At 46.6% G+C, this 72089-nt stretch overlaps 3 protein-coding genes across 3 annotated transcripts in view; 2 read left to right on the plus strand and 1 right to left on the minus strand.

The window, feature by feature from the left end:
- Positions 1–23620: 23620 nt before the first annotated feature.
- LOC135821853 (MAM and LDL-receptor class A domain-containing protein 1-like) lies at positions 23621–39993 on the plus strand. The gene is made up of 6 exons (XM_065334851.1): positions 23621–23633; positions 26531–26683; positions 31258–31352; positions 37519–37578; positions 39547–39672; positions 39901–39993. The coding sequence occupies exons 1-6, from the start codon at positions 23621–23623 to the stop codon at positions 39991–39993; spliced, it is 540 nt and encodes a 179-aa protein (XP_065190923.1).
- A 21913-nt stretch (positions 39994–61906) lies between these two features.
- Positions 61907–64020, minus strand: LOC135821854 (uncharacterized). Its single transcript, XM_065334852.1, has 2 exons — positions 62641–64020; positions 61907–62368 (listed from the first exon to the last, which is right to left on the minus strand). Exons 1-2 carry the CDS (start codon positions 64018–64020, stop codon positions 61907–61909), a joined length of 1842 nt encoding a protein of 613 aa, XP_065190924.1.
- A 2830-nt stretch (positions 64021–66850) lies between these two features.
- Positions 66851–72089, plus strand: part of LOC135821855 (MAM and LDL-receptor class A domain-containing protein 2-like) — a 61029-nt gene continuing 55790 nt past the window's right edge. The window contains exons 1-2 of the mRNA XM_065334853.1: positions 66851–66883; positions 70010–70094. Coding sequence (XP_065190925.1) covers positions 66851–66883; positions 70010–70094 — 118 coding nt within the window. The remainder of the gene's footprint in view (positions 66884–70009; positions 70095–72089) is intronic.

Genomic DNA, 72089 nt, shown 5'->3' on the forward strand with positions numbered 1-72089 from the left:
TATGTCCAACAGTTGAAAGTCCTAGAGGCAGTTTGTATACGTATTCATAAGCCTGTTTTGTGTAAGCAAAAAGAGCACATTGTTGCACTGAAGTTGTATTCGTAGGTTGACACTTCATTCAGTGCCTTCTCGCCTTTGGTTATGTAATCTTGTTACCCTTTTTTGCGTTTCCTCTAGTGGTTTTATTGCACTTGTATCTTGTTGTTATTTCTAACACCTTTCTATTTACAGTACTTAACTTCAGTTTCTTTGGTTGTATCCGTAGTTCCGTTTTTCCCACTGATGATAGGAACGAGAAAATCGATTCTGGGTTTTCAATAATATTTTTGTTATAAAATACACAGTAATACATGTCAAACAAGTAACGTAGTTGCGTGATGTCTGCGGCCTTCATCCTATTCATAGCTATATCATTATTAAGAAAGGGTTTGCTCCCCACACCGGAGCTCGCGCTATTCCGCCGACTTTATTTGACACTTGACTGACTCTCGACTGCCATCCAGAGCACACGAGAAGTCCATCGAACCTTCGACTCGGCAAACCTGCAAGAAAGCACCACTCCCTGCTCAATACACAGTGTTTCGGGGAATTCACCCCTCATCAGTTGAGCTTGAGTAGTAGGGTCCAGCGGATAATGCCGGCATTATATTCGGCATTATACGACTATTCGAGCATCAGAGCATTATGGAGCATTAGAAAGGAACAAAACGAGCATTATGTGAGGTTTGAGCGGCATAACGAGTTTCATAGTGGATAATATCGGGAAATCCCAGGCTTTTGGCAACAATCGGCTACAATCATGATCATGAGATGTTGTCTGATGATTGGTTTTGCCATGAAACTCTGAGTAACAACGAAACAGCCCTATTTTACTCCTTTTGTGTACCTCGTGCGTACTATGCTCCGCCCATTTCGGGCGTTTGAGCACTATGCATTGTACCGGTGCATGACTTTGTAGACACGTAACACCTTTAGCACTAACGCTACATAACTATTGCTACATAAAAACGTTATGATTGTAGCAATGCGGTCAGGTAAATGTATACAACTGTTACTTACAAGCCATTTGTAAAGCATGCCCAACCGAGGCCGAGACAGTTCAAGTGACACAAATCCGGAGAAACTATTTACGAGGTTTCTTTTACTTTTAGAATAATGGAGAGCTATCTTCAGGCACAATCTTCCTCAGCCTACTCAAGCTCAACTGATGAGGGGTGAATTCCCCGAAACACTGTGTATTGAGCAGGGAGTGGTGCTTTCTTGCAGGTTTGCCGAGTCGAAGGTTCGATGACTTCTCGTGTGCTCTGGATGGCAGTCGTGAGTCAGTCAAGTGTCAAGTAAAGTCGGCGGAATAGCTCGAGTTCCGGTGTGGGGAGCAAACCCTTTCTTACAAATCATCGCCGAAGTCGCAACCACTACTTCGTACTGTTGTGCCCAGCGCGGGCTTGCGACTAGTTGGTTTGGAGGTGACAGCGTTGCGAATGACCGAGGGTCCTCGACGTCTGTCTCACCGTCCAGGAGCGACACTGCACGAACACGTTGACGGCGATGGGTGAGGTAGTTGACCATCCATTGCAGGGCGGTATCCTTCAGGCAGAGGTGTTGCAGTTTCTTGAGGAGACCGGCGTGCCAGACTCTGTCGACAGCCTTCAAGAGATCAAAAATGCAAGCTGTGACGGAAAGACCTTTATCTCGGCTCTCGGAAACCTCGTGCACGAGTCTGGCGAGCTGGAGTTCGGTGCTATCACTGGCACGAAAACCGGATTGATCCACTGGGAGAAAGGGTGTGACGTGCTTGTAGAGTCGCTTGTGGACGATCCTCTCCTGCACTCTACTGATAACGCTGAGAAGTGATATGGGCCTGTAGTTTGTTACCAATGACCGTTCGGCTTTCTTGTATAGTGGGTTCACAGTGGTATCACGCCAGTCCTGTGGTTGTTCACCTCTCCGAAATGACTTATTGAAAAGTCGGGAGAGTGACGGCGACAGCTCACGCGCCGTGGTCTTGAGGAGTCTTGTTGGGATGTCGTCAAACCCAGGGGCTTTGCAAGGATTAAGGGCTCCTAGGAGCTGTTCTACCTCGGCGGGTGTGGTGGTGATTTGGGCAAGCTCTCGCTCGCTGAGACGGACTTCTTGCTTTCTGAAATGAAGAAGCTGTTGAATGCTTCTGCCTGCTCTAAGTTCGATGTGAGCTTCCTGCCATCATGGTTCAAAGCTGGCATTTCCATTCTTGGTGAAATTCGAAGGGTCTTCATAAGTTTGTAGAGGTTTGGGCGGTTTGTATGGGTTTGGTCACAGTGGTTGTCGGCATTGGCTGATTTATGAACGAATTTGGACTTGGCACTGCGGAGAAGAGTTGTTGTCTTGTTTCGCTGAGTTGTGAACTGGTCCCAGTCTTCAGCCGTCCGTGTCCGGAGGTATTTCCTGGATAACCTGTGCTTTGTACGGATATTATTTAGCAGATCAGGCGTCATCCACAGGCGTTTTTGAGACACTGCAGATGATCTAGTCAACCAGAGTTGAGTGCAGAACTGGTGTGCGGTGCGAAGTAGAGTGTCACGCCAGAGCGACCACAGTTCGGTCAGCGAATATGACGTCAAGTCAATGTCGGGTGGCAGGAGTTGAGTATACGCTAGCGCTTCTCTCAGGGCGCCAACGTTCTCTGAATTACAGTTCCAGGTCCAAGGTGGCAGGTTACGTCTGCCACGATCATCTGCTGGTGGCTGCATGGAGATAGTTCCCTGGATTGCTACGTGATCTGAACACCCAAACGGTGCTCTGGAAGAAAGTGTGACCTCCTCCGGAGGGAGATTGGAGATGACTAGATCGAGGCACGAATTTAGATAGCCTCAGCAGATGTGGGTGGCAAAGTTTACATGCTGATGGAAACCATATGCATCGATAAGATAGCTAAGTGCGTCACCAGCTCTGTCTGTGACATCAGAATCCAACCAAGAGCTGTTCTTGGAATTTAGGTCGCCGAGGAGGATGAATGGCGCTGTGGTGTTACATTTCCCGAGACACAATTCAAGTTCGCGGCAGAATAAATTCGGATCAGAGTTTGGTGGTCGATACGTGCATCACACGGTGACTGTACGATCTGAGAGTGTAAGCTCTACCCACAGTGACTGGAAGCTTGGCATGACGACTGTTGTTAGGCGTTTGTGGCAGGCAGGGGCATATATGTATAAAGCAACACCTCCACCCATCGTTTCTGTTCTGTCCTGTCTGTAGAGTGTGTAATCTGGAATGTCATAGAATGAGTCTGGCTCCATGGGGTTTGCCCATGTTTCGCAGACAGCAATTAGTGTGGGCGTGATGCATGTGATAGTGGGTATGAGCTCGTCCATTTTGTTGCACAAGCTCCTAGCATTAAAATTCCTAGGAAAATTAGGTAAAGAAATACAACATGCTGGAGCCGAAAGAAGACATAGGACAAAAGTATAATATTATGCAAGAAGGCGAAAATGGTGTAAGTGCGAGGGTATTATTACAGTACAACACGTTCCGTTCTGTATGAGTGAATATCTTGCACTCACCTGGGACTGTCTGGGTTTGCCCTTTTTCAACTTCTTCTTGTTTCTGGGTGCATTGGCAGTGACCCCGCGAGGTCTTTCAGGTGTGACACTGCTTCGAGGGCTTCGAGGGCGTTTGGAGCTATGCACACAAGTCGTGCTCTTGACTGCACCTGTGGTGTGCCCCAAGGCTCCGTCTTGGGGCCTGTTCTCTTTAACGTCTACACCCGTGATGTGAAATCGGTCTCATCGCCAATACCCAGCGTGCAATTCGCAGACGACATTGCTCTGTATGATTCAAAAGCTTCCGCTGGGGAAGTCTCCAAATCCGTCTCTTTAGCTGTCACTGATCTCGCCATATGGCTTAAGTCACGCGGCCTAATTTTAAATGCCTCCAAAAGCCAGGTAATGACTATCTCACCGCAACATGCTGGGCCTGAGGTCTCTATCGTGTGCTGCGATACCTCTCTACCGATAGTGAAGTCTGCGCGGTATCTTGGTGTCTTTCTTGACAACCGCTTGAGTTGGGATGTACACGTCAGCGCCATAGTGACCAAAGTTGCAAGGAAGATAGGCGCCTTGTGGCGAGCCCGTCGATGCCTCTCCCGCAGCTCGCGCAAGATATATGTAAAGGCTATTTTTCATGACGGATATGATATATGGTGCCTGCAGCTTCTCTGCAGCCCTCCGCGTGACCCAACTTCAGCGTCTGCAAGCCATGCAAAACCGGGCGATCCGATGCATTGATGGCAGCCCGCCATGTTCCGCGATGCAGCCCCTCCTGGCTGCCAACTCGATTTACCGCGTCACTGAACTTTTTAAACAAAAGCTCCTGATCTTCATCTGGCGTTGTCTAAATGACTCCACTAGCCCTGCTCTAGCCCAGCTTCTCAAACCAGCAGCATGCAGCGGCAGAAGTACGCGCCATCAGCATGCCAATGGTCTGCTCAGCCAGCCAGCTCGCAGTCGGTGTGGCCAAACGAGATTCGCCACCGCAGGAGCATTGCTGTGGAACAGTGTGCCTAGAGAGGTGCGCACCGTATCCAGATTGCAAGATTTTAAGCTAGCCTGCCTTCCTTATGTATGCCTGAAATAGGTTGTGTTTCGTCAGGCTTTGACATGTTCCTTTCTTCTCAGTATTCTCGCTCGCATAGTACTCCACTTCTATGATAATATTGCCTATGCTGTTGCTCATTAGGATTTTGGCAAATTCTACCCTTCGCTTTCATATAACTGGGCCAGGAACCCGTTTGAACTTGCGAAGTAAAATAAAATCAATGAATCAATCACTGGAAAACCGTCTGAGTCCGTGTCAGAGTTGCTGCCGGATTTGGTGAGCCGGCCTTGTGACATTGACTGTGCGAGGTCACCAATTGCCTTAATAGCTGGCAGCTGGAGCTGTGTTTGCGAATCTTGTTGTAGGCTGAAAGGTCTGGGCGGTGATTGGTTGAAGTCAGGTAATGGGTGTTCCTCAGATTCTGATGAGCAAGCTGATGCAGCCTGATTTTCATCCGTGCTGCGACCTGGGACTTCCTTGTTAGGGCGAGAGAGTGTGCTCTGCCCATTCCAGGCTCCAGCTGTACGCTGGGTAGCGTCCTTGGTGGTGTTATCGGCTGATACGGTGGGATTCTGTTCCTGTTGTTGTTGAGCAGTCGAAGACCCAGCAGTGTTTTGAGGTGGGGCCGGGATACGGTAGTCCCTTGTACAGGGCGCATACCACGCTCCGAGAGATTTCCTTGTTTGGTATACCGGTAGTGCAGTGCTTCGCAATATGATCCGTAGAGTCGCATCTCCTGCACGTGGGCGTTTGGCCTTGGTGGTACACCCGGAAAGTACCTTTTCCGTCACGGGTTCTGATGTAGCTGGGGATGGTTTTGCCTGCTGAGGGCTTGAATGTGCCAAACCGTACCCCAGACGCGACGTGTACACCTTCGCGTACCGTGATGCGCCGCCCATGCCTGATGTGACCCTGTACGTCACCGTACGGGGAGAGAGCAGCAACAATGGCGGCATCTGCAACCCAAATGGGAACGTCATGGATGTGCAGCTGCAAGTTTCTGTTTACTACGGAAATAGAAAAATGTGATTTCTTTTGAATATGAGTCCATCTTGCACAGACTTGTTGGGCTAATTGTTCACAAACGAAGGTAAGGCGGCACTGGCCGGCAGTGCTTACCTGGATCGACAGGATTTGATTGGTTGATTGATTTTATTTCACTTCGCAAGTTCAAACGGGTTCCTGGCCCAGTTCTATGAAAGCGAAGGATAGAATTTGCCAAAATCCTAATGAGCAACAGCATTATTATTATTATACGCATTCCCGCGTTGAAGTGTAGCAGCAGTATGCTGCGTCCACAGCTTCGCTTATGCAGAATGGCTTGGGTGAGAGGAGAGGGGAGAGAAAGCAACAAGGCAACCAACATCTATGAAATTGGCAATAACATGAAGAGAACCAACCTACATAATGCATGATTGCACAAGAATGGAGACGACCAAATATAATGGCTATAATCATTGTGCCACAAAACCGGTACACAGGAGATCTGACGAAAATGTAACGAAACATAAAACTCAACAGCAACAGCATAGGCAATATTATCATAGAAGTGGAGTACTATGCGAGCGAGAATACTGAGAAGAATGGAACATGTCAAAACCTGACGAAGCACAACCTATTTCAGGCATACATAAGGAAGGCAGGCTAGCTTAAAATCTTGCAATCTGGATACGGTGCGCACCTCTCTAGGCAAACTGTTCCACAGCAATGCTCCTGCTGTGGCGAATCTCGTTTGGCCACACCGACTTTTTTATTTATTTTATTTATTGGGAACACAGCCCTACAAAGAGACATGTGGAGATAAACACAAGACAAGACACAGGGGATGTAGGGACGACGTGCCGATGTACAGGGAGCAACTCGACCGACCAGGGGTCTCGGCGTTAGGGTTGCAACCTGGCATCGAAAAAAGGGGGGGGGGGGTTGCATGGTCAGGTAGCAAAAATAATAATTTGGTGCGAGAAAGGGGCGCTAGTATTGCACCAAATAATATAAATACGTGTAATGACTAAACCAGAAGGGAAAAGGAAGAAAGAGAACAATAATCATAACAAGCAAGTACTAGTAGAGAGGTAAATACTAAATGGGTCTCAATATCATCGTCACAGGTACTGTGTGGACCACAGCCATCTCTTTCGGATTAGATCCTTACATACGTTGACCTTGAAGGTTTGGAGGCGTCTTGAATGAGGCTCGTGAAGCAGGAGGTTCGCAGGCAGGTTGTTCCAGGGTGTGATGGCGAAGAAGGGGAAGGATCGCAGGAGGTAGTCAGGGGCTGTGCGAGGGGGTGTCCACTTCAGCTGAAAGGCATGGTGCGTCTGACGTTTTTGCCGTGTGCACATGCTAGCCACGGCCGACTGAATTCTACTACTACTACTAATATTCTACTACTGCGAGCTGGCTGGCTGAGCAGACCATTGGCATGCTGATGGCGCGTACTTCTGCCGCTGCATGCTGCTGGTTTGAGAAGCTGGGCTAGAGCAAGGCTAGTGGAGTCATTTAGACAACGCCAGATGAAGATCAGGAGATTTTGTTTAAAAAGTTCAGTGACGCGGTAAATCGAGTTGGCATGGCAGCCAGGAGGGGCTGCATCGCGCGGAACATGGCGATTTCTTCAGGACGGATTTGTTTGTTTGTTTGTTTGTATACTTTATTTGAATTCGCAAATCCAAACGAGAACAAAATGCTCAATAGGCCTTATGCACATTGTACAGATGCACGAAATCCCGTATAATCTTGTAGAATCCCGTAGACCAGGTTGGGTGTTGAATGTGCAGGACCCTATTGTGTTTACTGCTATTTCCACTATGAAATGGGCCATGAAGGCATTTCATACGAAATCTTTTTCCGGCAGAGATCTAGCTAGTCGTTTTCAATCCCAAAGTGAAGAAGGCTTGAAAAGTGATCGTTTGCCATGAATTGTGAGGCTAAATGGGTCAAACGCGCATGTATAGCACACAATGAACACCCAACCGGGTATGTACACACCTACGGCCATAGTACAGAACTTCGTACATCTGTACAATGTGCATAAGGACTATGACAAGGCAGCGAATATGTTATTATGTTACAGGGAAGGAGGGTTGGGGAGAAAATAAGGAGAAAAAAGAGAGAATGGTAGATATCTCAATGAAGAGCGAAGCGTTATCAAACTACAAGTAAGCCAGCGAACGATAAGTCGATAGTTCTGTAACCCGCCTAATCAACTAAGTACTTTTTTCAGGCGTGCAGTGGACTGTCATTAAAACAGAAACAGAAAAATAATAATAAAGCACCCATTTTGTTAGTCCAGGGGATGGCCCACGCCTGGTAAAGAGAATAAAAATAATAGAGAAAATAAAATATAATAAAAAACAAACAAAGTACTAACAGCTACTAACATCGGGAGGATAAAAGGCCCAACCCTGCCCTGCCAGTTACAGACTTACGGGGGTCGCCATGGCTAATAATAATGGTAAACAGTGAAAATCAATCACAGACAGGAAGCTGTCTCAGGGCAAGTTTCTAATCATAACATCAGGAAGATCGGAGGGTATACGGTCCGACGGCAGCTTTGAAGCTGCTGAGAGACGACAGTACTCTGACTGCATTGTGGTTTGTATTTGTATTTATGCACAGGCCTTAGCCTAAATCGAGGGTGTCTCCGTCAACAGCTTATGAAGAAGAAGCTGAGGAGAAAAATAAAAATAGGAAATAGAATGATGCGGGGTGGTAGTAATATAACACAGTGCTCTATGACTTCGCTACTCCACGTGGAATGAAACCAGAGGGTTCATAACGGGTGACAGCTAAGTGTGTGCGGACAAGAGCGGTAAAACATTTTGGGCTGGACACAGTACGAATGGCAGCCGGGAGGGAGTTCCATGTGGCAGTGGTGACAAAGAGAAAGGTGGCACGGGTGTGCGTGCTGGCTCTAGCAGGTGGGAGTAGATGTTGGGTGCATCCGGCAGGACGTTCCAAAGGGCACTACCTCGGGAGGCAGGGCGAGATCGTCCGGCGCGGGTTCGTGTAGCTGGTAGACGGAGCACCAGGGCGAGATCCAGGCGCGTCCTACGATCCGCGCAGCGTACGAAGAGCTCCTGGAGGGATGGACTCGCACTGGCGTGTATGCACCTCCAGACAAAGACCAGGACCTTCTGCCGATTTACTTCTCCAATCCGGAACAAGGCGCGTGCTCCGCGATGGGCACGGGGGGCACGTGCACCCCCCAAAAATTTTCAATCTGGGTAATTGCAATTGTAATGTATGCAAATATGCTCTAAAATTCAAGAAAGGTTATTATTATTATTATCAAATTTTTGATAGGGCAATCCCCACAGGTTGCAAACAAATTGCAGAAAATTGCCGGGGGGGGGGGGCTCCCCTCGGCTCCCGTGCACCCCCCCTCCCTAGTTGGGGGGCCGAGCACGCCCCTGGGAACACCTGCATGCGTTCCAGGAGATCACTGGCACGAGAGAACCGTGGCCGGCCATAAACTGCTCTTGCCCCACGGTTTTGTGCTACTTGGAGCCAATCGGTCTGGGCCTGAGTGAGACCTGGGCTAAACGCAACGGACCCATACAGTAGATCCGGCATGATAGCTGCCTTGAAGAACAGCACACGGCTAGCAAGTGTTAGCGACTTTCGTGTCCGCCACAGAGTTCCAATTTTCTTATTGGCTTTCGTGATGCTCGCATCGACCTGGGGCTGCCATGACATGCGTACATCCAAGATGATGCCAAGGTACCGGGCACTGGTGACGCTTGGCATGGGTATGCCATCGCACTTTACCACAACGTTGGGACTCTGGCCATTGGATCCTGCAAAGACAAGGAGCTGACTCTTGGTGGCGTTGAGGATGAGACCACGGGAGGCTAGCCAGCGAGCTAGGTTAGAGACGGCTGTTGTGAGCTCAGAAGAAACGAGGTCAGCGCTGCGGCGGGTGGAAATCAAGGCTATAATTATCGTCTGCAAACTGGATTGACATAGTCGGGCAGGTAACAGTCGGTACGTCTCTAGTATATATGCTGAAGAGCAGCGGCCCCAGGACCGAACCCGGATGCCGTGCTGCTCCAAGCACTTAATGTAGTCGACAAGTTTGACTTCTTTCTCCGCTGAGAATGTGACGGTCCAAGCCTTGAGCTCCGTGGCTGTCAGGTGCCTCCAGGGGTCCTGCCCTCTGGTGTCCTGGTCCTGAGACACGTCCGGTGGGAGGACACCGTCCCCGGACATCTCAGACAGCTATAAAACAAACTTTCCAGGCGGAGCTCCGAAAATGTCTACTGACACGTACACACGCTGAGTATCTTGTGCGAGCCGGTGCCACTCTGACTCCGGAATAGCCAGCGAGCGCATATCACCGACAATCGTGTCTCTTCAACGCTTCTTTGGCCCATGCCGTGGTCTGGGCGCTCCACAAACAACACTTGTTGAGGAATCCGGGTCGCGTCCATATGGGCAACATGACCCAGCCAACGCAGACGGTACTCACGCATGAGAGTGCCAATGTCTTCAGGAAGACACACTCTCTGTGCTAGATCAGCAGTAGTGAGATGACGGGAGTGCTGATCGCTCTTTGAGGCTCCCAAGATGGAACGGATGCATGAGCGATGAAACAGATTCAGGTGATTCATCTGTCGGGTCTTCATGGGCCAAGTCTCTGCTCCATGGAAGAGGGTAGGGAAGACAATGGCCTTGTAGACAAGACCCTTAGACTTGATGGATAGACCGCTACACCTAGTACCTGAAGATCGACTTTTGGAGAGCGCCAAAAGCACTAACACAGCCACTAAGAGTTCATAACCCCCAAGACGGCAAGAGTGTACAACTCCTGATCAGTCCCTGTATGGAAGCCCGCTCGGCAGTACTCCTTCATTGCGTCATTTTTAGTGCAGTGCGATGAGTCACGCCGATGAATTCTTCTAAAATTTACAGTCAAACCAGGATGCTTTCTCAGGGTAAACTGCCTAAACTGCGATTCTGATCTGAGGCATGGAGGCTCAAGAACTAAGTTACCATGGTTACTTAGGACAAGAAGTAAAACAAAACGCACGATCCTAAAGACAAAACTATTTTTCGATGCCAACGGGCAGCTGGTGGCTCTTCATCGCCTTCTTCTTTCGCCAGCACAGTCAGTCTCTTCAAGAACTATTTCTTCCCCGGGCCCTCGGCATATTTCCGGTGCTTTCCTCGAAGATGATTTCAAATGATTGAGGAAATTGAGAATACGTCGAAGGAGCATTTCTCGGCGGAGTTGCACAGCTATCAGAATGTTTGTCCTCGACGGCAATGCAATATATGGTTATTTTATAACAGCGTCCTTTCTTTTTTTAAACTTTTTTTTTACTGAATACCACAGTACCATCAGATGCTGCACAGCGGGGGCGGTGGCATATTGGATGGAAGTGGGGGCGGGGCAAAAGTAACTCCTCCGATCAAAGGTCTCGGAATCATCGTTACTCCTGTGCGCCGATACATAGGAGAAAAGAAACATGTGCATCCAAGAGGGAAGCACCGGCTTTGCAAACGATAATGGGGAGAATTTGAGATTGAGATAGGACAAAACAATAGTAAAAGCAGTGCACCGTAGGAAGATGGAGAGTACTGATAATCGGATTTTAAGGCTGAGCGAAGGGGATCAAAGAGGGGTAGAAGGGAGCTGGAGTGCGGTCAGTATAATTAGGCTGGTGTGTTGGCTGAGATGGAGAGATCATAGCCTGTCTGTGGCCCACTCCCACTTGCTGCGCCGCAAGTGTACCGCTGACTCTATGCTGAAGATCTAAGTATTTAAATTCTCATTATAATTTTCATATTCGCTTTCATGTTATTGGGTTCTATGCCCGTTTGAATTTGCGAATCAAAATAAATACAAACAAATAAACAAACAAACAAGTGGTCGTTGACATTTTTCTTGAACGTGTGCATACTTCTGCGAGAAGGGGGAGACTGCAGAATGGTAGGTGGGAGCTGATTCCATGTTGCGATGAGGGAGTGGGGAAATGAGCGGAGCGTGTTGTTTCGTGACTGAGGAGGAAGAATAGTGGTGAGTTGTGATGGATGATGTGTTGCAGATCTGGTTGTCTCACGAGTAGACATGCGGCATTGCGGTGCGGCTGCTGATGGTGGCAGAATGGCTTTCACCATTTCCGGACCCTCCACAAAGTGCAGCTTGTACAGAAAGCAGAGCCCTGCTACGGTACGGCGAATGTCGAGGCTCGGGAAGTATGATCCATCTCCAATTATGTGCAGGGCACGGCGCTGGATGGCAGTGAGGCGGGCCAAGGTGGTGGGGGCTGCGCTCATCCACACCAGCATGCCATACTCTAACACAGGGCGGACAAAGCCACGGCACACGATTGCCCGGTGCTTTGGGTCTAGCACAGCCGATGCCTTACGGAGGAAGCCGAGCCGCTGGGCTCCGCGTACTGCAAGCTGTCGGATATGGCTGCGGAATGCCAGCTGCCTGTCGAAGGTGACGCCAAGAAGCTTGCGCTCCTCTACTTCTGGCACGACTGCTCCTTGGAAGCGTATTGCGTTCGGGGGGGGGGGGGGGGGGGTTGGCGAGCGGTGGTGGCTGATGGTCAATGCCTGCGACTTTGTGGGCTTGAACTTGATCCTCCACCTGCTTCACCATGCTGCCAGTGAGTCTACTGCCTGCTGGAGGATTGCTGTCTCTTCTGGCAGTCTGAGTCGGGTGGTGATGCACTTGTAGAGAGTTGTGTCGTCGGCGTATACAGCCAGCTTCGCCCCATCAGGCAGGTGGTCTTCTGCGTCGTTGACGTACAGAAGGAAGAGGGTGGGGCCGAGGATGCACGCCAGATTGCGGCACGCCAGATTGGATTCGGTGGGTCGGTGAAGACTGGCCGCCTATGACGACACGGATGTGGCGGTCTGTCAGGTAACTCCGGAGCCAGGCAAGGAGGGGGGGGGGGGGCACTTATGCCGCACCGCTCAGCCTTGTGGAGGACGCCGTTGTGCGAGACCTTGTCGAAGGCCCCGGCAATATCTACTGCGAGTACCCTGACGAGGCCTCCACCGGCAGCTGCAAGGCTCCACTCTTGCTGAAGAGCAATCAGCAAATCAGAGGTTGCCAGTCCAGTGCGAAAGCCAAACTGCCTGTGAGAAAGGATGTCATTCTTCTTCAGGAAGTTGGACAGGCTGCGGTTCACGATGGACTCCATACACTTAGACATTATGGGCAGTAGTGATATCGGTCGGTAGTTTCTGGGGTGCGACTTGGGGCCCTCACTTCTTCTTGTCGCGATGTCCAGGGATTCTTGGAGCAAAAGTTTGCTTTTGAGAAAGTACGACTTGTACGTCCGAAATCTCCTAAAAAAAAGCTTCGAAATGTCAAGGCTACAGCCTTGAGCCAAGAGCGGTTCAGATTACTACAAGTAGTACGATCGTACGAGTCGTATAGTTTCCAGAAATCGCAGGGAACCCAAATTGACCTCGGATTACAAGTTGCGCATGACGTAATGTAGGAATTTCAGCACCTACTCCACTTTTATGTTTATGTATCTATGTCATTCGGATCTTCCCAAGTTGTACAATGTACTGTTGAGATACCGAATTCAAATAAATCAATACCATACCATGCCAATTTCGACAAGCGCTGAGTCTATGTCCATTGCAGTGATTGCACAAATGTACAATCTTGGGGGTAATGACCTCTTGCAGGCACGTACACGCTTTTCGTACAACATGTGCACACAGCTTCTTTTGGATACAAATAGCTGGGAACGACAGAATGAACCTGAGTACAGCTCGTACATGGCCTGGATACGTCGTCTACGTTTTCGTATCAGAGTCGAGCGTGGAGCGTGAGCCAGTAATGGATCCGGTGTTCGCGCACTCCCCGCTTTGTGCCTTAAATGGTAGAATAGGCATAGTAGGAGAGTACACTGTACGCCTTTCCGGGATGCACGGGAGACAAACGGCTGCCTTAATTAAAATTCGGCATTGTGCTGCAACACAAGTGGGTGAGAGGAAACTACCATCTCACTGACTTCACAGTTTTTCATTGCTCTAAATTTGATTTCCCAATGCTCCACGCGTTTTGACTCGTTGATGTTTTCAAGATATCGTGTGACGGCATAAAATAGGTTCTTGATCGCGGATTGGATTGCGGCTTCAGTTTGCCTGGTGGGAGGCCAAACGTTTTGACGTGGACAAGGCGAAGAAGGTCAGTACAATGGGAGACTGTTGCAACGAAAAACGAACGGGGCCTTGCGCCGCCGCGAGTATGATCTTGTGCGAGTCAGATATAGGGGAATGCTTTGCTAGGGTTGGTGTGGCTGGTAGTATTTTCAGCCTGTTGTGTGAACAGTACAAACTACATATCACATGTATGCAAGTGGGAGCAGAGCGAGTAGAGAAAAGCAAAACACAGCAAAAAGGGAAAATGCGGTCAGAATTGATGAAAAAAAGAAGAACATACCGGTATGAGGAAATTTAGACTTGACGAATAAACAGTAGTATAGTTTGTCAAGATATGACCACAAAGGGCAAATGTATCGATACTGGGTCTAGACCCCAGGACTTAGAGATGCTTTCAAACTGGCGGGATAGAGGGAGATCGAAAATTCGTCGTCGTGTAGAGCTTGCCAGTGCTTCACAGAAAAGGACATAATGTTCCCAGTGCGCAAATCAACGGAAACATGTATAAGGCCACACTTTGTTTTTTCTATGTTTCTCGTCATCGCCCGCGTAGGTTTTCAGAAATTTCGAAGAAAAAAAAGAGTTCATACTACGTACAGGTATGTACGCTGCACAGCTGCAGCAGCTAGATGCGTCAATCAAAATCGTGAACGACGTAAGTTTGCACCACAGCAGCAAAGGAGCGCTCCCCATCCTATCCGTTCTCTGCGATGAAGGCTGCCATGACGAAGCTTTCAGTCGTTCACTTCCTGAGCCTCGTGGGTCCCAGGAATACCGTAAGTCGGACGAGTTCTGTGGCAACTGGCGTCTGTGGAACAATGTCGTGGGCAGAAAATCCAAGCAATAGACGCGTGGCGAGGAAAAGATGAGCAGCGTGGAGACAAGAGTTTGATAAGCGGACACAAGAACGTTGAAGTAACAAAACCAAAAAAGACCAGTGGGAAAGCGTTTGTTGATGGGATAGCAGATGAATGTATGTTCTCTTCGCCATCTCGTATTCATCAAACTTTATACTCTCATTGTTGCAGTTTCATGAGTTTGCCTTATATTCGTGCGCTGATGTGATAATGTAGTGCAATCGTGTACATGTACGTGTATGGGACTACATGTATGTCATGTACATGATTGACAATGTAGTACTGTATACATTAGGGCTGAAACGAACATTCAATAACTCCTAACGATCAACCAATATCACTAACGATCGATATATTGGTTTTATCGATTCTTGTCGGCTCTATCGAACACCGGTTTATGAAGAAATTCTACGATGCCTTCGCTATGTTAGAAATTTGTGGAGCCGCACTGTTGACATCTGTAGATATCTGGCTGGTTTTATCAACATTCATGTTGTTTCTAGAGCGAAGAATCTTGTCATCACCCTCTGGCAACTGCTCGAATCTCCGACTTCTCCCACAAATGAACCGAAAAAGGCAACGTCTTCTCCGCCGATCCCTTTCCAAGCCACACATCAATTTTACAGTGCTTGAAAGTACATGATTGCACTCGTATTCACTATCAGATGGAGTGGCACCAGAATACCGTCACTGATATGCATGCATAAAAAATTGTTAGCACTCGTTTTGAACATTAACGATTATCGATTGCACTCTTAACGATCGATATGCGAGTTATCGGTATAATTGTTTCAGCCCTAGTATACATGGTATCAAGAGTTCATAACTCTTGATGGTATACGTCTTGTATGAATCTTGTATGAATCACGCATACCGGTATACATGTAAAATGTATACAGTTTTCAGTAGAAATTGTTCTTGTTTTTTCCTTGGCTTTTGTTTTTTTTCGCCCGCCCGCATACCTTTTGTTAAAATTTGCCGGCGAGAAACATAGAAAAAACAAAGTGTGGCCTAAGAGAAAGAAAACAAATGTTGTTAGTTATGACCAATGACGCACCATGGTATCTGAGGTCCAGCAACCTAATATGTTGACAAATCTTTTGATTATCAAGCCACCCGCGCTCTCTTCACATTGCCCGGTGTTTCCATTGAATTTTGAGATGTTGGAATAAATTATAAAAAGACGTTGTTTTTGATCACCAGCAAGAATGAGTGCACCGGCAGTAGGACTGCATAACATGGGGAGAACACAACCCACAAGAGTATGCTGTTCATGCATAGCAGTATTGCATCGGCAGAACTTCTCATCACTGATAAATTTTTACTTCAAGTACCGTAAGGTCGCGGATAAAAGCCAGGTTTGCATACAAGCACATCGCGGACAGAAGCCTGAAAATCAAACAGGTCAAATGCATATAAACCTTTCGCGCGTAGAAGCCTGGCTTCTATGCAAGCGCGGATCGGGTAGGTCAAGAGTGCATGCGCTATGTACAGTGCATAGTAAAACTGCCGCCATACCGGTAGTCAGTGGTAGATCTACGCGTGTCGCGCGTAGAAGCCTGGCTTCTATGCAAGCCCGGATCGGCCGACGTGCGTACAAGCCTGGCAAAAATATCAGTGGTGCATATAAGCATGGTTTGCATACAAGCCTGGTTTGCATTGAAGCCTGATGCAGAAAGCGGCTTATGTGCTTATAAGCCCGGCTTTTATCCGCGACTTTACGGTACTTCATATTAATAAAGGTTGAGGGAGTTGAAAATGGGGAAAAAAATCTGCAGCAAAACTTGACTCACACCACCAGAACTAGAACCTTCTTATTTTCGGAGTGTTCGGTGGTGTGGGTGTGTTGTGTATTTATTTCTACACCGTGTAGAGTGGGCTTCACGCAATAACACGAGTGCAGACACAGACACATGAGGTGCAGAAATCGCAATTTCTCACTCCAGTGTGTTTCGGAATAATACAGGGGTTACGCCTGCAAGTGGGCGGAAAAATAACGTGAATTCGCGAGTTTGCACTCCACTTACGGAAATTTGTCTACGTAGACTACATATGCCCACCCTGCAGTCTCCCATTATAATGGAACTCCCTTCAATTCAGACTATGTCTTTGGAAAATCCACCAAAATAATATTATTAGGCGAGACCAAAAAATAGAGATTCCCGCACCCTCCTGCACCAAAATCAAGCCAAAGCCAATTTTTGTTGTTTTTGAACAGTTCTTTCATGTACAGTACTGATCGTGTGAGTAGATCTGTGACGTGGGTCGTGGAGTCACACAAACCCGAGCTTGCACGACTCTCTGATGTACAGATGAGGGCCATCGTTGGCCGAAATATAGAAAAATCCAACGGGTAAACCGCCCACCTGTTGTCTGTAAAAAAATTGAATAAAATTACCGGGAAATGCTGTAAAAAGAGTTCAACATGGCGTTCACACATAGTTATAGTCATGTACATCCATGGGAAAAAATAAAATTCACCCTCCCGCACCTATTTCACATGGGTCCTGCCCGGGAATCTCGATTTTGATTTGGCCTTATGCTTGTTCGCGTTGACATCACCAAGCAAGCTTGGCTAGCCTTCGCATAAGCCAAATGAACAAAAGAAAAGAGGAACGAGCGAAGCCAATGTGGAGCACACGCGCATGCAACTGCAGAGTAGGCAAAAAGGAGCAAATAAGGACCATCCTAAAAACACACGAAATGTCAGCTATTTACTTCAACAGCGTTAAATATAACTGGAAACGGGTGACTACAAAGTTTCAACTATTTACTTCAACAATAAACACAGAAAAGGAGGAATACAGATATCATTACAGCTGACAGTACATACCGTAAAGTACCGTTGATCCCTCCCCCCCCCTCCCCCCTCCCCCCCCCCCCCCCTCACGCCATGTCGCTTCCCAGCTGGATTTCGGCAGGGGGCGGGAATTATATCAAGGCTGTCAAGTGCGGTACGATGTGCAGCAACGTAGAGGATCAGACTCGATGTGCTGGATTGTGCACATTTTCATCCTGGATTGGCACGTATTGTGTACAGCAGTGCATGCGTCGGTTCAACATCGTATTTCGTTGTATACGCCGACGTCGCTTCACAGGTAGAAAATCGACAGGGGGCGGGAATTAGAGAGGGGTGGGAATTAGAGAGGGGGTGGGAATTAGAGAGGGGGTGGGAATTAGAGAGGGGGTGGGAAATAGAGAGGGGGTGGGAATTAGAGAGGGGGTGGGAATTAGAGAGGGGGTGGGAATTAGAGAGGGGGTGGGAATTAGAGAGGGGGTGGGAATTAGAGAGGGGGGGGGGTGGGAATTAGAGAGGGGGGGAATTAGAGAGGGGGGGGGGGAATTAGAGAGGGGGGGGAATTAGAGAGGGGGGGGGAATTAGAGAGGGGGGGGTGGGAATTAGAGAGGGGGTGGGAATTAGAGAGGGGGTGGGAATTAGAGAGGGGGTGGGAATTAGAGAGGGGGGGGGGGGGGAATTAGAGAGGGGGGGGGAATTAGAGAGGGGGGGGGAATTAGAGAGGGGGACGGGGAATTAGAGAGGGGGGGGGGAATTAGAGAGGGGGGGGTGGGAATTAGAGAGGGGGTGGGAATTAGAGAGGGGGTGGGAATTAGAGAGGGGGTGGGAATTAGAGAGGGGGGGGGGGGAATTAGAGAGGGGGGGGGGGGGGGAATTAGAGAGGGGGGAATTAGAGAGGGGGGGGGGGTGGGAATTAGAGAGGGGGTGGGAATTAGAGAGGGGGTGGGAATTAGAGAGGGGGTGGGAATTAGAGAGGGGGTGGGAATTAGAGAGGGGGTGGGAATTAGAGAGGGGGGGGGGGGGAATTAGAGAGGGGTGGGGGAATTAGAGAGGGGGGGAATTAGAGAGGGGGGGGGTGGGAATTAGAGAGGGGGTGGGAAATAGAGAGGGGGTGGGAATTAGAGAGGGGGGGGGGGGAATTAGAGAGGGGGGGGGGGAATTAGAGAGGGGGGGGGGAATTAGAGAGGGGGGGAATTAGAGAGGGGGGGGGTGGGAATTAGAGAGGGGGTGGGAATTAGAGAGGGGGTGGGAATTAGAGAGGGGGGGGGGGGTGGGAATTAGAGAGGGGGTGGGAATTAGAGAGGGGGTGGGAATTAGAGAGGGGGTGGGAATTAGAGAGGGGGTGGGAATTAGAGAGGGGGTGGGAATTAGAGAGGGGGTGGGAATTAGAGAGGGGGTGGGAATTAGAGAGGGGGTGGGAATTAGAGAGGGGGGGGGGGGAATTAGAGAGGGGGGGAATTAGAGAGGGGGGGGGGGGGGGGGAATTAGAGAGGGGGGGGGGAATTAGAGAGGGGGGGGGGAATTAGAGAGGGGGTGGGAATTAGAGAGGGGGTGGGAATTAGAGAGGGGGGGGGGAATTAGAGAGGGGGGGGGGGAATTAGAGAGGGGGGGGGGATTAGAGAGGGGGGGGGGGAATTAGAGAGGGGGTGGGAATTAGAGAGGGGGTGGGAATTAGAGAGGGGGGGGGGGGTGGGAATTAGAGAGGGGGTGGGAATTAGAGAGGGGGTGGGAATTAGAGAGGGGGTGGGAATTAGAGAGGGGGTGGGAATTAGAGAGGGGGTGGGAATTAGAGAGGGGGTGGGAATTAGAGAGGGGGGGGTGGATCAACGGTACTTTACTGTGCATGTAGTATTAACCATGTAGTGGCGAAGTATACATGATAATAAAGCTGCGAACCACGTCGTGGAAAGCTACACAAGATGAGTAACCAATGTACAAGCAATAATTATTATTATTGCAAAAAAAGGTTTCGAACATTCAGGGAGAAGACATTACTTGCATGACACATTGGCAGACTCGAACATTCCAAGATTTCCCTGACAAGAAGTCCGCGAGAGTGGCATGGGAAAGACGGGCGCTCTGACAGGATTTTACTGTAATATTTTTTGTGAATTTACATTTTTTGTTTGCTTGTTTTCTTGTGTGTGTGTGTCTGTGTGTGTGTGTCTGTGTGTGTGTGTGTGTGTGTGTGTGTTCGTGTGTGTGTGTGTGTGTGTGTGTCTGTGTCTGTGTGTGTATGCGTGTATGTATGCGTGCCTACGCATGTGGGTATGCGTGTGTTCAACCTGTGTCGACGGCGCATGCATTGTTATGAGTTGCTTTTCCCTTGGTTCATCAGATGTTTCTCTTCATAAAATTATTACAAGCTTTGTTCTTACTGGCACTAACTCTGTACAGAGAAGCAACAGGTAAGACTACCATTACACAACAGCTTGCATCTACAGGCAACTTCGCTAATAACGACTGCGGATATAACGACAATTCGCGAATAACGACAGAATTTCCATGCCCAGAGCAAAGTCCCATCCCACTGTAATACATATAATAAGACTTCGGGTATAACGACACTTCACGAATAAGGACACTTTTCTGATGCACCGCCGAGTGTCGTTATAAGCGAAGTTGACTGTGACTATGAAAAGAAGAAGGGCAACATGTTACGAGTTATGACTAACTGTCCACCAACGTAACCAGATCTTATACAGTCTTTTCACAATTATTTAATTGGCTCACCATCCGAGTTACATTTTGTCTGCAACTACTGATGATATAGGGAAGGATTTTTTCTCTCTCAAATACCCATTCACTGAATGTTGTTGTTTTCTTTATTTGAATTCGCTAAAACCAAACGGACAGAACTGTCCAGTGACAAGGGAGCGAATGATGAGCGTCATAATCACTATGCATCAAAACATCTCAGAGCAAAATGAGACAGACTATATTAAAGGAGGGTCCGCACAACACAACAGAATGGAGAAATTAATCTTTGTTACTGTAAGACCAGGTAATTTAACGTCAATTAAAAGTCAGCGATCTCCAGATTTTTGTGGGTTGGCGAGGTGAAATTCTAACAAATTCTGTCTCAAAACTGGCAAATGGTTGTACGTATCTATTATTGCACGATTAAAGAGGTCAATATATGAAATATAGAACGAGTAAAAGACCGAGGTCCCCCGAGGTCTTTTACGAGGTCTATATTTCATATATTGACCGATTATGAGGGCAATAATAGATTTATCACGACATAGCATACCTAAAACTGGTTTTGCTTTGCTATAGGAAGAAAGGGATACTATTGTAATAGTATAATAGTATGTACATATGCCGTTTACATTGGACATTACTTCTGTGTAAACCGAAGTTTTCAGTTGTCTCTTGTAGTATGTTCCCCAAGTTCTTTGACTGAGAATCTGACAGTTTGGGTTCAAATCCCAGCATTTGGCTTCAGATTTTTCTTCTTTCAGTTCTAATTTTTTTCTAAGTTGAGGAAAAAGTTCTAAGTCCTCGGGCTAAGTGGTCAATAGAGAGGTTTTGCATTCCGAATTTCGGAATTATTTTCGGAATGTGGCGGCTGCAGTCGAAAAAGTAGTCGAACTTTCGGAAGTGTGGTGGCGAAAGTGCATGGTTTTCCGAAAATGGATTTTCGGCTCTTTCATGTTTGGGAGTGCATATTTCAATACAAAAAAGTGTATTTTTCATGTTTGTATTTTTGCTTTCTGCTGCTCTCGATTATTTGAAAATTTTCCACGTATGTAGTTTTGATTTTTGCTGGTTTTGCTGCTCTCGCTGATCTCGCCATGTTGACTAATCTTCTCACACTCCATCACATTCTATCTTCCTTTGCCATGGAGCCTACTGACAGTACAAGACAGTAGTTCGCCAACCTCGTCTTCAGCTGTTGGATCACTTGGTCCACCATCAGTCCGTCCTCGTCTTCAAACCGCACCCAAATTCAGTTTGACCTGCATGGATTTGATCCTGCTCAACCCCTTCGACGCTCTCCATTTTGTTTTGCATGGCAACCCTTCGAAACGAAGTCGAATAAGATTTTCGGAATGCAAAACACTGAAAATACCGTTTTTCGGAATGCGCTTTTTTCGGAAAAGCACAGTCGAAAATTATTCCGAAATTCGGAATGCAAAACCTCTCTAATAATAAGTGGTCAATAATAAGTGGTCAATATAAGCGGTCAATATATGCTGATATTTGACCGCTTAGAGATCACAAGTTTCTGTGGGGGTCAATAATAAGAGAGTGATAAAGGTACATATCGTTTTCTACATAGCGACTTACACACGGCACAGAGCACCAAGCATCGTTCGTTGTCTTGGTGCTCTGCGCCGTGTGTAAGATAGCTCCATTCGAACCGTTCGGAACGAATATTGAGCACTGAAACGAGCCGGCGGACTCTCATTTGCACATAACGACTTCAAATGTTAACGAAGAAAGAATTTCTTAAATTCGTTGAATCGTTAGAATTAAATGTTCGTTAACATTACTGGTCTTATGCTGACCCTTTCGGGCCTGGTCAGACTGCGACAAAAAACGAAACGGTCCTGTGATTATAATCCGAAGCTCCATAGTAACTTTAGGGTTCACGGATTGGCATGCTAGCGTCGCCAGCTACATCATGCACGTGACAGGCGCGTGCATATACTGTCCCACACAATCGGTCAGTGCTCAAATCGCATTTTCCCATCAATATCACTCACTTTCAACTCTACGGGATTCATTACGGTTGGCTCAAACTGCCTGAATTTTTGAATCCACACGCACGAAAGACGTTCCAAGACTTCCACCGTTCGTATTTTTTCAAACGAGTTCCGGGTTTTCCAGTACCTTTGGCCAAAGTTCGGCTAAAAAAACAGGGGGAGCCGTTGCGTTTCCGTAAAATACTGAACGGTAGAAGGATAGCCAAGGTCGAGAGCAAAACAACAAGCCATTATTTGTCAAAATCGAACAAGAAACGGCTCAGCGCATCTATTTTCCGTGCACGCGCGCGCGCGTACTTTGGCCGACAAGGTGTGGAGAATTTCTGAAGAAGAAGAATAACAAGAGCAGCAGCGCTCGGAACAGCCGTGCTGGATACTTCCAATCCCGACGATGGAGCGTGTTGGCTGTCGTGAGCTGCTGAAACGACCATGACATTTCTTTTTCTTTGTATACCCTAGATATCTTGACGTGCCCTAGCTCAGTTTCGGCCTCTTTACAGGAAGAATATTTTCTTCCATGGCATCAGCGGCCAAACAGCAAGAAGAGCAACAGATCGAGATTTGCAGGGCAAACAAAGGATGCGTGCAGCTACATCTAGTCAGGTTCGATGCAGCTGCGCTTTGCCAGAACCTCAGCAGATAAGAAAAGACGACAGAGTGTCTCAGATGGAGCTGGATCTTTCGCCAAGACCGCCACCGCCGCCATCATCAAGTCCAGGTCAGTCAGAAAAATGCAAAGCCCGAGTGAAGTGAACAGCCACTGAAGCCAAGGAAAAATTCAAAAAGTACGCTCTCCGGCTAGACTTCGAGTCGATATTTTTTTACTTCGATAGGCCCTGTCGCGGCCTGTAGCGCGCGTCCATAATCCAAAATGGAGGCGCACGTGACGGGTGCTTTTAGTGGCAAGCCGTGAACCCTAAACTTGACGCCAGAGCGGCAAAATCGAGAGTTGATGCTCCATAAAAAAAGCAAGAGCAGACCATGCTTTTCCGCGCCAAACAGGAGTTTGACGCTGATACACCATTGACGCTGATATTCATTTATTTTTCATCTCGATATCGAGGAGCTAATTGGCCACGGACAACAACAAAACTCATAAGGATGGTTTCAAGGATTGCACTGAAGGTGGTGGCAATCCCCAAGGTGAAGGAATTTGACGTCGTGCGTGGAGATTACCACTTGACGCTCGAAATGAAGATTGAATTTTCATTCTCCCCACGTAGGGTAGTGTGATCGCGATTCTAATCGTGGACGCTTTTCTTTTTTCGTCAGGCACCGACAATTTGCCGCAGTCTGACCAGGCCCTTACGGGCAGCTCATTTTTGTAAATGAATTCCATCACATTTGGAAGGATGCCAATATCTCCCGACAAAGGCACATTTTGTATGTACAAGTTTAGTTTTCCTGATAGCCTGGTACTACTTGTTGACCTTGGAAAACACTATTTTGCACATACCACACACATACGCTGCTAAATTGGCACCTATAGAGGTTATGCGATAACATCAAATCCGCCATATATAGGAGCCAGTTGGGGTGGCAAAATGTCCAAAGCGGGTACAGAAACTCCTTATATAGAAGAATTTGGGGTGGCAATGACGTGTATCGCATAACCTCTTATTAGGTTATGCGATAATGTCAAATTCGCCATATATAGGAGGCAGTTGGGTGGCAAAATGCACAAAGCGGGTACAGAAACCCCTTATATAGAAGAATTTGGGTTGGCAAACGTACTACTAGTATATGACGTGTATCGCATAACCTCTATACACGGAAACACGGTAATTGTACACATCGAGATTGTCAGAGTTCCGACATGGGATGGTGCTGCCAAAAAAGGTGATTCCGGGGAGGAAACAAACGCCATAGCCATCATAGACTTCGGTGGCCGTGCCTCGCTCGCCATTGAGAGCAGCGTCGTCACAAAAGCGCTGTCAGACGGTTCGGTAAGGTCGCGCACACGCCCCGCTGCGCTGCCGCCACTCAGGCACGTGGAATATCGATGGCCCAAAATTCCGTCTCCGGGAGACTGTCGACACGGAGGTCACTCTCCATGTCTTCCGCACCATCAGTACCCCCAGATTATTCCAGGTACGTCACGACGACATCATCTTTAGCAGCTGGAGCTCCCGATATCTGCGTGCGAATTTACTGGTCGTGCGTGTCGCTCCGCAATTTGAAAGTTTGCTTGCATCGGCGGCTGGAACGAAGTATTTATCAATCTGTCGTAGGTCTCAGAGCGGAGGAGTACTAGGTCCTTGTCAGAGAAGTCATCCAAGGACCTAAGTAACTCACTGCGCAAGAGGAAATGCACCTTACGAAGTTTTGATGGAGGTAGATGACATTGTCGGCGCTCGTGTATTTCCGTAAGTTTTCGATCGCGCAGTTCTCAATGAAATCAAAATGGGACCCGCATCGATTTCTTCAGCTACAGAGAATATCGTACCTAAGCTGTGTGCGGGGCACAGGAAATTCAGAACATTCAGAGAATTTGTTGTTCTGTTTTCAAAGTAGACTACAGTAGGTATCGGCAAGAGTACATAAACCAGAGTGTGCAACTGTGCATATCAGATCTGAAACAGCGCAGTTCGTGCACTACGTCACCCTGATGAGGTCAGCCAAGCCGCGACTTGCGTACAGCTCAAATTATCATGTTTCATAGCCCGGAAATCAGCCAAGTTTGCTTGATTTTAGACGTCCAGTTTCAGGATTTCGGTGTTTTGTGTGACTGTGTACGCTGCGTACATCCACCGACAAGTAAAGTCACCAGGGTTTCCGTATCAAAAAACCGAAATCAGGACAAACTCAGTGACCTGCACCACCGCGACTGGTTACGCAACTTTTCACCGTACCTGTGGCTTACCATGCTGTCAGAAATGACGTAGTGCACGAATTACGCTCCCACAGGAACCATCCCGAGTTGCACACTCTGGTTTATGTACTCTTGGCATCGGTTATAGCCGCAGGTGTTTGAAAAACGACATTTGATTCTTATTGCCGATATTTCTTACACACGATAAATCACGTGTGACATTATCATATGCGCGCACGTTTGGCATGTGGACACGTACACATGATACACACGGGGTACGGATCAATCAGACTCGCGGTCGTGCTAGGCGACTGCGGAGCAGCGGATACGAGAGAAGTCGGAAGAAAGAGTCCGACTGGACAGAAAAAGTGATTCTCCAATGCTCCCTTGGACATAACTTTCTCTTTTTGTGTTGAATATTATTGCATTGAGTATCAGGGATTGATTTACTTTGATTTTTTGCATAGCAGTCACTGCTACACAGTTTTACAATTGACTAGCAACTCCCAGTATTGATTAGCAGTTTTCCTTCATCAAAAGTTTACATGTATAGCTGTACAATAGCAGGATTTCCTACAGAAGAGGACAATAGCTGCAGTTGCTATTTGCTTTTCCAAGCGAATGTTCAATCTGAATATTTACGTTAGAGTTTTCACTTGGGCACGTTACATGTTCAGCGTCTATCCGACTTCGAGTTCTTCACAACACAATGTCCTTCAACAGGGCAGTTCCACTGATTCCTTCGACAAAGAAACCTCAGGAAAGCGCTCAAACGATCGTGACATTTCGTGCAAAGCGCATCGAATTTCGCTTTTCTCCTTTTCTTTATCGAAACGAATCGACATTCCTGGCGCGTCCAGTTCTTTGTCCCTCTTCTGGACAGTGGATCACTGATCAGATTCACTGACATGTTGGCTACATGAGACTAAGAACCGTCTACTTCAACTGTGCCTTGTCGAACAGAAACAAACTGAGCTTGAAAGTGAAAGAAGAAAGGAGAACATCAGGAAAAGTCACCGCCGTGTACAAAACTTCAGAAGACTGCAGTCGTGTACGACCAGTGCTAGTGCAGTGTCCAAAATCGAAAGAGCGCGATTGAGCAGGACAGGCCAGTTGGTTGGAGTAGTAAATACTACTCCCTAGTCAGCAGTGTGTACAACAGTCGCATGTAGACTGCACACAAATGGTCTTTGTAGTGCATCGCAGTTTTGGGCGATAAAAAACGAAAAGCGAATCGCAGCCAGTGAATTTTGATTCGCAAACTGCGATGCGAACCCGGATAAATCGATCCCTGAGTATGCACAGAGCACAGATGTTATTACTACAGGCGATACACTTTGTACTAATCTGGCATATTTTGCTACACAAAATCCATTCTTAGGGCCGATATATTCTACTATGCGATAATAATGCTTGTAAGAATAAACATACACATAAAATATGTGTTATGATTATGAAAAAATGAGTGTTCATTCTTGTAAGCAGTATATTCTTGTATACGACCACACTATAACCGATACGCACTGTACTTGTTTGTCATTATGCCCTCCTTTGTTTTCCTATATTTTTACATCTTCTCTTCTCTTCTCTTCCCTTCCCTTCTCTTCTCTTCTCTTCTTTTCTCTTCTCTCCTCTTCTTCAGCGCTGAATTTCAGCCATGTGACAACATTTGAAAGCGGATTCGACGGTTGGACACAGGACCCAAGGGGTGATTTTAACTGGACTTTAGACCAGGCTGGTACAGAAACGTTCTATACCGGACCCGCTGTCGACCACACGTTTAAGAATAATTCAGGTACGGACTACGACATCAGCGCATGGAATCGCGCAGAATGTACTCCACCTGCAATGCTTCCTTCACCGGGTTATTCATTCCTGTAAACTGCATGCAACATGTAGCTAGGGTGTGGAAGGGAATGATCAGGATTAGGATCATGGCCAAGCATAGATAGGCGATTTGCCTTTGGGTCATCCTAATAAAGTTATTATTATTATTATAGCACCAAGCGCAGTTTTAGAAACCATGCCTAACTTCAGTACAATTTGTTTTTGCTGCGCTCTATAATTTCCTCGCTAATGGTTTCTGTTTCAAATCTTTATTCTTACAATCAACAGTAGCCAATTAAGAGGCAACAGTTTGAAAGATGAGAAATAGCGAGGAAGAATTGGGTGACCGCAATCAATAAGACAAACTGAATCAACATTTGTGTACACTTTATTCATGCAATGTAAAACGGTGGAGGCAATGTACAATAAAGCCAAGAAAATAGGAAGAACTAGTGTAGAGAAAATTAGGATTCAAAAATTTTTTTGTACTACAATCATCAAGAATTGTCATTGTACTAAAGGACACTGAAAAAATTGAACTACAGTCGTCCCTCTCTAATCCGGCACTTTATAATCCAGCACCCTCGATAAACCAGCACAATTTTCAGTAGCCAAAATGTCCTCTTCATGCACATTGCAGCAGTAAATCAGATTTGTTAATCCAGCACCCTCCCTAATCCAGCAGATTTTCGTGGCACAAATGGTGCCGGATTATAGAGGGACCACTGTATTATAGAAAATCTAAGCAGGAGAAATAACACCAAGAACAACAGCAGTGAAATTTACAAATGTGAATTTTAACAATGAAAGCGAGCGCAATAACGAATGTGTGTGCTAACAATAAACTTGCAAATGAAAAATGAACAAACAAAAGAAAGAAAGAAGGAAGGACAAAGTGATAACACATAACAGCAGTACATTTCACCTAGGCCAAGCTTGGCCACACCAAACATGACACGTTACTTGATCAATTTCAACCCAACTATACTATCTTTCTGTACACACAAATTAGGCTTGTACAAACGCTGATAAATGGCTTCCAAAACTTTTAATTGTAGTCCATTTGAAGAGAGTAGGGACCTTTCGCATTTGCTACGAATCGAATGCGAAACGAAAGTTTGATTCGGCTCGTAATCGTTTCGTTGAAAACAGAATTCAGGTTTCGCAAGTCGTAATGCAAATGTGCATGGCAACTACGAATACGGCCGGTAGCTTGGCGTACGGGTGTGTTCGCGCACACGTGCATGGATCATGGAATCAAGGGAAAAAATGTGTACCTTGCAAAAAAATGTATACCTGACGGATTCGGAGCGTGCCACGAATGTTGTGAAACGACAAGTTCTCGAGAGTGAAAGGCCTTCTCGCTTGTGACATTGTGTTCGTTTCAATGCCGCTGTATGCCGACTCCGCCGTACCGCTGATGATTACGACGTAGTATACGCTACATGCGCTATGTGCGGTTTGCTGTGTGCGCTGTAGTTGTATGTTGTATGTGTATGCTTTTCTCATATACGCTGTCATTTTCACGCTATAACTACCTGGTGGTTTTAGTGTTAGTTATTCAGTTCATTCAGTTGTTCATTCATTTCATTGTTGTTAGTCGATGGAAGTGAAAGATATTGTTGAGAATAAATAGTTGTCCTCGTGCTGTGTGGGGTCGTTCGTTCCTGATACTTTAGAGAACCAGAGGGTTCACAACATTTGGCGACCACGCCAGGATACGAAGCGAGCATGGCACAGGAACTATGGATCATCGAAGCCAGCTTTATCGCCAACAGAATTCGGTATGGATTTGAAGGCGATAGGTTGAGAGAATACGTGGAGAAGAGGCTCCGACAGAGCGAGGAGTTTGAAGAGCGCAGTGCTAGACGGCAAGAGTGTGCGCTCCGCGCAGAGTTTAACGAAAAGCTCAAGAAGATGGCCGAGCGCATCGCCGTCAGTACATATTATGAGGAAGCAAAGCGAGATTTGCTTGCCTCGCCCAGAAGGACGCCGGACAAGGCGTGTAAGACTTTGCTTACAGACAAGCAGCGGTCAGAAGAGTATTCGAAGCCAGTGGGAGGATCAGATCCGAGGCCCACTGGGTCGGTACAGTGCATGGCGACATCGGTCGGAGACGCTCAGAAGCAGCTGAAGTCTCGGCCGAAAGAGTTGGAGGCGCAAGAGTTGGAGGCGCAAGAGTTGGAGGCGCAAGAGTTGGAGGCGCAAGAGTTGGAGGCGCAAGAGTTGGAGGCGCAAGAGTTGGAGGCGCAAGAGTTGGAGGCGCAAGAGTTAGAGGCGCAAGACTTAGAAACGCTAGGCGTAGTAGCCGAGAAAATGAGAAGGGCGATACTACTGGTTAGCACGGAAGAAGTAAGCGGCGAGACTGTGTGGAACACAGAGATCCGATGTGTGTCCTCGGATTTCGCGCCCGCCCCGGGTCGAAGCAGTGTACCGGTGACCATGTCGTGTGTGACAGCCCACCTCGTCGAGCTTTATGACATTATCGGTGGTGTGTTGTCTGGTCCAGCGTCTGCCCCATGTCGATGTGGATCGGTGACAGTGTGGTGTGCGACAGTCCAAAGCGGCAAGCTTCGCGATGTCGAGTTTTCTGAATTGGTGGGCATTAGTGATATTCTACCATGGCCACCACCGCAGCAGCAGATGACGCGTAGTAAGCCCCAAATCGTTTGACTTGTGAGTTGTTGTACGGCGGTGAGAAGCCCTTTGGTGGGGAGAATGTTGTGAAACGACAAGTTCTCGAGAGTGAAAGGCCTTCTCGCTTGTGACATTGTGTTCGTTTCAATGCCGCTGTATGCCGACTCCGCCGTACCGCTGATGATTACGAGATTTACGACGTAGTATACGCTACATGCGCTATGTGCGGTTTGCTGTGTGCGCTGTAGTTGTATGTTGTATGTGTATGCTTTTCTCATATACGCTGTCATTTTCACGCTATAACTACCTGGTGGTTTTAGTGTTAGTTATTCAGTTCATTCAGTTGTTCATTCATTTCATTGTTGTTAGTCGATGGAAGTGAAAGATATTGTTGAGAATAAATAGTTGTCCTCGTGCCGTGTGGGGTCGTTCGTTCCTGATACTTTAGAGAACCAGAGGGTTCACAACAACGAATGAAGAGGCTTCCATTCGTGAAAACGAGCTCTCCGCGGCGACTCTGACGAATCCTCGACCCCAGGTGACGAATCAGCATTCGTTTCGTATCCGTACGCGTGGTGCGAAAGGTCCCTACTATGAGAAAGGGATGTCGCGAAGTTGGATAGCAAAACAATTAAAAGAATGAAGAGCCTTGTACAGGGGAGAATGGAGACTGTGATCAGTCCTCGGAGTTGGCGAGTTATTAGCGAAGTTGACTGTATGTTTAACTTTAAAGTGTGATGATAACTTTGGCCATTTGATGCGATGCAAAAGGTGGGAGTGTTCTAAGTGTGTTTATCACTCTCTTAATATTGACTCCCATAGATATTCGCTATACCTAAGCAATCAAGTATTCCTGCATTTTTCACTCCTTAGGGCTATATTGACTGCTTATGGGCTGCACAGTTGAACGGTGCCTAGTGCAGCATGGTCACTGTATGAGTAGGTGATGGTGCAACGGTTGTGCAATCATAAAACCGGGATTCATGAGGATATCGTTCTGGAATTTGAAATACGGACTGTTTGTCGTGTTAAATCTAATATTGACTTTGTACTTGGTCAGTGTAGGAAATAAAAATCTCGTAAAAGACCTCGTCTTCGCCTCGGTCTTTTACTCGGCTTTTATTTCATATATATTGACCTCGTACTCAGTCAATATTAGATCCGTAAAGGGGGAGGTGGAGACATATTCTGGCGGCTTTCCGAATTATAGCAGTTATTGGAGAGGAGCGAGAAAAACTGCCATGGACATTTAGCACAGCAGGCAGATCAATATAAAATTCATCCGCTAACCTCATGCCCAGGCAGGGCGCCATCATTTCCGCCTCTATCTCTGAAATTAAAGGTGTTTTGTCTGCCAAATTGATTTTTTACTCAAGACCTCCCTCCATTGCAGCCAAAATGCAAGCCACTTTGGAAGTCCACAACAAAGCATTCTCAATAAGCCTTTTGCGCATTGCCAAACACGGCAGACAGGAGTAACGCTTGTGAGTGAGCTGGGATCGGCAATGCGGCTGTCTGGGGTGTTGCACATGCACATTAGGTCATAGGGCAATATATGCAATGGTCTTATGATTATAATTATATGTTTGATTTGGTGAATTCAATCCTCATCCATGGAGCTTGAGTAGGTTTACAAAAATTGTTCTGCGGGATCATTGTCGTTTTCTTTGTCGCCATTTTCCATTGGTGCTAACAGTGCAGTGAAACCTGTCTAAGACGACCGCTCAACGGACCTTCAAAATCTGGTCTCTGTTACCAGGTGGTCTCCTTATCCAGGGTCAATTGACTGGAAATAGCATCCCTTGATCCTGGTTTCAGTGGTCTTGTGGGACAGGTGGTCGCCTTATCCGAGTGGTCGCATTGACAGGTTTTACTGTACTTGTTTCCTGTATGCCTATAATGCAGGTAAATACCTATACATCGAGGCGGACGGCCGCTCAAAGGGAGATTTTGCCATACTATCATCACCACTGATCGAGAGTGCACTCGCTACTTGCCAGGTACGGGAGTTCAGCCATTTTCTGCTTGTCCTGCATAGTGTGCGTCCTGAGTGGGTTGTGAGCAGCGTTTTTCTCACTCAGTTACCGAAATTCGGAAACTCTTTTCAGAAAAAATGCAACGAAAGGTATTGTGAATTATATAGTTATCATCAAGAGTCCATAACCCCAGAGTGTGCAACGCCACATAAATGTCTGTCACGACTCGTTCTCAACATTACGTCATTTTCATGTAGCTGTGTGTGCAGGCCGCGACATTCGCTACAAGAAAATGTACATGAAAATGACGAAATGTTGAAAACGAGTCGTGACAAGAGTCACAAGACCCTGTCGCGCGTTGCACACTCTTGGTTATGGACTCTTGTTATCATGATATGGGTTCTAGCCAGGTCCATATTAGTAGCATGATCTGGGTTCTAGCCAGGTCCATATTAGTAGCATGATCTGGGTTCTAGCCAGGTCCATATTAGTAGCATGATCTGGGTTCTAGCCAGGTCCATATTAGGGTGGGGCATGGGAAAGTTACCCAGTAACCGATTTTGCATATTCAAAAGTTGTCTTGCCTTGCAAAATGCAACGCTCGGAGCGAACCCCCGACGTCAGGGGAAACAGTTACCTCTTCGCCCTTTACCGTTGAATTAAGAGAGCATGTCCGAGAAAACCAGAATATTTGTGCAAGTCGATCTTTCCGATTTCGCTTAAATTTGTACCTACACGGCCGGAGAGTTCCCCGCCGCAGTCTGCCGTTCCGCCTCTGACATCGGTGTTGGACGGGCTTGAAATTTTTTGTGGTGAAGATCAACTCTGCAAAGCCAGCGGAAATGTTTCTGAAGGGAATCAGTTAGTCCGATTAACCGGTTTAATTAACCCTTTACCGGTCTATCATAAGCGAACCGATACTATAGTATCGGTACGTTTGGCCCTCAGTTTTTTGGGGTCTTGTTGCTAGGAGACAGCTAAAATGGCGCTCTACGCGTAGCTGAGGTCCAAGGCTTTCTGACGATGTACAAAACAACCATGCTTACCATACAGTTTTTTGCCGTATAGATCGACTGAAGTTTGTTGAAATTGGAAAAGAGGACCATCCGCCGTGCGTGCATTTCGAGAATGCGAGTGCATCTCTTGGGGCCGTATTTGACAAGCTTTCTGAGAGCAGTAACACCACCAGTCCAGCCTGGATCTCCCGGGAGGTTTTGCAGTGTAGTGTGTTGAGAAAAAAAGCTCCGTTGAGTCCTGCTAGTTCAAAAATATATTGTCCACGAATGAAGAAACAAAATTCTCCAAACAGAGAGGAAGCCTTCTTGCTGCCGACACGGCAACAGCGACTGTCACAAGGACTCGTCAGGTGCGATCAGCTGATTCGCCTGGCCGTGAGAATCACGGCATGCGTAAGCTTGCGCCTGAGTGCTCATCTGAGCGAGAGTGAATCTGACGCGAGCAGCGCTGAGATGAACAAACCGAAGCTGCGATATCGTGGAATGGAAATTGCTGCTGCTGGCGTATCGCCGATGGTGAGGTGTTGGTGTTCAATGGCGGTATTGTAGAGAGCCTACATTTCTTGTAGAAACGTAGCCCATACCTGATTGTTTATCGTACGACTTCAGCTCCATTACGAACTTGGTATGCCCTTTGTGCTGTGATATTCGTGTATTTCATTCGCAATTGTATTTTCTCTCAACTTGAAGGGCTACCATTGGCCCTATCCTTGCCTGGACCTAGTCATATTTGAATTTTCTGGCCGCGTTCAGGCATACAGATTTTGAAAATTATATGGTTTACCCATACCTACATCACATGGTTCTTGAGTTATTGCTGGTTGTGGGTACATGTATTTGCGTGACCACCCCTCACATACATTGAGTTAGTCCGGCTTAAGGCCGGTTTTGAAAAGATAACAGTTAACCGTTTTGTGAAAAGGTTGCGCTGGTACTTTTTTGACATTTCGAAGTACTTATTTTACCGAGTTTTGGCAGTTTTACAACCTATCGCGTATATACACATATACACGCGTATAAATGTTCCCTACTTTATGCCATCAGTGAGAATTTGAATCAACGTCATGCCATCTTACAGTGCTTCTGGTCTCTGAGTATGCGTGAATGAGTTTGCAGACAATATCATGTATTATTAGTAATACCGCACGGTACATTTTCCAACGAGTACAGTAAACTATTATTGTTTAGATTTTTGGTTGGAGGAAAGCAAATCAGCATACGAAGCACAGAAGCCATAATTTCGACTAGGCCTTTCGTGCCATTACTCTTATAAGAACTTGCTTGCTACCTTGTTAATCACCATTGGATTCAACTTGAAGGGTAATGGTACGAAAGGCCTATTATGGCTTCTGTGCTTCATGTGCTGAACTATATTGTTCAAACTAGCTTCTTGCTGGACCGCCGCAGCTTATAGGTTATAACCGATAAACCATCCGTTAGCGTTAGCGAGAGGACTTACATCCGTTTTAGCAGAATGCCCTGTATTATGCACTGCTCCTTTGCAGCTGGCACAGTATCATTGTTCGGTTACCTGATGATGGCCATGTGCCGAAACGTTGCTTGACCCTTTACTGTCAGATTAAAATGTATAAATGCCCACGCAACCACAAAATCTGAAACTAGATTTAGACGTAACTTTGGTTTGAATTTGACAATTTCCACAATCTTGAGCATCCTGGAAAGTTCTTGACGAGACAAACGCAATGAGCCCACACTTGGCGCCACAGGATGCATTGGTCCAGCGCTGCAAGCCAGGGAACGCGCACCAGCGCTGAGCTCACGCTCGAGATCAATCTCAATCCACCATGTCTCCCCTGTTGCTCGAATCGAGCTCAAATATTTTCGTAGAGACTCCCGGGAACCTACTTTTGAATTTGAATCGGTGTAGCCTTGCCAACAGGTGACGTAAACAGGAAAAATCCCAGCCGTCGACATGCACATTGCGCTCTGAACGCATATTTCCAGGGACGAGAATTACGAGTGTGATAACTCAGCAACCGCTCTTTGTATCGCTTCGGGAATTGTTCGAGGCGACAGCTGAGACTTTTCTCTTCGACCTACATAATTTGATCTCTCCAAAATTTGAGCAAGTTACGATAATTTCAAAATGCCTACCCCATCAATCTCATTGGATCGATGCTTGTATGTACGGACAGTAAAGGGGTTAATAATGGAATTGGTTCAGATTTGCAGTGAGACTGGAATGGGTGTGTCCACCCAAACTTCTTTTCTATGTTGAAGCTGCAGGAAGCCTCAAGTCTTCTTTTGACTGTGCAATCAAGTCATTTCAAATGTCCATTCAGCCCGTCTTTTAGTTCGCAATTTTGGAACTGTTTTCGCCTCGTTTTATTTATATATTTCCAAACAAGGTACACCCAGAATCAGATAGTTTTGCTGAAGTCCGAGCTGAAGACCCTTTTACTGTCGTACAGTCGCCTACATTATTTTATGATTGAAGCGCTGTCTGTCGTTTCTACACATTATTTTCACATTTTTGCCATTTTCGTCCTTCCATTGGATAAATGGTTGGTTGGTTGGTTGGATTTATTTAAAGTCAAACCAACAAACAGGCATATCTGCCTCCTTATATGAAGACGACTTCTGGCAGTAAAACATTTTAAAGAAACGAGAAAGGAAAAAAAAAAAGAAAAAAGAAGAAGAAGAAGAAGAAGAAGAAGAAGAAGAAGAAGAAGAAGAAGAAGAAGAAGAAGAAGAAGAAGAAGAAGAAGAAGAAGAAGAAGAGAAGATCAAGAATGCATCCTGAGCATACAGCTAGCCGGAGACTGAGCACAGCTAGCCTCGGCATGCATCAGAGCATCAGGATTACTACATACTACTAGTACTATACTCAAGATAGGGGAGGGGGGTTGCTGTCATGCTACAGTAAGACAATACGCATGCAACACACACCCTTGAACTGGAAGGGGGACGTGATGTTTCTCGCATCAGGTGGAAGACTGTTCCAAACGCGTGCAGCAGAAAGAGACACGGGATGAGTTCTGGATGGAAGCTGCAGCAGATGTTGTTGGGAGCCGCGCGTTTGGCCAGCCCTAGTCGGAGTGACGAAATCTCCAAATAATGCGCTGATCAGCGGCTGCTCCATGGTGGAATGTAGGCACCGGTAGACCAGCGAGCACACTGTTTCACGCAAGAGCTGGTGTACACGAAGCAGGTTGTGTTCCGCATACACGGGAGTCATACGGGTACGGGAGGTAAGGTTGTATACGGCTCGCAGGGCTAGGTTGCATAGGCGTTTAAGTCTCTCTTCATTAGCTTTGGAGAGAGAGCTAAAGAAAGCTGAGCATCCATAGCGTACGGGGACTGTGTGTTGTTGTTCCAAATTTGGAGAAGGCAGGTCCGATCATCAAGTATATTCCCTAGCTTGTCCTAAGGCGAAGAAAACATAATAAAATTGATTCGGTTGCGGCTGGGTATGCAAAATTCGACACCTGCATAAAACTGCAGCAAACTGGTGAAAAAATTCATGCATAGAAAAAGTTAAAGGGGAAGTATACCCTAAAATCAAATTTTCACCAGTTGTAGTCTTCGGGGTGCTGAGTCGAATGGTCTTGGTCCGAGGAAGCTGAGACGCTCCCTTCCTCCTTTATTCCCAATCGAACTCGCGCACTTCCACCGAAACTGGGTGACTGCGCCCTACTAGATGGGGATTTGTATGCAAAATGTCACTAAAAGTGCCATTTCGTTCTTGTAAAAGCACGGGTGACCGCCATTGGCCCATATGTTGTAGTCTTTTGGACGCTGAGTCGACTGGTTTTGGTCCGAAAAGGCTGCGATGCAGCGTTCCTCCTTTATTCCCAATCGAACATGGTTGAACAAGCGGTCACGTGCTCCTGCATACACCAGTCACCTAGTCACCGTGCCTGCAGGGTACAACTTACTAGCCTGTGTGACCTTTTTTGGGTGCAGTCCTGTCACTCGAGTTGAACTCGAGTTGAACCTTGGTGTGAAAGTTGTCGCCTGCTGGCGCGGTGACCAGGTGATTTTGGCACCCAGGAGCATGTGCCCGCTTCTTCAACCATGTTCGATTGGGAATAAAGGAGGAACGCTGCATCGCAGCCTTTTCGGACCAAAACCAGTCGACTCAGCGTCCAAAAGACTACAACATATGGGCCAATCGCCGTCATCCGTGCTTTTATAAGAACGACATAGCACTTTTAGTGAGATTTTGCATACAAATCCCCATCTAGTAGGGCGCAGTCACCCAGTTTCGGTGGAAGTGCGCGGGTTCGATTGGGAAAAAAGAAGGAAGGGAGCGTCGCAGCTTCCTCGGACCAAGACCATTCGACTCAGCACCCAGAAGACTACAACTGGTGAAAATTTGATTTTTAGGGTATACTTCCCCTTTAAGCCTGCTAAATATGCCGAATCAAGAGATGTATTCTATTACAAGGCAAGTTCACATGCAACCATGCAATTGACGCATCCAGTCCAGAACACACTTCACATGAGATATCAAACGTTTTCGTTCCCTTCTCTTCAGGATTGTGTGGATGCATTCCAACTTGATTTGTATTACTCTATAAGTACAAATTTTCGTTTGGAAGTAACTTTCGCTATATTCGTTAGGGGGCACGAAATAACTAAAGTTTGTACCAACCTATTTTTTTCTTCTGAACATTCGGGTTGACAGACCTCCAAATGTTTTTCGCCTCCGACCTCCGTTCTAACCAAGAGATGTTTGTATATTTCCGCATGTGTGTATGTGTATGCATGTGTGTGTGTGTATGTGTGTGTGTGTGTGTGTGTGTGTTTGTGTGTGTGGGTGTATGTGTATGTGTGCGTGCGTTTGTGTGTGTGGATGCATGTGTATGTGTGTGTGTTTCTGTGTGTGTGTGTGTTTCTGTGTGTGTGTGTGTGTGTGTGTGTGTGTGTGTGTGTGTGTGTGTGTGTGTGTGTGCGCGTGTGTGTACGACATTAAATTTTTATGTATGAAATTTATGTTTTGTGTGTGGGTGTATGTGTATGTGTGTGTATGTGTGCGTGCGTACGTTTGTGTGTGTGTATGCGTGTGTGTTTGTGTTTGTGTGTGTGTGTGTGTGTGTGTGTGTGTGTGTGCGTGTGTGTGTGTGTGTGTGTGTGTGAATGTGTGTGTGTGTGTGTATGCATATGTGTATGAAATTGATGTCTCCACTTCTCTATTATGTTGTATATAGCTGTCGTTCTGGTTTCACATGTACGGACGAGGTATTGACAAACTGGAAGTATTCGTCGATGTAAGCCTCTCTGGTTCAGTGATAAAAACGCAGTGGAAAGGATGTGTATAAATATTGGTGATGAGCATGATCGTGTTCGACCTTGTTCACTCCCATCAGAAGAGCTATGAGTCACGGGATCGAAAGCGCTAGACAGCTATCTGTCAATCTATCTCTGCTCAGAAAGCGACATAATCACTATGCTTTTGTAGTTTTTTAAAAGAGAGCATGTGTGAGAAAATCAGACAATGTGTGCAAGTCGCAGAAAATTGATCGAAAAATCACATGATCTAGGGGTGTGGTAACGAGCCACGCCACAGCGTACACGGAAAACTCCATCAGGCCTACACTGCCTCACCTTAGAAGAGTTCCTGGGGCAGCACTGCTTAGCCACGCCGGCATCCCAGAAGACGAGGGCCATCACCCCCTGACGCCACAAGTGATCGTCTTGAAATAGCCAATTTACAAGCACTGATAACACACCCACCTACATTCGCAATAAGCAAGAGCTATACATTGGCAGATAGTAGAACTCTTCTTCTAGCTCTTCTAGCATTAAGGAAATGTCCTCCATCATTCTTTTCCGGTTTTCTTGAAATACACAGTTTGAATTTTTCCATTCTATCATACTAAAATACATCCAAACGCATATATAACAGGGGCGTCTGACACGGTACGGTCACTACGGTATTGACCGTTCCACTATTTGCCCCGAGTACCCTGTGAATTAATAAAATTTGGGCTCTAAATTCCCAAAATGTTCGGATCAGCCAGCCCCCCCCCCATGAGTTAATTGTACTTCAGATGGCTGACCGTACCACAATAAAATACCTTCCGACGTTGCCCCTGTATAAGCCGGGGTTCAAACCATGATTCTATTTTAAACATGCTTCTACGTCAACATCACCAGTCTGCACTGCACAGTGTACACTGTGCAGTCACGGTACACTGCCACGCAGTCTGCACTGTGCAGTGTACACTGCCACGCAGTCTGCACTGCACAGTGCAGTCTGCACTGTGCAGTGTACACTGTGCAGTGTACACTGTGCAGTCTGCACTGTGCAGTGTACACTGTGCAGTCTGCACTGCGCAGTCTGCACTGCGCAGTCTGCACTGCGCAGTCTGCACTGTGCAGTGTACACTGTGCAGTCTGCACTGCCACGCAGTCTGCACTGTACAGTCTGCACTGTGCAGTGTACACTGTGCAGTGTACACTGTGCAGTCTGCACTGCCACGCAGTCTGCACTGTACAGTCTGCACTGTGCAGTGTACACTGTGCAGTCTACACTGTGCAGTCTGCACTGTGCAGTCTGCACTGTGCAGTCTGCACTGTGCAGTCTGCACTGTGCAGTCTGCACTGTGCAGTGTACACTGCCACGCATGTACGTGTACATGTACTTTGCAGGGAGCGGATTCTATTCAAATCGCGCTTCTGTGTCATGGCACGCTTCAAAAATTCGGCTTCTATTCGAGTCATGCTTCTATGCTGGTGATGCTTTTATACGCGACAAATACAGTGCCTGCGCCAGAAAGCTCGCCCCTCGGCGACATCTAGTCCGCGATTTCTTATGCACCAGTGATCCCAATGCTGCAGAAAAAAGTGTTTTGTTCACTCTGACCAGGAAAAGCGGCGGTGAACAATTGTCACTCCTAACGACAAGCTTCTCTTTGCACTAGCAACATGTTTCACATCACGCAAGCGAAAAAAACATTGAGCACTCTATTCATCCTTGCATCCAATCATCCATCCATCCATCCATCCATCCATCCATCCGTCCATCCGTCCATCTGTCCATCCGTCCATCCGTCCATCCGTCCATCCGTCCATCCGTCCATCCATCCATCCATCCATCCATCCGTTCATCCATCCATCCATCCATCCATCCATGAATCCTCCTGTCCTTCCATTTCTCCTTCTGTCAGTCCAACCAACCATCTTTCGTTTCTTGTTGTTGTTCTTTGTCTTTGATTTTACGGTCGGTAATGAAGCATTTGTCGTCAACGTTTCCCTACGTGGAGATTCTTGGAAGTATATATGGTAATCAGTTTTATAATTGGGATGAGCGGATAGTCCGTTTGAACGTTCGCCAGACAGATGTCATCAAGAATGTCAAGGTAGGCCATGGCATTTGTTTGGATGTTTCTTGATAGGCTTGCAATGGATAGGGGTTTGGCCGGGTGACAAGTTTGGGTATTTCTATCCGGGTAGCACGGGTACCCTATCGGGTATTCGGGTATTTTTTCTCTCTCTCTCTCCCACTCCTCTGAATGGCGGTCTTTCTCTGGCGTTCTTCTCTGGCGTTCTTTTTATTGTTGCATTTGCCTTGTGGTTTTATTTTGCAGGTATTGTTGAGAGCAACTAGAGGATCTAATGAAGAAGGCGACATTGCAATCGATGATATAAGCTGGCAGAATTGCGAAGGTACAATTACGTAATGTTCCCACATCTAATCTGTGCTTCAATCATTATGTCATATTTGGGACAGTGTGTGTGTGGGGGGGGGGGGGGGGCAGGGGTAGCCCAGGCCAAAGTTTGTCATTGAGGCAAAAGATGCAAGATAGAACCCCAATCGGCCAAAGTTTGATCACGGCCAAACGTTTCATTTCAAGATCGGCCAAAGTTTCTCACCAGCCAAAATTTGTTGATTTGCAGTAACTCTGCCGTCATCACCATGCATCTACGAAGTTTAACGTTTTCCAGAATCGATTTTCTCGTCACTGTCATATGTGGATTAGTGTGACTGAAGTGAAGGCAAGCCAAGCAAAAAAACTGTGATTTGAGAAGCACGCAACACAAATGGTAAGTAGGCGGCACAAAAGACTTCACTTCAGTCACAATTATTCACTGATGATAGAAATCGAGTCTGGAAAACATTTGACTTCGTCGATGCATGGTGATCACGGCAGAGGTAGTTATATTTATTGCTTTATTAAAGTTGTTGTCTCCGCGGCGTTTATTCATGCAGCTTTTTAACGTTTATTAGCTCAACATCCCATTAGCTGCATCCATGTTACCGCTTTAGGAGCTGCATCTGCGCCTTGATCCTAGAGGGTGGTGGCATTCCCACAGCGGATGTGGAAAACTCGGCTTCCAGCCAAGTCGCAGGCGAACCGTGAACTTTTTAAATTATATTTTAACTCCACATCGCATCCATGTACCCCTTGTGCCTGGCCACAAGTTCCCAGTTGACTGTGGGTAGCAGCACGGCTGGAAAAACCGCTCCCAGGCAGGGCTTGAGCCAGGTTGCCCCTGCTTGTTTTTCATGATCCATTGCGTCTTGCCTCCCCAGTTAATTTCCATCTAGCTGTTTCTGGCTAGTATCAGTTCTATCACACTTATCATCTTCAATAGTAGAACTGGTTTATGCAGTTGTAGCCGGAGACGAATAACCTGATACTGCCAATCTTTTTTTTCTGCACTTTGTCTCCTCCGTGCTTCTCTTGCGACGGGCGTATACATGGTACATGGTACATGGTACATGGTGTGTGAGTGCGCGCATGTGAGTGTCTGCTTTTCATATTCTGTTCTGCACATTTTCCTGTATTTGCATGGACAACATTTACATCTGCACTGCTTGGCACAGATCCTGGAGGTAAGTGTATCCCGATATTTAGCATATCTTGAAGATGTAGATGTAAAGTTGTCACTCCTTAGGAAGATTCTCCCACCAGTGTTGTGGTACGTGTGGTGATCTGGAGCTGGATCTGCACCAATTCCTCCCAGATTTAGGGGATTTCAGGGCGTGTCTAAAGTTGGGTGGTTCAATAGACAATTAAGTCATCTCTCAAATTGTCATTTTGCGTGGTGATATCGGCGGCATTCATACTTTTCATAGCTATTATTAAGTCATCTTTCCTTTGTTTTGTATCTTTGTCCCCTCATCCCGGGAGACCCACATGACCAGTTTTGGCTGTGAGCAACAAGTACAAGTACAGGTGTGTCTGTGTGCATCATTTAAGTCTGCGTTGCCTATTGTGTTCTGTGCATTTTTTCCTGTTTTTGGCATGGACAACGTTCACATCAGTTCCGCTTGCCACAGATCCTGCTCCTCCTCCGGGCGCAGGTAAGTTTATCTGCATATTTAGAATATGAACCCCAGCCTGCAGAATCCTGAGCACTAGTATGTGTAATTTTTCAAAAAATATTGTTCCGCCCAGAATTGATTCTACTCTATTGAACATTCGTATAGTTTTAAACTCGGATAATGAGCCAGCATTAAAAGTAAAAATGGAAAAAGAAAACACGAGGCAAAGAGTTATGAAGCGACTGGCCACGACTGTGACACGATAATAAGCAGTCAGAACTTGGGTGGGTCAGCAATGTCAGAGATAAAGGAAGGGGGGGGGACTTTGGGAAATAAATTGTGAGAAAACGCACGCCAATATCTAACGGTGCTCCTCGTGCTTGACACTATTGTTGACTACTTGGCTACAATAATAAGTAGTTTCACACGATGTATGTTTCGTCATATTGTTAGTAGCGACTTATCAGTTGTGGAAAATTGAACTTGGATCATGGGCCAAAATTTATAAAAGCATACTCTTCCGGGTAACTCTGTTAATCGAATAGCAAAGATCATCTTCAATAGTAGAAATGGTTTATGCAGTTGTAACCGGGGACGAATAGCCTGATACTGCCAGTCCTTTTTCTGCACTTTGTCTCCTCACATTCTTACAGTGGCATAGTGAGCCCATAAGCTGAATCATTACCAATCCTTCCCAGATTTTGGACATTTCAGGGTGTGTCGGCAGATGAAAGGTTTAATAGACAATTTTAAAGTCATCTTCTTTTCTTTCTTTTGTGTCTCTGTCCCCTCATCCGGGGAGACGCACTTGACCAGTTTTGGGCAGTGGGCAAGTCTAAGTAAAAGTGTGTGTGTGTGCGTGCGTGCATGTGTGCGTGCGTGCCTGCGTGCGTGTGTGCATGCATGTGGGCGTGCATGCGTGCGTGCGTGCTTGTGTGTGTGTGTGTGTGTGTGTGTGTGTGTGTGTATCTGTGTGTGTGCGTATGCATGTGTGCGTGCATGTGTGTGTGTGTGTGTGTGTGTGTGTGTGTGTGTGCATGTGTGTGCGTGCGTTACTATAATGGCTGAGGCTGTTGGCATGTCTCTGTTGGCACTGCGTTCCCAGTACCCAGTTGCCGAGGCTGGTTGGTAAAATAACTCCAATTTCACTTCAAGGTACCAGTGCAGCGTGCTGTCTATACTGGTTACTCCAGCAAGTGTAGGGTGCATAGGTAACTGTCTTGGCCGTCCTATTCGGATGTACTCCGCGTGGTGTAGACCAGGTATGCAGGGGGGTGGGTCAGTTATCTTGCGCTTATCTTGATCTGTTGTAATCAGAATCAGATCCGCTATCGTTGCTATAAGGAGAAAATCTGTGGGTGCACATCCAGTGCATTTGCAGATTTGCGTGCTTCTCTTGCGACGGGCGTATACATGGTACATGCTACATGGTGGATCTACATGGTACATGATGTGTGAGTGCGCGCATGTGAGTGTCTGCTTTTCATATTCTGTTTTGCGCATTTTCCTGTGTTTGCATGGACAACATTTACATCTGCGCTGCTTGGCACAGATCCTATACGTAAGTGCATAACATTATTTAGCATAATAATATCTTTAAGATTTTTCTAAGCACTCGCAGACTCCATTGCAGCCATTCACACATTACAGGGTACCTCACTTCAAACTCTCCAACTACGGTCTCTTCCCTGCATAAGTTCACTTCACTTCCAAAATAAACGAGAGAGCTTGGAAGCTCAGGGCCCTACGCTATGCTTTATTGCCTTGATGACCTAGACAAAAAAAGGATAGGGATGTTATAAATTCTTTAAAAAAATCCTTTTTTTAAGACATAACCTGGGATTCGAACCCGCACTATCGCGCGCCCTGCATGCATCCCTCGATACACTTCGCATACATACTAATTCTTCCAAGTTGTTTCACATTGTGATCTTGCATTTAAAAGCCCTATTTGAATCTGCATTGTGGCCAGCCGTCTTTGATGGCACGGTACGGTAGGGGATAGGTACGGGACAGGTACGAGCAAGGGTAATACGACACCGTCTCCCGTACCGTACCGTACCATCAAACACAGCTGGCCACATACAGCTGCCCGCAATATTCAAACAGGGCTTTCAAACGCAAGATAATAACGTGAAGTAACTTGAAAGAATGGGTATGAATGCGCAGTGTATGGGGGAATGCATGTAGGGCGATAGTGCGGGTTCGAATCCCAGAATATGCCCAGAAAAATTTATAACATCCTATGCTTTTTTGCTGTCAGATACGGAGAGCGCCAGGCGTGACACAAACAAACACACAAACAAACAAATACCAAAGTAAAGCTGTGTGGACCCTGGCTAGCGCCAGACGTTACTGAAGTAACGTCTTCTGCATAGCTACGGGAATAAATAATATTAGATACAAATGGTGCATTCCATTTGTATCTAATATTATTTATTTATTTGGGAAGTGAAGTGAACTTATGCAGCGAAGAGACCGTAGTTGGAGAGTTTGAAGTGAGGTACCCTGTGATATCTTGAAGATGTAGATGTAAAGTTGTCACTCCTTAGGAAGATTCTCCCACCAGTGTTGTGGTACGTGTGGTGATCTGAAGCTGGATCTGCACCAATTACTCCCAGATTTAGGGGATTTCAGGGCGTGTCTAAAGTTGGGTGGTTCAATAGACAATTAAGTCATCTCTAAAATTGTCATTTTGCATGGTGATATCTGCGGCATTCATACTTTTCATAGCTACTATTAAGTCATCTTTCTTTTGTTTTGTATCTTTGTCCCCTCATCCCGGGAGACCCACATGACCAGTTTTGGCTGTGAGCAACAAGTACAAGTACAGGTGTGTCTGTGTGCATCATTTAAGTCTGCGTTGCCTATTGTGTTCTGTGCATTTTTTTCCTGTTTTCGGCATGGACAACTTTCACAGCACTTTCGATTTCATTTTCCGCAGGTCCTCCGGCTGAATGTAAGTTTATCTACACATTTAGAATATGAACCCCAGCCTGCAGAATCCTGAGCACTAGTATGTGTAATTTTTCAAAAAATATTGTTCCGCCCAGAATTGATTCTACTCTATTGAACTTTCGTATAATTTTAAACTCGGATAATGAGCCAGTATTAAAAGTAAAAATAGAAAAAGAAAACACCTGATCGACGAGGAGACAATAGTCGTAAAATGGCAATAAATAAGATAAATTGTACACTCATAACAACAGCAAAAAATGAAGAAAGTTAAGTTCCATTCTGCCACCATCAGCAGCCGCACCGCAATGCCGCATGTCTACTCGTGAGACAACCAGATCTGCAACACATCATCCATCACAACTCACCAGTATTCTTCCTCCTCAGTCACGAAACAACACGCTCCGCTCATTTCCCCACTCCCTCATCGCAACATGGAATCAGCTCCCACCTACCATTCTGCAGTCTCCCCCTTCTCGCAAAGGTATGCACACCTTCAAGAAAAATGTCAACGATCACCTGCGGCGCAGCAAATGGGAGTGGGCCACAGACAGGTTATGATCTCTCCATCGCAGCCAACACACCAGCCTAATTATACTGACCGCACTCCAGCTCCCTTCTACCCCTCTTTGATCCCCTTCGCTCAGCCTTAATATGCGATTATCAGTTCTCTCCATCTTCCTACGGTGCACTGCTTTTACTATTGTTATGTCCTATCTCAATTTCAAATTCTCCCCATTATCGTTTGCAAAGCCGGTGCCTCCCTCTTGGATCCACATGTTTCTTTTCTCCTATGTATCGGCGCACAGGAGTAACGATGCTTCCGAGATCTTTGGTCGGAGGAGTTACTTTTGCCCCGCCGCCACTTCCATCCAATATGCCACCGCCCCCGCTGTGCAGCATCTGATGGTACTGTGGTATTCAGTAAAAAAAAAAAAAAAAAAAAGGAGTGATACCAGACCTAGATCTTACTCCCCGTGATCCAAGTAAGTGTACCTGCTTATTCGCCATTTTAATGTACATGTTACTGCATAGTTTGCACTCCTGAGGGGGATTCCCTCACCAGTGTTGTTAGTTATAAAGCCAGAAAAAGCACCTGCAGATCTGGCTAGCACCCAGCTGCCACCAGACAAAAACCACACGGCACAGATATTTTAAAAGAGAGCATTTATACTGAGAAAACCAGAGAATTGGTGCAAGGCGATCTCTCCAATTTCGGACAACTTTTACAGGTAAGTTCCCTTTGCGGTGTTGATTGACTGTGCAAAGCCCGCGGAAAAGGTTCTGAAGGGAACCTTGAAATTGGCATACCCTCAAAAATGATTAAAAAATCACATGATTCATGGGTCTACAAACGAGCCACACCACAGCGTACAAGAACAAGCTACGAACTAAACTCCATCAAGCCAACATTGACTCACCTTAGAAGAGTTCTTGGAGCAGCACCTCTTAGCCACGCCAGCATCCCAGAAGACAAGGGCCATCATCACTTGACGTCACAAATGGTCGTCTTAAAAATAGCCAAATTGCAAGCGCTGATAAAACAACGAGCAACGTCCTCAATAGGAAACAGTAGACACAGGCAGATAGTAGAACACCTCTTCTAGCACTGAGGACATGTCACCCTCCATCATCCTTTCTGCGTTTTCTTGAAATACACAGTTCAGACTAGAGGCTATACGCTCTCTTCCATTAACCCTTTACCGTTTTAGGTATTTGTACAGCATAAACCGACCGTCATTGTTCATGCCGTAAATTTTTTATTTTTCACTTTTATTATGTACAAAATGGGGTGATTCTGAAAGTAAAAACCCTCAGGAATGCGATGCAACAACTTTCAAGTCCAGAAAGCGAACACAGATTTCACTATTTAGCACTAATAATTATTTGGATTTATTCCCGATCGGGCAAACTGTTGCAATATGCAATAAATCAGATCCTTGCACTGGAGTGGCTCCCTCAGGTAAGTGGATACCAGGTTCGTTCTCTGGGTGGAATGCAGGAGTGTTACCAGTCACAGCGGTGTCAGCATTGTCCCAAGTATTGCAAATATCGACTAGTGCAGGTTGCACCGCTGGCTGTACATAGTACCTGTGCACCACGACCTCTACCGTGACGACGGCCTATTCCACGGCCGAATCCTCTCTCTCTGCCACGTCCCCTTCCACCATTAGTGGCACTCATCTCAGCGACACTGTCGTCGTCTGTGACATCCATGTCACTCTCACTGGCGCTGCTTTCACTCGCCATGTCATCGTCGCGGTCGTCGTCAGAATAAATATTTTCAACAGGATTGTCTGGCTCCACAAACTCATCTTCGCTGGATGAGGCAGCGACAGAGTCGTCAGGAAGGGTCTCCAGAAGCGAAAGAGCTTGCTCCGCGTCCATGGCTTGCACAGCAGGGCAGACAGTTGTGAGGCCAGCTCAAGCAAAAGTCGAAATAATCTGCAGGCAATACCAAAAGTCGCAGGGTACGCACTTTTCCCAAAGCGCATTTTTCAAGTCGCGATTTTCGCGATTTTTTATATTGCATCACACAAAAAAATTGTCGGCATCCTCTGCGCGTACATCTTGGCTACCAGTAGGGAAAATCCCAGCTCTCTGCGGTGAACCAGTCCAGCGCTGTGCGCATAGAAGTCATCGACCGCGAGCGGTCGAAATTTGTACGTACAAACGGTAAAGGGTTAACACTGCAATAGTTCAACTCATTTCACAATAATTCACGTTTCGGCAAATTGCCTTCATCAGGTTCACAATGAACCTCATTGTGAACCTGATGAAGGCAATATGCCGAAACGTTGGAATGATTATTGTGAAATGAGTTGAATTATTGCATTGTTAATGGAAGAGGTTCTACTCTGAATTGCTTATGAAACTGCAGGAAGCCTCCCCACTTCTACTTAGTTGAAATAAACAATTATGAATTTTTCCAATCGACCATGACGAAATCCATCCAAACTCAAACCTGCGCAGGAAAGCTCGCCCTCAACGAAGTCTATTCAGCAATTTCTACTCCAACACCACTCTCAACGCTGCAGCTAATTCCCAACTAAGTGTATTGTTAACTCTGACAAGGAAAGGCAGCGGTGATCACTTGTCGCTCCAAACGACAAGCTTCTCCTTGCGCCACCAACATTTTTCGGTGCAATAGTTGATGCAAAAGTGACTGGCGTTTTGCATGTAGTTTTTGAATTTTACGCCAAGAGGAATGATGAAATCACATGACTACAAATTTAAAAGATACGGTATGAAAAATGCTCTTCTTGGAACGAGTGCTTTCTGTTTTTCGTCTTTGACTTCGTTCTGTGTCGTTCATGTTGCACCTAGGCCCATGAACCTCAGGTTGACTCCGGCAAGGAGACGGGGATAATGTAGAATTGTTGCCGCCATGATCACCCACCTCCAGAAACTACTGAAATCGTCCGATGCTGGTCTATTTCCTGTTCTTGACATTTGACATTTTCAAGACGATCGATCAGAGATGACCGATTTTCAAGCTGCCGACGATGTTTGCCATGCTGTTGCGGAATGGTACTGTGAAATGAACCATTGAATCGCTCGGCATCGTGTCACGCTCAGCAGAGAAGAGCTACAGTACTGTCGACTACGGCCGGAACAAAAAGAGTTCAAGTACGAAAAGTTCAGAAGCACCCAGTAATTCCAATGGAAAGCTGAAGCAGGAAACAGGATGCCAACAGATGTCCACACAGCCCCAAAACAGCACGGCAAAGTTTGAAAAATACGGAAAGAAGTTGCTACATGTGTACAGTCAGACCTCGCTTATCCGGTCGTCCTTTATCCGGATCCCTCGCCATCCGGAAGAAAATAGCTGGTTACGGATTTACCACTTACGCATTGCATCCAACATAACCGGTGTTCGGTTATCCGGTTCCCTCGCCTATCCGGATATTTTTTGTGGAAAACGGATGTGTGCGGTTAAGCGATGTCTGACTGTATCCGAAAGGGCAGGAACGCACAAAAGCAAAAAAAGCGACCTTATATACCTGTCCGCGATCTGCTGAATAAGTTTCCACTACTTTTTACTTTTTCCCGCCATATGACGTCATTTGACATGACATCTTTTACAGGGATTCATTAAATAAGCGGTCTTCTGCGTAGCGTGCAAGGGGCCTGAAATGGATGTATTTTATATTCCGTTTGTACCGAATCCATCTTTCCGTTCTAAATGGTTTAGCCAGATTTGAATGTGAAATTTGGTATATCAGTGCCCCTAAACCTTTTGATTACACGGAGTTAGTAAGGCCACGGTCACACATAAAAAGCTTGCACCGCTTTTGCGGAAGCGAAAGGCGTAACTACCGCAGCCGCTTTGGCGGACCACACGATGCAGCGGTCACACATACATGCAGACTACTGTGCTCGTCAACGCTCCGCTTTGCCGGAGAGAATGCAAATGCAGCACGTCCTATGAAATTTTAGATGTTCTTGTCCGAGTAGAAGCGACCTTCGCTTGTACAAGTAGAGCTATCATGGATCGCTGACAGGCTGGTGAATGTATCCTGTCAACTATATTCGTGGATTTGGGGCACATTCACTGCAGCCCAGTGCGGGTGTATTTGAATATTAGTTTAGTTTACATCAATATCAAATTCAAATAGTTGTATAGCAGGGTGTCGTTGCCTCCTCCATGATCCATCATCGACCTCAACGACTGCGTGGATGCCTGCAGTTGCAGTGAGGGTGTGGCAGAGTACTCTACAACTCGGAGTCTCCCTGGTTGCAGTCCTAGTGTTGCATACTTGGTGGACGCATTGCTTGGAGAGAGAAGGAGAGAGTTGGCGATCGTCCGCGATCGGGGGCCATGAGTTGGGAGACGGATTCCCTCACCAACTATCCACTCATAACGATGCAGTATCGTTTGCGAGATCTCCAGAACGTACAGTTCATTGGCAAAGAAGAACTGAATACCAAACGGCAACCAAACAACACCAGAACTCAGTGCAAAAGTAGCACACCAAACTCCAAAGCCATCACCATGCAGGTTCCGCCAATGCGGATCCGCGAAAGCGTAGGTATCGCTCGCATTTTTTTGGCGTAGCGAAATCCAAACTTTCCGCCAAAGCGTAGCTTACGCCTCCGCCGTTGCCTCGAAGCGTAAGTTACGCTTTGGCGGAACCGCCAAAAAGGTGCATGTGTGACCGCGGCCTAATGTGATTTTATATAATTGATGCTTAGGTAGTTTTGCATCTGAGCTCTTTAAAAAACGTCTTTTTCGTGTTTCTTTTCTTTTAACCCCTGACCGTGCACAGACATCTCATCATCATCATCTTTAGGTAAGTGCTATCTTGACACCTTCAGGGTTCACAGTTGCGTAGAAAAGCGTCGATTAGATGGGGGTGGCGCACGTACTCCAAATTGTCAGCTTACCCAATCAGCACTCAGCATTTCGTCGCATTTTCACTCGAAGTAGGGGTGTTTGAAGGAGTTAGCAGCACTTCAGCTAGGTTCTACGAGGCTGGGACTTGGCCCAGGCACAGATGACATGTGTTCCAAAAGATTTATCAAAAAAATTCATTACTCACACGGGTATGCCAGAGCATATGCGTAAACTTTGTGAGATATAGTACAGTATTGGAAAGGAGTATCCAAAAACGTCTCGGTAAATTTCTTTGCCAGGGTCTCCTGAAAATTTTAAGCCATAGATTGTGCAAATCGACCTAGGAGGAGATGATCTGTACTGATTTTAGTAACCCCGGGTCCCAGCGGCGCGCAACCTCTTGCGTGAAAATGTGGGAGGATCAAAGAACAAGAAAATGCATGCATGCAGCGGAACAGCAATGTGCGTGCCGTTGAGGAGAAAATCATTTTGAACAGATTGTTCAGTGATCTCTCCTCAGTCCGCTAGCGGCGTTGGTTGCTGTGCTTTCATTCTCCCTGGAGTGCTTGTGGCAGCACATTTCGCCATCATGGAGGAACTGGTACCGTGGGAAACCTGATCTTTAGTGGTCTTCGACTAACGCCTGGCGGACCTGCTGGTCCCATTCACCTCCATCCGATCAGCAGCTCCATGTGGTATGTTCTCGGCATTACCTGCTTGGCAAGCTCTGACCCGTTTGTTTGTCCTCTTACCTGTGGAACATCACGATCCCTCATTGTAGAATCAGTTTTTGGTCGAATAGCGGCTGCATGACGTGTTGATGATTTCCTGGAACTAGCACAGGTTACATTTCGCCTCCGCCTTCGGTGGACCAATTCTACGAGGCACAGTGAAAGGTAAGTCGTTGCCGAGGGCAAGCACAACTAGCAGTATCTGTTCAGTGTCGTGGTGCAATTCCCAGTGCAAAAAAAACAAAGCAAACTATTTCCACTGGAGTATGCACGATCGTAAAAGCAAAAGCCCGAGACGAACGGAAACGAGAATAGTTTGACACTGCGTGCCAAGAGAAGCGAGGAAAGGACAGGTCCGACCAAAATATCGCGAACATCGGCTCTAAAACTACGAGAACAGGCTACAAGTCAAAGCCAAGGCTCTTTCTCTTCATTGTTCTGTTGGGATGCGTGGGATGCACACGATCGGTGCTCTCGCGAGGTCACACGACTCAAGTCCACCAAACCCGTCCTTGCACGACGCTTTTGTCGACCCTGCATGCCTGCTGTGAACCCTGACCTTTGAATAATAGTTACATATCAGTGCAAAATGGCCAATTACAAGGGGCAATAACCTAGATAGGCGAGGGAAAGAGAACCGAGTCTGATCGAAGAAATATTTAAATGTTTGCCAGGGGGCATAGTTTCTGATTTTCGCTATTAACAACTTTTTGTGAGACAAGAATCTTATTCTTGTAAGTATCAGAAAGAAAAGCTACAGCTTTGCTCTGCTACGATATGGATAAATAATGCTAATTGCAGGGCATGCAGGAAAAGAGGTTGTTATGGCTGTTGGCATAGCTTCTACTGATGAATGTTCAATTAGCATGGGTTGTGCTGGGCTTTCATTCTCAATAACGGCTTAGGTCAGCTTGAGAGACAGGACGATGATCACTCATGCCACCGTGTACATTACACAGACATCAGCTTGCTTTGTTCTTACCCACATTGACTCCTAACGGTTCCGCAAAGCCCGTTTGTTTCTTGAGCACCTCCACTGATATAAGGCTGTGTTTACATGAGAATTATCAACCCGGGTCGAGTTCAACCCGGGTCGAGTTCAACCCGGGTTGAAAGTCTATACGATAGAAAAAAGGTGGGTGTTTACATGAAGACAGTTGACCCGGGTCAAATATTGATTTGCTGCCAAAAGTCCACTTCTAGAGTCCTGAATGGTCACGTGAAACCTTTCGTGCGAAATTTGCATGTGCATTGCTATTCAAACCTGGTGCGAGATACGCACAGAAGTACGTTAGTATGATCAACCCGGGGCGAAATTTCAACCCGGGTCAAGCGCAATGCGTCATGTAAACGCGCTAGTAAATTGGTTGCAACACCTCATGTAAACACAGCCTAAGTGGAATCTAGGCATACAAGAACTTCGAATACAGTTCTAGCTAAAAGACGAAAACAGGTTAGTGTAAAGTAAAGAAACAAGTCAATCCAGGGACAGAGTCTGTACAGGTCGAAAGTACATTAATATTCCCATTTCTATATATATAATTATATGTATGTGTGTGTGTGTGTGTGTATGTGTGTGTGTGTGTGTGTGTGTGTGTGTGTGTGTGTGTGTGTGTGTGTGTGCGTATGTGTGTGTGTGTGTGTGTGTGTGTGCGTGTGTGTGCATATGTGTGTGCGTGTGTGCGTGTGTGTGTATGTGTGCGTGCGTGTGTGTATGTGTGTGTATGTGTGTGTGTGTGTGTGTGTGTGTGTGTGTGTGTGTGTGTGTGTGTGTGTGTGTGTGTGTGTGTGTGTGTGTGTGTGTGTGTGTGTGTGTGTGTGTGTGTGTGTGTGCGGTGCGGTGCGGGCGCCTTCACACCTTGTTCCTGTATAGCGTTCTTTTCGTTTCATTCAAGCAATGATAGCTTCAGCAACTCTGAATACAATAACTTTGATTGGGTTCGACAGAGCGGACAAGTTGGAGGATCGAACAGTCTTAAACACGACCATACAAGTAAGATCCATCGTTATCTGCTGTTTTGTACCCTGTTGAACGTTATGGTGGGATTCAACACAGGCATAAGCATGGACAAACCAGGGAAAAAAGGAAAAAATTATTTTTGCTGGCTGGCAGAATGAGGTTGAACACTCCACTGCAGCTGTACTTATGTTGCTAAATAGGGCAGTAATTATTATACACCTGGCAATATGGCGGTAAATACACGCCTGTCCACACATGCTCTCTGCGCATTAAGGTTACTTGCCGGGTATTTACCGCCATATTTCCAGGTGCGTATTTCCAGCCATATTAATCAACTTGGTTGCTGGGATTGCAGTGTCGACAGAACTCACAATGCGTCCACCTCCATAGATGCATGTAATTTTGTGAGAGTAAAGTGACATCTGTAGCAGAGAGGTCATGTTGTTGTGTTTCGATGAAAACTAAAGAGTCATTGGCTCCTTTTCTTTTTCTATAAAGTGTAATTGGCTTTAAGGAGTTTGTGAATCCTTCATTTGTTTCCTGTTTCATAAAAAATTGTATTTTCAATCAAAATCACTAACGAGAGTGAGAATTTCTCCATGGCCTCTCCGCTGCCTGCTACAGATTTTTCCAGTGCTGGACACGGTGATAATGGGTAAACTTTGTGCTCACAGACTGTACTCAGGCAAGCTGGTGAAGGTTTCATGTGAGGGTATATTGCTGAAACCATCTCGCCATCGTCATTGTGTGCGATTAATAATGAAAAGAACTATCTGGAGTGACATACCACAAACATATTGTTGGTTTTCAAAGTGAAAATTAATGATGAAATAATGTAGGGCAGGATGTGAAAGATGATACTATAAATTTTGCAAGAATACAATACTTAGAGCTAGCTCTTTTCCAAAACACTCATCGCGGAGAAGGGTTGCACTAATGACTCTTCTACTGAACTTACATGCTTATGGATATGTTGACAAGATAATGTGTTTGGTATTTTATTATCTGTACGGCAGGCCAGTACACGGGAATTTCAGGATGGTATTACTACATCAACCCCAACGTATTTGCCTCTGCAGGCCAACGAGCAATGATGAAAACACCCACATTTCTCGTGACCAATGACAATTGCACAGGTATTGTCCATTATAACCCGATGAGGAGACAATAGTCCTAAAAATAGCAATGAATAAAATTTATTCCCGTAGCTATGCAGAAGACGTTACTTCAGTAACGTCTGGCGCTAGCCAGGGTCCACACAGCTTTAATTTGGTGTTTGTTTGTGTGTTTGTGTCACGCCTGGCGCTATCACGTATCTGTCCCGTACCGTACCGTACCATCAAACACAGCTGGCCGCAATATTCAAATAGGGCTTTCAAACGCAAGATCATAACGTGAAGCAACTCGGTAGAATGAGTATGGATGCGAAGTGTATGGGGGAATGCATGTAGGGCGATAGTGTGGGTTCGAATCCCAGGTTATGCCTAAACAACTAGGAGAATTGAAAATTTTGTAACAACCTATGCTTTTTTTGCCTAGGTCATCAAGGCGGTAGACGGTGCCGTATTACCCTCGACCGTACCTGTCCCGTACCTGTCCCGTACCTGTCCCGTACCGTACCGTGCCATCAAAGACGGCTGACCACAATGCATTATCAAATAATAATAATAATAATGACAGTTCGCATTTCACTCATTGCATGAGGTCAACGTATCTGTTAACAATTTCGAGCCAAGCAGCTCTATCAGAAGCAGATTGCACAGCATCCAGAAGCGACAGATTAATGCATTATCAAATAGGGCTTTCAAATGCAAGATCATAACGTGAAGCAACTTGGAAGAATTAGTATGTATGCGGAGTGTATCGGGGGATGCATGCAGGGCGATAGTGCGGGTTTGAATCCCAGGTTATGTCTTAAAAAAAAGGGAAAATTTATATGAATTTATAACATCCGTATGCTTTTTTTGTCTAGGTCATCAAGGCAAAAAAGCATAGCGTAGGGTTTGGTATTTATTTGTTTGTTTGTTTGTGTCACGCCTGGCGCTATCCCGTATCTGTACCCTACGTACCGTACCATCAAACACAGCTGGCAACAAGCAGCTGGCCACAATATTTGCTGGCTCCCGTATCTGTCCCGTACTGTACCGTACCATCAAACACTGTGGCAGCTGGCCACAAACTGCTGGCCACAATATTCGTCGTATTATGTATACGACTCCCTGATGTATAGGGAGACGTTCTGGAAAGAAATAGGGAGACGAGGAGGAAATGCAATTAGAATGGACGTTAGTTGCCGAATAGGTGATAGGATGCGTCAGCAAAAACGTACTTTGGAAGAGAGATCCCGTCGTCGAGATCCCGTCGTCTCCAAAATAAGCGTGAACGGGTGAGTCAGCGCCGGTCACAGGAAACGTCGGAAGAGAGATCCCGTCGACTCCAGAACGCCCGTGATCGGCAGAGTCAGCGCCCGTTGCAGGAAATGTCAGGACAGACATCCCATGGACTCCAGAACACCCGTGATCGGCAGAGTCAGCGCCCGTCCCAGGAAATGTCAGGACAGACATCCCGTCGACTCCAGAACGCCCGTGATCGGCAGAGTCAGCGCCCGTCCCAGGAAATGTCAGGACAGACATCCCGTCGACTCCAGAACGCCCGTGATCGGCAGAGTCAGCGCCGGTCCCAGGAAACATTTCCATCAGTTCTAACAACATGCACGATGAGCTAAGCAGCAAAGCATAGCGTAGGGCCCTGAACTTCCAAGCTCTCTCCTTCCAGTAGCTATGCCAAAGACGTTACTTCAGTAACGTATGGCACTAGCCAGGGTCCACACAGCTTTAATTCCGTGTTTGTGTGTTTGTGCCGCCGGCATGCCTGGCGCTATCCTGTACCTGTCCTGTACCGTACCTTCAAAGACAGCTTGCCCCAATATTCAAATAGGGCTTTCAAATGCAAGATCGTAACGTGAAGCAACTTGGAAGAATGATTATGTATGCGAAGTGTATTGGGGAAATTCATGCAGGGCGATAGTGCGGGTTCGAATCCTAGGTTATGTCTTGAATGAAAATAGGAGAAATTAAAAAAATTTAAAAAAATATCCCTATGCTTTTTTTGCCTACGTCATCAAGGTGGTAGACGGTGTCGTATTAACCTTGAATGCAAAGAGAAAGTTCATTTCTTTCACTCAGGGCCCTACGCTATGCTTTTTTGCCCAGCTCATCATGCATGTTATACATGCATAACCCGATACATAATTAAAATAATAATGAAATAAAACTGGCTCTGGCATTCATTTATTACAGTGCAAATGTATGACGCCTCGTGCTCTCCTCTCCTCACTTCTGTAGTGCTAATGTCTCAATGTCTCAATGTTCCGCTATTATAGTTTGCTGCAGAGCCAGTTTCATTTCATTATTATTTTACTCCCTGATGAAGCCCCAAGGGCGAGCATTGGGAGATTCTATTTCTTTTGAATAAAATTTGCAGCGTCAACGACCTTTGTGTAGTGGTGGCGAATGATAGTAATATGAATTGGCTGCAGTGGAGCCTCCGTGTTCTAATAAACGTAACCCAATACATTCTGCAAATACTTTTGCCTAACTCATATTCAAACTGATTGAAAGGTTTTTGCAATACAATTATGTAGCCAATCAATGGAAAAAAAACATTTCCATCAGTTCAAATAACATTCATGCTGAGCTAGGCAAAAAAAGCATAGCGTAGAGCCCTGAGCTTCCAAGCTCTCTCGTTGTGCACTCATAAAAATGTAATGTGAAGAACAGTAATAGGAAAGATGAAAATATACAGAGACAGAGAACAGAGACGCAACCGGCACTTACTGTCCTGGTAATAGCTGCTCGGCTGCGACTACTTGGCAACGTCTGAAGACTGAACAAATGGCCATGACATCCTACTTCCGACAAACAAAGGACGAGAAAACATTCCGTGGCCGGCCACCTTCCACACTCCGAACAACACGGGTCAGTGCTTGGCCCCCTGCTGTTCAGTGTCTAAATCCGGGATGTCCCATCGGTTGTAGAGCCAGCAAAGTCAATCCAATTTGCTGACGACATTGAGGGTTCAATTCAGCCACATGTCAACGGATGTCATCTCAGCTAATCTCTCCACAGCAGTCACAAAGCTCAGTGACTGGCTACGTCAACGCGGCCTCATTCTCAATGAGGCAAAGAGTCATCTCCTAGCAGTGTATGCCGGACGCAAACAGCCAACACCAACGATCAAAGTCACCTGCGACAGAACACCCCTCCCAGAAGCCTCCTCAGTCAAGTTGCTCGGAGTGACCGTGGACAACACTTTGACATTCAAGGAGCACATTGATAAAGTAGAAGCCAAGATGGCTCAGAAGATCAGAGTACTCTCGCATGCACGCAGCTGCCTCAGTGAAGCTGCAAGGGCACGGTACGTGACCTCTGTAGTACTGCCAGACGCCCTAAACGACTCGCCCGCTTTCAGTGGCTTACTGTTAAGGGTGCAGGTACTGCCGAATCGAGCAGTCCGCACTGTCTATGGTGTGCCCATGCAGCACTCAGCTGAACCTTTGCTAACCCAGCTGGGAGTTTTTGAGGTGTCAGAGAAGCCAAGCCCTATATGACAAGCTTCTTAGTACAAGCCGCGTAGCTTTAACGAGAATATTTTCGTTGGATAGAATGACTCCCACCACTCTTCTATACAGTCATACTAACTTCTATGCCCTTGAGAAACGCCTCAACTTCAAAACCTATGTATTTGTTTACCGCTGCCTGAATGGACTTGCTAGTCCTCTTCTGCGAGACTGCTTTACCTTGCGCGCCCATTGTGCTCACACTGCAGCCACCACCCGTGGCCAAGTCTCTGCTGTTCTTGTTCTGCCCCCGCTAACACCCGATATGGCTTTAGTGCAATTTCTTATTTGGGCGCTGCCAGGTGGAATACACTTCCACCGGCTTGCCGCATGTCTAGTTTACCAGCTGAATTTCGCTCATCCATCAAATTATACTTAGGGTTCCCTGTAAAAAGGCGCTGACGCCTGTTGAGAATTCTCTAGTAAAAAATAAAATAAAATAATAATAATAATAAATAATAACTCGGATCATGAGCCAATTAAATAATTGTGAAAAGAAGAAGGACTCTCGCTGACTGTATAAGATCTGGCAACATTGGTGGACAGTTAGTCATAACTCGTAACATTTTGTCCTTCTCCTTTTCACAATAAACGAGAGAGCTTGGAAGCTCAGGGCCCTGCGCTTTGCTTTTTTTGCCTTGATGACCTAGACAAAAAAATGCATAGGGATGTTTTCTTTAAAAATCATTTTTTTTAACCTGGGATTCGAACCCGCACTATCGCGCGCCCTGCATGCAGCCCCCGATACACTTCGCATACATACTAATTCTTCCAAGTTGTTTCACATTGTGATCTTGCATTTGAAAGCCCTATTTGAATATGCATTGTGGCCAGCCATCTTTGATGGCACGGTACGGTAGGGAATAGGTACGGAACAGGTACGATCGAGGGTAATACGACACCGTCTAGCTGCCCGCAATATTCAAATAGGGCTTTCAAACGCAAGATTAACGTGAAGCAACTTGGAAGAATGGGTATGAATGCGAAGTGTATGGGGGAATGCATGTAGGGCGATAGTGCGGGTTCGAATCCCAGGATATGCCTGAAAAAAAAGGAGAATTGAAAAATTTATAACATCCTATGCTTTTTTTGCCGTCAGATACGGATAGCGCCAGGCGTGACACAAACAAACAAACAAACAAACAAACACACAAACAAACAAATACCAAATTAAAGCTGTGTGGACCCTGGCTAGCGCCAGACGTTACTGAAGTAACGTCTTCTGCATAGCTACGGGAATAATAATAATTATAATAATGGACTTAGATGGAGAGCCAAGGTTGAATGTATACAAAAGAGAAAGACCAAGGAACTACAAGTTACGCTCTACTGTCCACTAACACCACCAGTTACTAAACAATCAGCTCATGCGATAACATCGGTCAGTGTCGTGCAATGTTATCGCATGAGCTGATTGTTTAGTAACTGGTGGTGTTAGTGGACAGTATAGCGTAACTTGTAGTTCCTTGGTCTGGCAAGTCGAGGTACGCCTTCAATGCTACAGGTAAATGGAACAGATTACCTGGAGACGTCCGCTCCAGCACAACGCTGGAGACCTTCAAAGCTGCAGCAGTACCATACGCAATTGCTCGTGTGCTGTGCCTGATGTATTCCTTGCAAGATACATGCAACAGTAGCAAATGCCATGTTCTCCAGCTGACTATCATTTCCAGTGCATACACACTTTTATAATTATTCTCTATCTTTTTTTTCTTCCCTCTTCGCTACCTTGTCATTGGGAAGAAATTCCCGTTTGGATTTTGCGAAGTAAAACAAACTAAAAAAAACGCACACACAAAAAAACACTGAGAACGGACATCGCATCAAAGGGAATAAAACTGCAGATGGATGAAGATCTATCACATATCAGGCATCTGGCACAGGACCGAACAGCATGGCGGCAGCTATTCCACACCTGAGCCTGCAGAGAAAATGACCGGATTTGCCCAAATGGAACATGACATGATGCATGAAGTGAACGGAATGGACAATCTGATATATTTTTCCATATCCTTTGCCTCCTGTTTCTTTTTACCTTCTTTCAACCGCGCTGCTCTGTGCCCCTTCCCTCGCTTTCTCTTGTCCTTACTGTCTTCTGACTTGTTGAGCGGCCTGAGCGAATGGTAGAGGTGGATGTGTATTATGTGGATTTGTTGATTTCTGTAGTACCACACCCCGATGCAAACGCGGAGAGGTAAAGAATAATAATAATAATAATAATAAAAATATATAAATGCATCGAACTAGCTTTCGCAATTTTAGGGCTCACAGTACGTATGCCGATTGCCAGTGGACATCAGCGCCATTTTGATTGGGGCACTCAAGTTCACGTGATCCTTTCGCGTGCAGTTCTGTGCTGCAGTGTACATTGTAGATGGACAACACTACAACAATACAAGTCTGGAGGTAGCCATTGCAGGCTTCGTCTTCAAGCTCTGCGAGTTCTCTACTGCAAGCATGCACGCATGCGCACACTATACATATGTACATGATTACATCACTACATCTCCCCTTCAAATAAAAAAAAAAGAAGAAATCAAAATAAAGGAACAAAGTGAAGAAGGAAAAGCCAATTAATTGAAGAGAAAAAAACAAAAAGAAGAAAAGAAGGGAAAAACCCGATGCGAATGCGCATGCCATGCGCCAGTCATTCAAAACTGCAAATCACTGAGAAAAACAAACAAAACACAACCACGCTACATACTACCGACAAGCGGCTGTGAACGAGGAAGAAAACAAAAACTTCAGCACAAAAAACGGTAAAATGGTCTCTACGTGTCCATGGACACACTGTCCCACAGCAGCAGCAGTCATCCATATGCCGCTCTGGCCTTCTCTGTAAGGGTTACCTGACGGCCAGAGCGGGTTTTCATGCCATCATGAAATCGCTTGGGAGACTCACTGGCTGGTGAGCTGGTCTGATCCCTGCAGACATCGCTAGGAGAAACTGGACGAGGCGAAGAACACGCGGATGAGGCGTCAGCAAGTGCAGTACGGGTGAGAGGGGCCTCAGCTTCCGTTGACGCTGGCACCAATGGATCACTACCTGTCGCCGATTGTGGTGCGGCCAGGCTAGTCGGAACCGGAACACTAACAGGAGGCGTGGACAGCGGTGACTTGGGTACGGAGGCAACAAACTCAGGCCAATCAGATGATGCAGCAGCAGGTGAGACCAATTCTCTGACATGTTGGCGGTTACGAAGCAGAATCCGGACACCATCGGTTACTCCCACTTGCCTCCCGTACTGCTCCACCACGGTCCACGGCTTGGCTGGATCATTGTATCCGGCATGGAGGATCACCCGCTTGCCCGCCTGCAGATGTGGCAAGGCCTTCACTCCCCGACGAGCGTCATGATCACGTGCCATTGTGGCCTTGGCTCTCAGCTGGATGCTGGGGTTGACAATGCGAGGAGGGATCATGGTAGGAACTCTGCTACGCAATGGGCGAGAGAACAGAACCTCGTTTGGAGAGGTTCCCAACATGCGGTGTCGAGAATGTCGGACGTCGAACAGAACCTGGATCAGTCGTCGACGGAAAGGTAAATGAGGCTTCAGTGCCACCATTCTTTCCTTGACGAGACGATGGAGTCGTTCCACCATGCCATTGGAACATGGATAACGTGGGCTGGAGTGGATGTGACGAATGCCCAGCCGCTGCAAGAAAGTGGTCATCTGCTCAGACACAAACTGTGGCCCGTTATCCGAAACCAGTACAGACGGTAGACCGAATAGGGCAAACACTTCATCTACCTCCTCCACGATAGCTGTAGTGGTTGTAGAGGACAGAACCTTGAGGATAGGGTACCGGGAGCCATAATCAATGAGGGAGAGAACAGAGTGGCCCTCAATAGATACTAGGTCGATTGCCAGCTTCTCCCACACGCCTTCAATCTCAGTGGGGAGAAGATCTTGCGGACTGTTTGTGCGACGTCGCCAACACTCGGAGCAACGTTCCACATACAGACTGGTGTCCTTGGTGAGCCCTGGCCACCAAACCCTCTGCCGGAGGGAATCTTGAAAGGCTTCCTGGCCCGGGTGTCCCTCATGCGCTTATGCCATGACGGAATGGCGTAGCCCTTCTGGTATCACAACACGTGCCGACAATAGCAACACACCGTCAGCTGCAGTGAGTTGATCTCTGACGAGATAGTACGGCTGCTCAGCGGGCGAGGCATCGCGCCACGCTGCACGACACTGTGGAGTGTTGCGTCGTCTTGAGTGGCACGGCGGATCTCCTCAAGGTTGACTGGTGCTGCCTCAAGAACCATGTTGACGTACTCATTCAATGACCGGGACTCAGCTGGAGGCGAGACAGTGGTCTTCAGCGGAGCATGAGACAAAGCGTCAACGCACAACAGTTGCTTTCCTGGGATGTGCTTGAGTGAGTACGAATACGGCATCAGAGAGACTAGCCAACGCTGGAGACGTGGTGGGACGTCATCGAACGGCTTCTGAACTATATGGAGCAGTGGTCTGTGATCCGTGAAGACGTCCACATCCCGGCCCAGAACGTACTGGCGGAAACGAGTTAGAGCGAATACCACACCCAACATTTCACGCTCCATCTGCGAATAGCGTGTCTCGACATCAGTCAATGATCGGCTGGCACAAGTGACTGGCACCCACTGGCCCTTGTCGTCGTGCTGCCAGAGGATAGCGCCCAAACCTTGAAAGAAGCATCGCAGCTGATAGCCGTACAAACATCTGGAGATGGGCGGAACTACGCCAATGTCTGCAGAGATGAAGCGACTGCCTGCTTCACTGCGTTGAATGCCGCAATCAGGCTCTCAGGAGCTACAAATGGCTCCGGCTGCTTGACGGTCGAACGAAGTGGCTCAGTTACTTGAGACAGCTGAGGAACAAACTTGCCCAGATAGGTGACCATCCCGAGAAAACGCTGAACGTCGGCGAGGCACGTAGGCTCCGACAGTTCACTGATAGCTTGAAGCTGGCATGTGTCGGGTTGAACACCTTGCTTCGTCAGGTCATGGCCGAGATACTTGACACATGTCAGTCGAGTGCGACACTTGCCCCAGTTGAGACAGAGATTAGCAGCTTTGAGTCGTTCCAAAACGCTAGCGAGCCATGCGTCGTGTTCCGCCCGGTTGCGACCATACACCAAGACGTCATCTATATAGACAACAACACCAGGCAAACCCGAAAGGAGATCAGTTACAACACGCTGAAATATCTCGGGAGCACAGGATATGCCAAATGGCAGTCATTTGAAACGATAGAGACCACAGTGTGTGGTAAACGTGGTAAGCAGTCGGGATTGGTCGTCAAGCAAGAGCTGGTGAAAACCAGACTCTGCGTCCAAAACCGAGAAAACCTCCGCTCCCGCAAGCTCCGCAGTAATTTCATCAATGGTTGGCAATGAACGTCGCTCTCTAACAATAGACTTGTTCAACTGCCGATAGTCAACACATAAACGCAAGGTGCCGTTTGACTTACGGACTGGGACGATCGGCGATACCCATCCAGACGCTTCCTTAACTGGCTCGATGATGTCTGCCTTGACCAGACGATGCAGTTCATGTCGGCCTTGGCGCGGAATGGGGGACGTCGTGCTGGTTGAGCCACCGGCCTAGCTTCAGCATCCACGGAGATGGAAATTGGTGCGGTGTCAACTAAATTGCCAGTGTCCACCAGGTGCGCTGGAACCAACAGCTCAAGTTCAGAGATCACATCCTGGCCGAACAGAATACGATGTTTCCCATGGGGTACAACAAAACAACTACAAGACATGGTACGCGTAGGAGATGCGATGGTTACATCAGCCATGCCTAAAGTTGCAATCTCCCCGCCTGTGTACGCCTTGAGGACACGATTACTGCTGCGGGTAGGCTGGACAATGTCATCGGTGAGAATAATACGGCTTGCACCAGTATCCAGCAAACCTTCACACTCCTTGCCATCCACCAGTAGCGATGCGAGGAACTGGCGGTGTGACCCGGTCTGCTCAGCCATGTACACGGTGTCATAAAGCAAATGAGCCTGGTCAGCTAGGTCGGCGGGCTCCTTGTCGACGGCGTTAGCATCTAATCCAGAGCGTTGCGACTGACATACAGCCGCAAAATGTCCGACCTTGCTACAACAGCAACAGCGGATGTTGGCTGCAGGGCAAAACGACTTTCCCTTAGCATGGGTACGGCCACAGTACTTGCAAGAACCAGATAGTGTACGTGGCTGTCTGCGTTGCTGTCTGGTCGCACTAACGGCAGGCACTGAGCTAAACTGATTGGCAGGCTCTGCCGGCGGATCATACAGCTTACTCTCCGCATAGGAGGTCTCCAGTGCCACTGCTTTGGTGATGGCATCTGCAAGGGTGAGTCTGGACTCCTTGAGCAACTCGCGACGAACTTCGAGGGATTTCAAACCTGCAACCAACTGGTCTCGCACCTGGGAGTTTACCACGCTGTCCACATCCGTCGCCCCGAATTTACATAAGTCCACTCTCTCTCGTAAACGGCCAACGAAGGTGGAGACGGATTCCTCCGGCCCTTGTTTGAGCTGCCGGAATTTGTGACGTTCTGACGTCGTATTGATGGTGGGACGGAAGTGCGCCAGAATGGCGTCCGTCAGTGCTACGTATTCGTCTCCAGGAGAACCATCATCATTTGCTGGCGGAGAAGGAATAACCAGACCCTTCACAACTTTGCGAACTGAGAGTCCGGCCAAATTCAAAAATATACGCTTTTTGTCAGCAGCAGTAGAAACATTACAAATTGCTAAGTAGTCGTTGACATCCTCGAGCCAAAGCTCAAAATCGGCCCCGATGTCGCCGGCGTAATCGGTTACAAAATCCTTGGGCACTCTGCCCTTCGTTGTCATCTTGACCTGTTCACTGCGCCAATGTAGATGGACAACACTACAACAATACAAGTCTGGAGGTAGCCATTGCAGGCTTCGTCTTCAAGCTCTGCGAGTTCTCTACTGCAAGCATGCACGCATGCGCACACTATACATATGTACATGATTACATCACTACATACATCGTGCACGTGTATCCGCAGCATGTGTATCCGCAGCATGTAGTTGCAGTTTTCTTGCTACGGCAAACAAAAATTTTCACAAGTAGCTAGAAGATCGAGAAGCTTGGGCTGCCTTGCTCTTCTCTGTAGTTCGGGAGATGGACATCAAACAGTGGTAGTTCTCCATGACTCACCCTTGATACTGAGCTGTGGCTAAGGCCGGTGAAGTGAGGGACGAACTACCCAAAAATATTGCAAGCCTACAAGCGATTCGAGTCACTAATGCCCGGGAAGAAAAGGATGAAGAGCACTAGTCTACCACGACGATATTCCACAGTAACCGGCTCACACTCGGCTCTACCCACACCCGACCATGGATTTGGAAGGAAGGAGTTTGTTCCACTGTGCAGTGAATGAAACGGCAGATAAGCGAAGAGTTGTACACGCCGTCGCGTAATCTTTGTAGTTCTCGTTTTGAAGATCTGCTGCGCTTCTCACGATCCTAGCCCTAGAACTACAGGAGGCATCATAATTATGATGCATTTGCGAATTGCAAAATGTGATTGCTGTGATATGGGCGGTTAGAATCCCCCAAATTTTGTGACTTTTATTTATTTTGTATTGTGTTAGTGGTGGTGGGCCAAAATTTGAGTACTGTTCCGAAATGCCATGGGGTGCTACCTAGAATTACCGCACGGCATCATATGACTCCACATACTACAGGCATCAATAAGAGGGCGAATTATTATTTGGTTCAGAAGCACAAGTGAATATTGTAAAGAGGAATACGTTGAGGAGCAAGTAGATGGAGAACTATGAAGGTGATAATTTGTACATATGGAAATGCTAATTTGCATACCGTATTTTACCGGTTGTAAGTCGACCCCGGTTATAAGTCGACCCCCGTATCTGGAGGTCTCAATTCTGCGTTTTAAAGTTATCACCCAACGAAGCATTACTAACCAATCCCTGCTACTAACACATCAATAAATCATGTAAACATTCCTTATTGGAGGTTATAACATCCCAATCCTTGAAAAGGCCAAAAAACTGGAAAAAAATGTGTACACATAGTGGACTCGTGCATGCAGTGCAGGTCATTGTTTTGTTCCCGGTTATAAGTCGAATCCCGGTTGTAAGTCAACCCCACCCTTTCTCCTTCTATTTTTAGTCGTAAAAGGTCGACTTACAACCGGAAAATACGATATTTCACGTGTAGTTATGGTCAATATCGTAATCCTGAATGCTGTAGAAGCAGACAAATTTGTTCGCCCGAAGTGGTGGAAAGTGATCGACTATATCATCTGCAGCATTGAACAATATGAAGTGCCAGCGCAGGTTTTATATTCTTGGAACTTCCTTTGAGTTTAGGTTGGTCTGGCGGAAGGCATGTTCGGCAGGTGTAGTGTCGCTGCCGAAAGCATTTCATTTGATTTTGATAAACATTCGGGGCAGGAGTTTGGGGATGAATGTGAGGAGAGTGACTGGATAATTGTGGGCAGAGAAAAGTGACTGAACATAGAGACACAAAGTTATGTGCTCCAGATGAAGATGAGTGAATAGTAATTGCCCCGTCTTCTCGATGAGTCTGATACAGGATCCGACTCCAAGAAGGAAGGGGATAACGGTGCTGATAAAGCTATGGAGCCATTCCCAAAACAGAACATCAACATCCAAACCTCGGGCAAGACGTCCTTCATGAAACTGTGCTCTCTGGCAAAGTTGGTAGACAGTGGAAAATGTGTTGCACCAAGCAAGCTCGAAAGCACGCAATCGGTTATTGCTTCGGAAGTTCGCGGGCGTTTCCGGGATATTCACAATTTTGAAGATGGGGTAGATGCATTATTCGCATTTATTGACCAGAATATGATCCATGTCATGATCAAATGCCCAACGCAGGAAGGAAAACAAAAATTGGAGAGGACTCTATTTTGAGTGAAGGCAATATCATGGCATTGGTTTCCCAAATTTCCGCAAGAGGCGTCCTCTGTACCCGCAATAATCTGCCGACGGCCCTTCGGCTGGATAGGAATGGACGCCATATAATCAAGTAAAATCCCTAAAAATAGTTTCCAGGAACTACTCTGCTACTTGAGGTTTGATCACGAAGATGGTCTCTGGACACGACGTCGAACAGAAATCATTTGTTTGCTATGAGTCGCGACGCCACTTTCTCCTTTCGCTCGTAAATGTATTTATCACAGCAGTCAAAGAATGACCCACCTGGCTGAGGAAAATCCAGCAAATTGGCAAAGCAGCAGCCATTCCAGAGTAATGTCCTGAAATGTAGAGTTTGAAGGATCAGCATGGCAAGCAAATGCTCTTTTATTTTGCTGTAAACTGACGAGATATCGCGATTTCGCTGCGCGCAATACCAGCTGCTGGTCTCCAAGATAGTGCACCTGTAATTGGTTATTTCATTTAAAAGGTACCCTTTACCCCATGGTCTTTCGTTTCCACATATTGCCAAAAATAATACCAAGCAGGTATGTTTAAGTCCGGTGGAGTCATATGATGCATCCGGTAATTCTAGGGTAGTTGAAATTTTGGTAGTTCTAGGGCTAGGCAAACAGGCCACGAACAAGCCGTCTCTCAACGATCAGATAGTAATTGCAAGGTCGTTACCAGGACCCTTTGCAGAGCTGATTCCATGAAGAACAACATGAGAGCACAAAACAAATCACTCGAACATGGCGCTGATCGCCTTGCAAGGTGACCAACACGTATTTTAGATAAGTGAGCTTTGCTGGAATGCAAAGCTCTGTTTTCCGCACGCAAGGTACACTAAATCGGTGGTGGTATGCGTGACAAGGTTACGCTTCAAAAGATTCGATCACAAGATCTGTTAGGCCGCTTCTCTTTATCGACGCCTCATTTTCTTCGTTTTTTCTTTTCCCAGAACTTTACCGAGCGATTTTTGTGCTTCTTGCTATTGTTTGAAGATCATAATACAGGCAATTATGTCGTGTTACTGTTCATGCGGCTGGTCATAGTCACAAAGGCTTACCAAAACAGTTGAACCTGTGTAGCGGGCCGCAGTCTCTCGGAGGCAAGAATACACAAGGGTCTCAGTGAACACACTGTTATTCCCGTAGCTATGCGGAAGACGTTACTTCACACAGCTTTATTTTGGTATTTGTGTGTTTGTTTGTTTGTTTGTTTGTGTCACGCCTGGCGCTATCCGTATCTGATGGCAAAAAAGCATAGGATGTTATAAATTTTTCAATTCTCCTATTTTTTTTCAGGCATATCCTGGGATTCGAACCCGCACTATCGCCCTACATGCATTCCCCCATACACTTCGCATTCATACCCATTCTTCCAAGTTGCTTCACGTTATTATCTTGCGTTTGAAAGCCCTATTTGAATATTGCGGCCAGCTGTATGTGGCCAACTGTGTTTGATGGTACGGTACGGTACGGGAGACGGTGTCGTATTACCCTCGATCGTACCTGTCCCGTACCTATCCCCTACCGTACCGTGCCATCAAAGACGGCTGGCCACAATGCATATTCAAATAGGGCTTTCAAATGCAAGATCACAATGTGAAACAACTTTGAAGAATTAGTATGTATGCGAAGTGTATCGGGGGATGCATGCAGGGCGCGCGATAGTGCGGGTTCGAATCCCAGGTTATGTCTTAAAAAAAAAAGAATTTTTTAAAGAATTTATAACATCCCTATGCGTTTTTTTTGTCTAGGTCATCAAGGCAAAAAAGCATAGCGTAGGGCCCTGAGCTTCCAAGCTCTCTCGTTTATTAAACACTAAACTCAACTGAAATGTAACTAACTGGCAATGAAAAGAATCGTGAGCAGCAGCTTTTATACACAGGTAGACTCCGTACGCTAATGTACAGAGATCCGCTAACGTACGGGGATAAGCTAATGTATGGGGATACGCTAACGTACGGGATACGCTAACGTACGGGATACACTAACGTACGCACGTACGTACATGCTACCTGGCATGTCCAGTTGCACAAAAACTGACTGGCCACACACAAGTGGCAGACCGATGCGGAAGGTGTCGGTGCCCGGGCTGTACACAGTGTATGCCTCCAAACCCTGGAGTCACCTTTATGGGGATACGCTAACGTACGGGATACACTGACGTACGTACGTACGTACGTACATGCTACCTGGCATGTCCAGTTGCACGAAAACTGACTGGCCGCACACAAGTGGCAGACCGATGCGGAAGGTGTCGGTGTCCGGGCTGTACACAGTGTATGCCTCCAAACCCTGGAGTCACCTTCATCGGCATTGCTGCCATAAGGAAAATCAAACAGCTCTGCCCTGCCAGCAATTTTACCAAAGGCCTTGCCTGCCAGGTTACCGGATAACCCACCAGAGGGGGATTGCTGCTCGTGACATGTGAAGGTCATGCGAACAAGTCGCAGACTCGCCATGCTGCTGCGTCTGCAGTGGTTGTTGCTTGTGGCCGTTGATGTTGCTGTGCAGCCTGTGCCTTCAAACGCTTTATGCATTTCTTGCATGTCCATGCATCTGGTTTAATAGCTGGATGGATGCTGGGTGTTAATCCCAGTTTTCAATTGAGGCTGGGTGGGTATATCTGGCATTGTGTCTGGCATCGTGTGGTGTCTCCTGGCACATAGAGCAGGGTCCACACTCTCAACCAGGGCGCAATTGCGTACCCAAATTATGCCGGCCCATATTTTGGCATGGGGTGGCAGGTCACCTGCCAGCGATTCAGACGCTCTGAGTACCTCCTTCGGGGCTCTATAATGTGTGGACGCTTTCTTTCTCCGCTCTTGCAACAAGCAGTGGCCCGAAATAATCTGCGACATACTATGAAGTTTGTATTTTGAAAAAAAGGAACAAAAATGTCGAAGGAAAGTGATCAGATGTTTGGAGACCTATTCAAAAATCTGCTTGACTATTTCGCCACTCAACCTCGAAGCACTGGAACTGCCCAAAATCAATCGATATCTCCGTGTTTGTTCGCAGTTTCTCCACAACCAGTTGTCTAAATCCTTGAGCAAAATTGAGAACACCACCAAAATGCCCTTCAAATTTCCCGTAGCTGGAAATAAGAAGAGGATCCTTTCTGCAGCATTTTCAAACTTGGCGCATCGACTGTCGGGCCCTAGGATCAAGGCTTGGTGGATATTGTACGTAGATAACAGTTCGCTGGAAACCAGAGTCGACTTGCTGAAATTTCTGTTGATTGCAATTCTAAACGTCAATTTTGGATTTTTTTGTATGTTCTCATGCTCAGTTTCTTTCTGGTACTACACGCATGGCCAATCTGTTGGAGCACTGGAACTATACCAGGAATATGACATTTTAAATGGGGCTTCTGAGTTAGGAACAGTGCAGAGAGTATTTAGCACGGTTGGCAACCAGACCGAAAGCTGGACTAAAGCAAATGCTCGGCTGGATCGACCTCGGTTTCCCAGCGGTTTCCGACCGCAAATACAGGTATGTTTTCCATTTTGCATTCATTTACTCCCACCGCTTAGGAGCTCCATCTGCACCTTGATCCTAGAGGATGGTGGCGTTCCTGTGGCTGCGTATACGCAAAACTCTGCCTCTAGACTAGTCTCACACGTGCCGTGATTTTTTCACACTCCACACGCACAACATTCATAGCTGCATTGCAAGAGGCTTTTAAAAACCTTCAGCTGAAAGCTGAATAAGCCGCTTGTGCTGGTACCTCACCACACTTTGCCACGTAATTTCCGTAGCGTCTTGCTTCATTTCTTCATCAGCCAATGAGAAGCACCACTATGCATGTATTTTGTTCGTTTGAAGGACATGCCCGAAAGAGCCGGTTAAGGCGAGTCAGTTTCTTGGCGTTGATGTGTTTTCCGCCTTTTTTGTTTACAGGTAGCCTTGACTTTTGTGGCAACACGCTCTAGTGGACCGGGAGGAATCGCAATAGATGACGTGTATATCCCCGGTGCATGCTGGGGTGAGTTTGTATCCTATTGAGCTTTACTTGTGACGGTTATGATTGCTGGTCTTAGCTTGTATCCATTTGCCCGCTCTATTTGTTTTGTTTTGTTATCATTCAGCTTCAACTGAGACAAGAATGCCATAATACTCACAAATAGGATACACACCCTCTCGTTGCGAACATTTTGAAAGCTTTTGGTTTCACAAGACTTAGTATACTTTTGAGCCTTCTCGTCGGCTGAAATACTGGCAAAGGGAAAGGAACAAGAACAGCGGATTAATTACGTACAGTAAGGAGGTGATAAAACAGAGCAGAGAAGAAGATAGGTAAAACTAACAGTGAAAATGCGTGGCAAATACGCATACAAATAATAACACAAAGATGCAAGGTGCACTACATGCCACGCTTGCTAGGTTTTCTCCCACTTCCACCTTAGCATCATTGTTTCTATATGTATAGGCCATGCATTTTCACTGTAAGTCCACTGTTCTTGTTCCTTTCCCTTTGTCTGTATTTCATCTAACGAGAAGGTTCGAAAGTATACTTGTGAAACCGAACACTTTCAAGATGTTTTTAAACATTCATAAAGATTTTGCAGGCTACTTGCCCCGCAAAAAGGTGACGGCAATCTTAGCTGCATACCTTCAACTAATTATGTACATCCATAAAATATTTTGCAGGCTACTTGCCTACACTCAAGTAAGCGCTGAATTTTCACGCCCAATCCTGTAATTACACTCTGATGGATTAGGATTAATTTTAATCCCGTAGTTTTGTCAAGTTTTCGTCTACCAGGGCCAGGAACCAGTTAGTAGTGAGGTTTAGTCCCACGTAACGGGTTCGGGAACGTGGGTGATACATGTCAAGTTCACGCTATCGACCCACGTTCACGTTCCACGTTTTAGTCACACGGAACAAACAAAAGCAGGAAGCGAGAGGTCCAAACCTGGCCAAAAGCGAAGCTTCGAAGCTCATTGAATATCTTGATTCCGTGCTTCGGAACCTTCTTCAGCTGAGCACACTCACATCTTGCACGATGCCTAGGAAAACTATGAAATATGCATGCACATGTTGGTGGCCCCATTGTGCATGTTAAACGGGACTAGCTGTTATAATCATGTGAGTGCACTCTCACATATGTGCGTGCGCGCGCGTGTGTGTGTGTGTGTGTGTGTGTGTGTGTGTGTCCCATATGGTGCAGTGGTATGCGCAGTCGATTTCCAATCGAGAGATTGCGGGTTCAATTCCCGACGATTATGGTCGCACACGTCTTTCTTCTCTTTCTCGCATTCTTCCTGACTTTTCTTTCATTCTCCTGGGGAGGTTACCAACAGCCAGTAGGGAGGTTCTGCTCTACGTTATGGGAACGCGACGCAAAGAATCACGTGAACTCTCTTCGCGTTCCCGAAACGTAAAGAAATCCTGTTCTGCTCTACGTTCACGTAGAGAAGTCAATTGGAATGCGTACTGGGAATTTATCCTTCCATATTTGGCAGTTTTCTGCCTGCACTCGAATGATACCCAGCAGAGCCGTACGCATTTTCGTTGCGTGTGCCACAGCGTAGAGAACCTCATCTACGCGTAGAAATCTGGACCCAAAACACGCGAAGCCGTAGACTCTAACCCAGACACCTGCCCTCTACGTGATTTCTCTACGTTTAAGGTATAGCAGAACCTCCCTAGTGTATGCCGGAGTATGTGGTGTGGTGTGGTGTGGTGTGGTGTGTGTGTGTGTGTGTGTGTGTGTGTGTGTGTGTGTGTGTGTGTGTGTGTGTGTGTGTGTGTGTGTAGGAAATAAAATGGAAAAATGAAAAATAGGAATTCACTGGCCAGAAAAAGTCACTTCAAAATGCTGTGTGGTGGATACCAGGCTAAAAATAGTGGCGGTCAATTCATCAGCCTTGCAAGTTGTTGAATGGTGTAATCCCAGCACAAGTTGCCATGTCTAACATAGCTGTTCGCTATCATTGCTTCCGCGATGGGCATGTCTGAGGTGTGTGTGTGTGTGAG

This window comes from Sycon ciliatum, chromosome 7, assembly GCF_964019385.1.
Source record: "Sycon ciliatum chromosome 7, ocSycCili1.1, whole genome shotgun sequence".
NCBI classification, from domain to species: domain Eukaryota; kingdom Metazoa; phylum Porifera; class Calcarea; order Leucosolenida; family Sycettidae; genus Sycon; species Sycon ciliatum.

Coding starts and splice junctions, on each gene's coding strand:
- LOC135821854 (XM_065334852.1), bottom strand. CDS start 64,020: ATGACAACGAAGGGCAGAGTGCCCAAGGATTTTGTAACCGATTACGCC. Junction 62,369..62,640: donor ATCGCCGATCGTCCCAGTCC/GTAAGTCAAACG, acceptor GAGATATTTCAG/CGTGTTGTAACTGATCTCCT.
- LOC135821853 (XM_065334851.1), top strand. Junction 31,353..37,518: donor GTGCACTCGCTACTTGCCAG/GTACGGGAGTTC, acceptor TGTTGTATATAG/CTGTCGTTCTGGTTTCACAT. Junction 39,673..39,900: donor ATGTCATCAAGAATGTCAAG/GTAGGCCATGGC, acceptor TTTATTTTGCAG/GTATTGTTGAGAGCAACTAG.